Raw genomic sequence first — 70,343 nt, 5'->3', positions numbered from 1 at the left:
CTTCATATTTACACGCTGAGGAATGAGCTTGCAGGCACAGGGGCCACACACTAGGCTGTAGGGACACAGCACTCTACAATCAAACATCTCATCACACTGCATGGGGTTTCAAAAGACTCATCTTGATTATTGTCTTCTCCCTTATTATGTAGTGCCTAATTTTTTTAGGAAAAAGTCTTTTGAGACACAGAAAAGAACCCAGGAGGGGTAGAGATTGGGATGAGGGACAGTTTCTCTTTAAAATCAACTAAAATAAAGGCGCTCAAAGCTTTTTGTGGGATTTATGTTGACGTTCATATTATCTCTTGGTCTCCCTCTATCTGCATGTGCTCCTGTGGGTGTAGTGGTCATAATATCACACCTTCCAGTTTGGTGATTTCCTGCAAGTGCTTGTGAATGAGGTCATTTCCTTCAACTCCTCTAAATAAAACTAGAAAGCGTCTGCACTGTGTGTGTGTTCCCTCATTTTTTTCAAGGTCCTGCTGCAAGGCAGAGACAGTTTGAGTTTGGACGTGTGTACACGACAGCAAGTTTGCATATCTGATCGCCTCCTCTCAGTAGGAAAGTAAGTGTGTGTGTGTGTGTGTGTGTGTGTGTGTGTGTGTGTGTGTGTTGGAGTGTGTGCTAGCGTATGTGCAATCGCTCACCTCTTCGGAGGCGTTTTGCAGACGGACAAATTTGCCGTCCACGTCCAGCTCGTCAAAGCAGACGTTGCCAGTGGCCGAGGCCGAGTGGGCGATGCTGACCGAGCTGCTGGCTTCAGACTCCTCCACATCCACGCGCTTCCTCTTGCCCCGTGTGGTGCGCACGCTCCGCGATGAGGACGCCCGCGACACAGTCACGCGAGACGATGGGCTAGGGGAGAGCTTCAGCCTGGAGAGGGAAAGATGGAGAGAGCAAACGAAAAAGAGATGGAAACAAAAGGACAGAGAGAAAGAACATGAGACACAAAGAATAACGTTTATTTCAAAGCACAGAGTATTACATGAAGTGTTGGTGTCGGTGTCTGTGCACCAACTTTTCTTTCCTGCTTTTGTGCCGTTTAAGCAGAATTCTGCTTGTTTTGGGTCAAACATGTGATCTTTCCCATCACCCTATGTGTAAATGTCCAACTATAAGAGGCAAGTCTAAGAGCATAGATTCAATTCCTCTTTTCTGTGTTTTCTCTTTTAAGTGGGTTTGTACTTCAGTCAAATCTCTTTCAAAACTAGTTTGAGCAAGAAAGAAAGAAAGAAAACAAATCCCTAGTTTACTGTCTAAATCAAACATATTGACAAGTGTGTGTGCACATTTTCATGTAAGCACAGCCATCAAATGATTATCCTTGTTCTCCATGTAGCCAATCACAAGGGCATCAATCACAAGTCTTCATTTATCTCTCCAGTCTCTATTGGGACAGATGCACTTCTTCTAGATTTCTAGGTTCTCTCTCTCGCGGATATTCATTGCCTTCTTTGTTGACTGCTGTGTCCGTGAGGACTGGGTCGTTATTGTGTGCGTTTGGGTTAAATGTGTGTTCTCTCCTCTGCCTCACCTCTCCTCCTCTCCCTCCAGGAGCTTGCGGTAGGCATTGATCTCCATGTCGAGGGCCAGCTTAACGTCCAGTAGCTGCTCGTACTCGTCCAGCTGCAGCTGCATCTTGGCGCGGATGTCGGCGATCTCACGCTCCTTTTCGGACAGCAGTCGTCGGCTGGTGTCACGCTCATTGGCCAGGGCTGACTCCAGCTCGCTGATGCGATCCTGCCAGCCACGAGACTGAAACACACACACACACACACACACACAATGTACCATAATTATTATGATTTTATATGACTGAGACACCAAGGCCATAGGCAAGATTTTTAAAATACAGGCGGTCAAAAGTGTCTGCATGTGACATTTCCCAAATTTAATTTCGGTCACTTATTTTCCACAAGAAAAATAATAAATGGGTCATTTGACACCATGTTATTTTGGAACAAGTGACACTGGCAGGTACAAGACTAACACAACCTCCGCAGAGCATGCGTGGCTCACTCCCTGCCATTGTTCCGGTCACCACTGCTCCCGTCACCATCACTGACTCAGATGTGTAGCAGACCAACAGCATCTCACCATTTCTCCACACACTCATTAGGCATGCCACTAACAGATGGACCGTAATTACAATCAGCTAGCTAGAGCATACACTCAGACGCAATGCGACAGGTGTCCCAGATCATTACAGAATCATTAGAAATGTATCCAAGAGCCTCTAGAATATTTCTGGCAACTGGCATAGGTCAGGATCCAAAACAGAAACACCTACTACCAGGGATGACTCTTTCTATAGCAATACTCCCCTGAAGCTCAGTGACTGTGCACACCTCTTATCAGACTTGAGACAGAGCTTAAAGGAAAACTCCACCAATTTTTCACATCGATCTCCATTTCTTGAGGTCACCAAGAAAAGAAAAAGAAAAAAAACCACTGCTAGCTTGAGTTGCTGCAGCCAACAGCTAGAGCAGTCAGGCAGCTACAATGCTACACTCTGGGGGCATGATATCAAAAATAAATCGTACCGGCAGTACTCAGTGACCTCGGGAAGACAATGTAGAAAATTGTCAGAGTTCTCCTTTAAAAAGTAAAACAGGCACTACCTGCCATTTTGAGGAAGGAGACTCTTGTGCAAGATTTAAATTCCCATCAACTGTGTGATCAGCATGTTCCAAAGTTACCAGAGATTATACAGCCAATCAAAGGTCGACGGACCATAGAGTTTCTGATTGTGCTGCAAAAAACTGCTTCAGAGTATCCCTTATTACCAGGGGTGTAGTGGATAGAAAAAAGAGGTGGGTAAACTATAAATGATGTGATCAGGCGAACCACGACACTGTCACCGGGAAGGTGGACCACAGAATACCCGGAGTATTTGCATCATGACCACATCACAATAGGCTACCATTTGTTGGCAGTATGAGCATCACTGGGTGGGTATTCCATATAGGCCACATAATCACTATTCAATTGTGTCTGTTGCTTCTCAGTCCAGATGTGTGGGTGGCATCTGCTCTCCATCTCTCCTCTCTGTTCCTCTGGCCTCTGCTTCTCCTCTTCCTGGTTTCTCCTTCTCTCTCCACTTTTCCTTCATTCTGTTTGTCTTTCCTCTTTTCCTCCTCTCTTATTCTCGCTCTCTCTCTGTTTCTCCTCTTTCCTCATCTCCTCTCTCTATCTCTCTCTCCTCCCTGTGTGCTTTCTGCATCAATGTCTGTCTCACCTGTGTCTGCAAAATGAGGTTAAAATGGAGAAAACGTATCTTGTTAAGTAGCCTCACGTTATAAGTAACGTTTTCAGACAAACCACTACAATAATTTATCTAGTATGCATTCAGTGTGTTGGGATCCATGTATGTAGGCACTTAAGTGCAATTTAGAGGTGCATAAAGGCCATTTTCCGAAATTGAGGTGGTGCATAAATGGCGTTTACGTGTGGTTAGCCTCCACTACAGCCCTGCTTACAATGTGATCAGCTTTGATGATCCACCAACTACAGAGAGACTTTAAAACCAGCATGCTCGCCACATAAAGCATCAAGAGAGAAATAGAGTGGAGAATTTAACTGTTCACCACAACCACCACAGCTGGTCGATGCGGCTGATGATAGAAAAAAAAAAAAAAAAAAAAAACACGAAACTAGCAGAAAAGAAGAAAAGGAAGAGGCGGAATTAAAAACAAAGATGAAGGGGGAGAAAGTTGAGAAAGAAAGGAAGACGTGACAGTCGAGTGAAATGTGATGGGCAGACTGAGCGGCAGAGAAAGAGAGCAGTGAGGAGAGGAGGAGAGGAAAGGAGGAGGGAAGTTAATGAGAAGAGTGCGCACCTCCTTCTGCATGCTGGCCATCTGGGCGGCGAGGCTCTCCACGCGGAGCGCCGACTCCTTCAGCTCCTCGCGGGCCATGCTGGCAGCGCTGCTGTTCATCTCCGACGACAGACGCACGTTCTCCAGCTGCAACGGGAAACACAAAACACAGTCACACACACACAGACAGCAGCCGGGGTTTAAAGCACTCGCACAGAGAAGAGAAACCTGCGCGACACTGAAAAACAAAACTGCAAAGAGGAACTGCTACACTGTTGCAGAGACCGTGAGGGGGGTTGAGGGTGAGGGTAAGAGAAAGGAAGCCATAGTTTAACACATGGGCATCTCTGCTGAGGTGTGAAGACATATTAAAGCTTGAATCTTGTGACCACTCTCTCTGCAAAAGCTTTTTTAAAAATATTTTCCACAGCAGCTGCCAACCATCATGTTCTTTACTGGATCCCTTCACTAAGAAATAGATACAAACACAAAACTCTTCACTTGTGGGAACCCTTTTTGACTTATGCCACTAATGCCATTTACCCAAACAGTGGCCTGGTACTTTCTGTTTAATCATTTCACACCTCAAACTGTACAATATGTCCACTTCCAGTTCCTATGACTATAGATTTCTTAACATTTCACAGACACTACATTGTTTGTTACTTGTGTGTTTTGATTGTGTGAACAGACCACCACCTTTTGCCCTGAAATGGCACCTGAACTGCTGTGGATAAAGTGCATTTACTGAAGCTGACCTTGGCCACGTAGGTGGACTCCATCTCTTCTCTGTAGAGCTTGAGCTGGTCCTCCTGCTGCTGGCGCATGTCCATCAGGGCCTGCTGCAGCTTGAACTCGTACTCCACCTGCCGGCCAGAGTCCACCTCCACCATACGCGTCTCGAGGCTGCGGCGAGTGTCCTTTATCTCCTACAGCGGGGGTGGGGAGGTGGGGTTGGAGGGAAGGAAGGAAGGAAGGAAGGAAGGAGAGAGAGCGCAACAGAGAGATGTAGAGAGAGAGAGAGAGAGAGGAAGAAAAGTGCAAAAGAAAGGTCAAGGTGCGTTAAGTGAAAACAATAGAGCGATTGAGTGAGAGAAGAGGTGATAAAGTTGAAGAGGGTTGTTAAGAGTAGCGTGTGAAGGTAGGCGTAGGAGAGGGCAGTAGGAGGGGACCAGAGAGGGAATGGAGGGGGAAAAAAACAAAAAAACCTTCTGTCAACATAGTGCACAATACGTCTCATTCAGCGCCGTGCTCATAGTAAAGGGCCAACAAAAGGACTGCAGCTTCACAGCATAATCTGCAGCGGCTGCTCAGGTCAGCAAGGCCAGCAGTCACTCGCTGAGTACTAATCAGATGGGCTAGCCCCCGACAGAGCCACACACACACACACACACACAGGTCTGTACCCTTTCATTGATGTGATCTGTCTGTTAAGTCAACTCTACAGGCGGACGTGTCCCAGATAGGTTTGTGAATTAAACAGGGCTCAATGAAATGGCCATTTCAGCCTGTAAGCTAAACACATGCACCACTGTAATCCATTCCCAGCCATGATCTAACTGACTGAACCCAATGAACACAATACATAGGCAGAAAAATAAATGTAAAATAAATAAATGTACAGGTCTGTATATGTCAGTATATCTTTATATTGTATTATTTGTCTGTGAGTGTGTGGTATAAATATTCTTTGATGTAGCATAACCACTTTAATTTTTGCAACACTAATTATTCTACCACTGTGCAATCAGGAAAACCAGGGAGAATGCCTTCATCATAACCAAATGGCACGTTAAGGTTTAGCATGTCTGTGGTTTGGCACAGGTTCAATGAACTTCCACAGCATCAATAGTTAGAAAAGTGGTGCAATAAAACAAGTAATTGCTCAGAAATGTCAAACAAAGAGGTGCCCACAGATGTTGTACAGTCGCTTAAACAGGTATTGGCTGGCTGGTGGAGACCTCAAGTAAACACTTCTGATGTCTAAAGGGAAAAAACAGGTTGTCTGGCATGGGTGGTAAAACAGGTCTGCTCTCACACGTTAATCATTCGCGGCAGGTGGAAAATGTCAGAGTTTTCTCCTGCGGAGGGCCCAATGCGTTTTCCTTCACCTGGGTGACTGGTGGAGTGGGTTCTACCTACTGAAAAAAGGGAGGGTGGGTGGGATGTGCTCAAAGGCTCACCTCCTCAAACATGTTCTTGCGGAAGTCCAGGTCCTCCATCAGGCTCTGGCAGCGGTTCTCCAGGTCCACGCGGAGCAGAGTCTCGTCGCCCAGCTGCTTCTTGGCTGCGATCAAGCCTGCATCCAGCTGAGGGTGGGAAGCACACAGGCACAATGAGGAAAGGAGGAGAGGAAAGGAGGAGGGGGGGATCATTATTAATCAATTTTGAATCAGTTTTGAGATGTGAGAAATCTCAAGATTAATTCAACCCATCTGAATGATGGTAGATTCTGCCGTTTCAAGACTCGTCCTCAGGGCTGAAAGGGCCAGTACAACATGTAACTTGACATTGCCCCCTATTGGCAATTTAATGACATGACTCAAAGTCCAAAAGTGATTAAGCAGTAAGAACACAAACCATTTTACTGACATTATGAGTAACACTACAGAAAACCAGGGGAGTGCCCACAGGGACCCAGGTTCACAGGGACCCCCCCCCATATAAATACAGGAAAACCTTGGGTTATCTGTAGAGCTTCGTCATAGCATAATAAAATGTCATAAACTTATAAAGACTGCAGAGACCACTGCACAATTTTCTGATGTCATCCTACGGTTGCTGAGCAACATTCAAATGAGTTGACGATTTGATTTTGGCTTAATTTTGAATATGACCCATCAACTCATTTGAATGTCCCTCAGCAACTGTAGGATGACCTCAGCAAAATGTGCAGTGGTCTCTTAATTTTTCCAGAGCTGTATCTGTGTGTATCTATGTGCGTGTGTGTCTTAATTTTTTTCCAGAACTATATATAGCTTTTGCACCATACCTCCTGGACCTGGGCTTGCAGGTCAGCCACGGCCGCCTCCAGGGCCTTCCTCTCGGACAGTGCGGTGGACAGAGCTGCATCTTTGGAGTTGAGCAGCGCCTCCAGGTCCTTCAGCCGGGCCTGGGTGCCGGAGAGGTCTGCGTCCTTCTTGGCGTGACTGTGTGGATGGGAGAAGTCATCAGAACAGTCACCCGCATTACAGGCAACAAGAGGATCAGGATCAGCCGACATGGGGAGAGGCTGAACAGTGGCCTTAAGGCAAACTAATAACTGAAAAGCAGCTTTGAGTGGGGGTGACCCTCTTTGGTTCCACATCAGGAGTATTAAGTGTGTAACTGGGGGTGGAAAGGTGAGGGCTGGATCAAGGGAAGGGGGCTCCAAGATAGGCTGGAGAGTTCATGCTCCACCCACAAAATCAACAATCTAACCACCTTCATTGATACAAAACAAATCAGACTTGGCAAACCCCCTGAAATCAAATAACCAAATCAATGGCTGGAATGCATAGCCAGAGAGTTACCCAATAGTGTTAAATGTTTTCAAAGAAATAGTTAAAAACTGTTAAGACATCAACAACAGCCACCAGACAACACCCAATAACAGAAGGTGTGCCCTACACAGAACAATGCTGGCCATTGAAAGGATTAGTACCATATTTTCCAGACTATAAGTCGCTCCTGAGGCCATCCTTAAAAATATTTTTGTTTGCAGTAACAGCCAAAAAAAAATTAAAAATGGGGTCGGTAGGTAGGTCAATATTTTTTTTTTCAAGATTCAAAGTAAAAAAAAAAAAGTACAATTTTAGTCATGGTGATTACGTAGGAATGAATTTACACAAATGTGCATATCGTGACGTAACTGACTGGGTCTTCAACCCGTGCCTTCAGGCGCACCATTGCAAACCTCATTCTGATGCAGGTTATATAGACCAGCCTTTCTCAAACTTCTTTGACCTGAGGCCCGGTCATGGCAGACTTTGGGGTCATAGGGCTCATCTACATGTACCCAGAAAGAAGGCTACAATAGCTCTTGGCCACGTTATATTGAAATTTGACTATACAATACTCAGTGCTATACAGTGTATTATACAGTCTCTGCTCTGTTTCTAAGGAAGTTCCAAAAAACGTCGTTCTATTAAGTTTCGTCAAAGAAATAAATAAATAGCCTTCCAACAGGTTGAAGCGGAGCTTTGATACCAACGTTATCGATTAGTTTCAGTTTCTCTCGCGCAGACGCGCATTGAATGAATGTTCATACCACCACTTAATTGTAGGGCTCCATGTTTAATGACATCGATAGCAGAAATGTTTGTTTTCTTTTTTCGTCAACCGGCGGTTTCTTGATCAACTGCGCAGCAAATTATCAGATGAAGCACCGGGCCTAATTTCACTCCACGACTCCGCGGACAGGCAGTCTCCATGTTGCGGACCCATATTTTGAGAAATGCTGAATAGACCACAACTAATTTCAATACTCCGACACGGTCACCGTTAGACTAGGGGGGAGAAGGGATTAGAAAAGATCTGGCCACAGTTCTTCCAGAACTTCGTGCCAAGTAAAAGCGTTATCAGTTTGTGTGAATGAAACGAAGCTTAGGCCATAGTGTGACCTGCGTAAAACCAATGGTGTAGAGATGACGCCACAGGGTTTTATTTAAGTGAACCACGTTTGCATGTAGGCAATTTAAATTCACAGTACTTGGGCCTACTGAAAGAATATTATTTTATTGCATTTGTATTGGTCGGTTCTAAATTGACAAGGTCGGTCGGGTTACGGCAAACGAAAATATTTTTAAGGATGGCCTGAGTATAAGTCGCATCAGTCAAAAAATGCATCGTGAGCAGGAAAAAAACATATATAAGTCGCACCAGACAATAAGTCGTATTTATTTAGAAATGTATTTCACAAAATCCAAAAACAAAAACAGAGACTATGTAACTGGATTATTGAGGCCAAAAAGATTCATGTTAATGAAGACAAAGGAGTGAAGGCAGCCAAGAGGAGGGCAGGAAGGTAATTGCAAAGCAAAAGATTCGCTGAAAGAAAATGCCATGTGGTAGACCAAAATGTATCTAAAATGTGGAGAATACAATGCAATCAAGCATTTTGGGCGATGTGGAGTCACAAGCTGGCAGCAGATTAAATGCTCACGAGAGAGAAAAAGATGCAGTTTTAAAAGGACGTGACCGAAGCAAGCAGGCCATAGGCCTATAGGCCCGATGGGAATTGTAAAGCAATTTACCAAAGATTCACTGAACAAAAATGCTAATATGGTACATGAAAATGTTGCTAAAAATGTGGAGAATGCAATCAACATTTAAAAACATGTTCAATTATATATTTTTTTCATATATAAGTCGCACCTGACTTAAGTCGCAGGACCAGCCAAACTATGAAAAAAAGTGTGACTTATAGTCGGGAAAATACGGTAGTCACAACGAGAGGCGCAAAATGATTAGATCTATCCAGTGGCTCCACTACAACTTGATGGGCGAGGTAAGCTGATGTACTAGGAGATAGGATCTAGTGTAAACCTGTCACCAGAGCTTGCCCAAGAGCGACAACAAGTAGTCTCAGTCTATTGACATGTTAAATCAATTTAAAGTTCTTCTGCAAAAACAAGGTCTAGGGTTCTTTTTTTTTTTGCATTAGAGCAAACAAACTTATTATAAATAAACGTATTAGGCCACAAATTATTATTTTTTTCCTACCAGAAATCCTGTCTCTGGATTTCCTGGATCGACTGCCTGAAGAAGGTCCGTAGACCGAAAGCTTGCACAAATTCTAAGTAAAAACCTTTTTTGCACAGACTGGCATGTGCAGATTTTTCTTATGAAACTATGCCCTGGTCCTGGGGAATAGATACATGGCAGGTGGGGCTGGATGAACCGGAGAATTTTTTGTTCCCATCTTTAATAAGGCCCATATGACTATAATGATCAGCCTAATGTAATGTAATATAATGTGATGTAATCATAGATTCAAAACAAAACAGCCACATAAACATGGGGGTCATAAACAGACCGACATATGAACTAAGATAATATCTGATCCAGCGAACCGAGCAAGAAATGTAACGTGTAACAAAAAGGCGAAATACATTTTAATGTTACCATTTTGCCGGGTTGATGAGGTCAGGTGGGGCTTGAAAATTCCACACCTCCAAAGTGGGGAATGACAGAAAGTTTGAGAACCACTGAGGCACACCAAGAATTCAACTACGCGCATCCTCAAGCATTTGAAAGGGTACTCAGTGGGTTGCCCTCTGAGTAGGGAGAACACAGACATCTCTGGAAAGGCTGCTGACTATGAGGGCTCCTTGAGGAAGTCCACCCAAAATCATAACCAACTGGCCGCTGATAACGTCTCCGCTGGGGCTAGGAATCCCATGGAAGGGTCAGGGAAGTACTTCCTGCTTCCACAATGGCCACTCTCTGGGCGTGAAAGAAAAACTGCTGCACAGGATATGATGAGGTACGGTTGTGGAGCGGTCAACTGGAACTCACTCATGTGAGGGCTTTTGAGTGTGTGTGTGTCTGTGTGCGTGTGCGTATATGTGTATGGGGTGGGGGGGGGGGCACATACACTGGCCTCTTTTTCTGAACTGAGCTTTGCTGTATTCTTATGTTCAAAAGCCAGGGCTTGCCACGGGATGGCTAAAGTATGCACCAAACATGTGTGAAGAGGACCCTGAGGCCCTCATTGATCCCAACCCACCCCCCATGGACCCCCTGCTGGGGGAGGAGGGATTTGTATTGACAGAACGCTCCACTCATTCACTAATGCGGAAATAGCAACATAGCTATACACCCACTAGGCATTTCTGCTACTGTATCGCCATGCCTGAGGGTTTTAAGTACTCTCTCTAACACCAGGAGCAAATAACTAATGTGTGAGTGTAGTGGACGTCTAGACTTTCAACCTATTTCAGGTCATGAACCCACATCTTGCTGGAGAGGAGTTTCACAAATGCTCGAGCAGCCTTCATGTGACTCGCAGTTGGCCGTTCACATGGCAAAGCAGTTGGGAAAAGCCACGTAGGGGCCCGTGTCCGTTTGTTCAAGCACACATATGCTGTGAGAACGGCACAGAAATGCGTTAACGCATGACTGACTCCAGCCAGCCAGGGGTTCCCATCACATGAGATTCCAACTGGCGCCCCAGCGAATTCCCAGGTTAGCTTATAGCTAGCCACAACATGCGTGTTGCGTGAGTCTTTATGGCTAATAAGCATTCTATACAGTTCAACGGTGCTGTGCAATTAACTGAAAGAAACGCCCAAAAGATATCCAGCTTAAAAAAAAATAAACATAAGTCACTCCATGCCTTTGTGGGATTAGCTTTGCTGACATAGTAGCTTCCGCAGCAGGAGAGAAAACATGAGATTGACTGTTTAAGGGGCCTCACATTTTTTTGTAATAAAGCATGGATGGTAAAAGAGAGAGGGGGAACAAATCACTCTGGCAACCCCCCTCCCCACCTCTGTTTTCCTGCTGGAGGGGACAGAGGTAAGGGCGGCTCTCGGCAGTGTAAAGGTAGAGCACAGAATGTGGGGAATGCCTCTGGAATGACTGGCATTTCACATACATCTGCAACAGGCTGGCAAAGGAGAAGAGTAAAAGACAGTGTAGATATTGATCCCCCTCCTCCTGCTTGTTTCATGTGCTCACAAGCAGTCCTCCTGAGGTCCAAGAACATCGGAACAAAACCTCAAGGCTTTGCACGTGATGGCCAAAGGCAAAGGATTCTTGGAAAAGCACCAAAACGTACATTCTCTAGATGTGATTAAGGACACACACACACACACACACACACACACACACACAGACATTCCAGGGCTGACATGCATTTCACAGGTGCAGTGTTTTGTTTCATATTCCTTTCCATTTCAGGTGTCTGTACAACGGCAGCCTCTTTTTCCGGCTTGAATCACAATGACTCACTATGTGTCTGTCTATATTCAAATTATAGATTGATTATAGATAGATTAATTACATAAATAGACAAAAGTGTCTGCCAACCACACGCAGACCCTGAAGATCACAAGTTCTCTACCTGAAGAAATCAGACTCCGATTTAGCCGCACCTCTTACTGGTTGGATGATACGCATGTGCATTAAGCCACACAAAGAGACACATTTTTGTTGATCCTCAGCGAGAAAGTGTGTGAACAGCTGGGCCACCAGGAGCTTTACTTTACATCACGAGCACTTCACAGCTGCTCCTTCACTCAATGCCGAGTCTGTTTCACCTCGTCGCTAGTCTAGGCTACTCTACCTCCAACACTCAAAACAACTGTCACCCTCCACGACAACAGGGCCACTTGGCTTTCCAGTGAAACTTGCGCCGAAACTAGGTCATTCTGAAACACACTTTGTTTATGGCCTGGACACGTAAAAAAACCACTGCCTCCACCTCATGGAATAAGCTCATTCTAAGGCTTTTTTTTTTTTTTTTGCTGGATAAAATAAACATTCCTCCATTAAACTGCCACCACAGTTTAGACTTGAAAAAAGACAGCTGTTAAGAATTATATGTTTTATGTTTAGATTGAAACAAATGACATCAACTTAAGATCTACCCACTTCCTAAAAAGTGTTGTTTATCTAAGCAAGCCTGTATTTATCACCCGGCATTGCAAAGATGAGAACTCGAGAAACTCCAGCCGAACAGCCAGACTGCTGTACAACAGGATATTCGTTTTCTGGGGGAGGGGGGCCCACCTTAACAACCCCCACCCCCCCATAACAGGAGTGGGGCTGCATGCGAGAAAGCAGAGTTTCACTGTGTGGCCAGTGTGGTTCACGTGTGGTCAGTGGGTGCTATTCTCTAATAAAGCCCATCTGTTTGTGGCCGGCACTCTGAAAACAGGTGGGGGGGGGCAAAGGGCCCAAGGTGGCTGCTTCAGTCAATCAAGGGCCAGGGATCAGGGTGCCCTCAAATCTGCCTCCTGTCCCTTGCCCCCCTCTCTCTCTCTCTCTGGGTGTTCAGCAGCACTGGTGGTGCTGAAGGATGGTACAAGTATGCAGTGCCAAGAGGCAGCAGAGGAGGAGGATAGGAACGCAGAAAAGTTGAAAACATGCTGAGGACATTTTGGCTTAAGTTCTCAAAGAAAAGAAAAGAAAAAAAAAAACACTGCTCATCTGTGGCCGATCAGCACTGTGTCCACAACTTCAGGGCAAGTTGCGGAGGAATTTCCGCTTTCTGAAGTCCGTCAGCAAAAGCTGAATTGTATGCATAGCTGTGCAAAGGCATACTGGTGTACTAGCGTCCAAAGTTTGCAAACAGATACGCTATAAATCCTATGAGAAGCGACAACCAGACATCCAATTAGTGTCAGGCAAGCTGTCAGAAAAGAGCGGGCAAAACTCAGCATATACATACCCGAGCCAATTACAGTGATACAGGAAGCCCACCCTTCTATTAGCAGGCATGAGACTCTCATAAACTACCAGAAAAAGGAGGACTAAACAGAAGGCTTGTAAGAACAAACTCCATTCAACCGTGTAGTTACCGAACACCGTTTGACATGTACACCTAATTCCATGCGGCCATGGATGTCCTAAGGGTGTGGTCGACGTGAGTGGTGGCGATCACTAAACTCTGTGCACTGAGGTTGCAAGGGGTCGACGCTAAGCCTGCGATTCTGTGAAACGTCACATACCATGCCGCTGGGAGAGACTAGGTATTCAAAGAATGCCAAGTAATAATCATTTCAAATTCAAAATATGCAGGGAACATGAGTGACCGAAACTAATCAAGTGGAAAAAAAATTACTTACAATCCACATGTTTGAGCTAGTACAAAATTAGTTTTCAACTCAAAAACGCATTAACTAAAAGTCCAACAATGACTTCAAGGCACACATTCATGAGCACAACATTAAACAGTTTACTTTAAAAGAATTTATTTTCAAATCTCAGAAAGCTTCTTCCAGACAAAAGACTCTACATCAGCAATAAACCCATCTCTGAGCACTAGGGATGTAACGATTACCGGTATAATGGTAAACCGCGATAAAAATGTTGACGATAACAATTATCGTTTTCTTTTGAAATATCATAATTATCACAGTTGATTACCGCGGTGTTGAAACCGCGTGTTTCCTTCCCAGCTTCATCCGAGCCTGCTTTTGACATACAGTAGGCCTAGTACAATGAAACAAAACTGGTACCCTACTGATTCTGTTGTCTAATTGATGGTTTTAACTGCGATTCAGAGTAGGCTACATCTGATTTTAAAGGAGGAACATTTTCACCGCACAACGTTCACTGTATCATTTAGCCACTCTGCGTCTTTTTATGTTCGTGTCCACTCACGGAAATCCATTCCACTCACGTTATCAGGAGAACGCCATAGCCAACGCCATAGCAAGTTTTATTTTGAACACTTACTTTGGTCTCACTCATTGGATCCAAATAACAGAAATGGCAAACTCCATATAAGCACATAACCAATTTAATATGAAAAAGTGAACGGGACACATTTTGAAACTATTTCAGCTTTTGTAGGCCTATCGGTGCTTTCTGAACATATTGAACACACTTTTAAAAACACTGTGGTAATACCAAAAACCGTGATTTTTGGTCACTATAACCGTGAGGTTAAATTTTCATACTGTTACATCCCTACTGAGCACCATATAATGGCTATGCAGTTCTGCAACCAACTGTAAAGAGTTTCAAGTTACAAGTGAGGAAGTTGTGTTCATTCATGAAAGTATTCAAATCATCTATGATTGTATCTACTGCCCTTCATTCAGACAATGTTGTACTTCAAAGCAGCTGCACAAAACCGCTTATGTGCTACAGAGCCCATCATGGCACATGGCAATTTCCTGTTTATGACATACTTTAATTGATATAAAAGGGAAGGGGCAGTTTTGTTTTTTTTTTAAGTCAGGCTTGGTTTACATTGACTTAGTAAATGCTCATTTAAGTTAAAGCCTTACAATCACCAAATTGGGCTATAAGCACTCACTAATCATTTAAGATGGTGGGGGAGTTAGCACGGCTTAGTGCAGTCATAGCAAGGGGAGTGAGTTGGGCACTCATTAAATCTCTCTGTTGAATCATACTTCTGTCATATGCAGGGTATCAGAGCTTCAGAGAAACATCCGAGGGTTCTTAAAGGCTGACATGTTTGTGTAACTGAGAACGAGTACTCATTCAACAGCTCATGTGACCTGTGGAAGGAATTATCCCTGGGTGGACTAGTTTCACGTGAGCACTAGGGGTATGTAGGAGGACAATTCTGTAAAAAATAAAGACCCCCCCCCCTCTTGGTCTGAAGATGGGCAAATGGAAATACTCTATCTGACCACAGCCAGAATAAAATGACATGCTGAACTTTTATCCCAAGTTCAAGATAAACCCTTTCTTAATAATGACAGCAGAAAACTGCAGAGAAGGGGGACCAAGGCAGTTACAGGGCAAGGAATTAACATGCAACTAGCCTACCATTATGTAGGCTACCAACCAGGACAGATGGGGTGGTGAATCTAATAATTTAGTTTTTATTATTTTCAGGTGCATCCTGTCAAGCTTGAGTAAAACTTCTGTATTGGGTAAGGCAGGTCTATAGGCTAAGTCACACCTTAACCTTACGTAAGACTATTCATTTCCTCATGCATCCATGGTAACGTGAAAAATAGTTTCTACATAACAGTCATTTCGAAATATAGGCTGGAAAGAAAAAAAAGAAAATGCAACGCCAGAAAATACAACGCCAAAGACCTGGTTTAATGGCGTGAACTATAACAGGCAAATATGCCTAAATATATACATGTGTAGCCCACAATCTGGAAATTCAATAAATTGCACGCAATGTAAACTTCTGTGCACTGTTGGGCGATGACGGTATAAATTCCATTCAAATGGCTAGAATGGACTAAGGTACTCGCCCCTCCCCCATGCGCTACTATCAATAGGTGTGGCTCTTGGAAAAGTCAAAACTGCATCTTTGCTACACTGGACTTTTGTTGTACAACATCTAGCCTACTACACCAACTAAACGAAGTTGGTTTGAAATCCCTGTACATTGTGAAGAAATATTGTTACAAATAACATTCCTTAACCAATGTAGACATTAAGCGGTTAAACTTTTTTACCCAAGGGGAGGGGGTAGCCTACTGACTCAAATGAAAACATCACAGACGCGGGATTCTGGTTGTTACCAGTGCAGAGGCGCCATAAGCAGCGTGTAGAAAATTGGCAACAAATATCAGCGTCAGCTTGATACATGTATCACATTACGACCTCAACACCTGCTGGACTGGATACAAAATACAATCTTGTGGGCCGGGGCTAAGAAATAGCCAGTACTAAAATTATCACAAGAAATGCATGCGGTTTAAACCAGTATGTAGAAAAGAAGTCACATGGCGGGTATAAACCACTCACGTCTGTAGTAACTGCTCATGCTCGGATTTGATCTTTCCCAATTCGATCTGCAGCCTCGCGCGGTCCCTAGCCGTGTCATCGAGGGATCTCCTGGCGTCCGCGAGCTCGGTTTCGTACAGTGATTTCAAACCCGTAAGCTCCCGGCTCCTGACTTCTTCTTTCTCGCTGATTTGCAGATGCAGAACGCTATTCTCGGATTCAAGACTTCGGACTTTGTCGATGTAAATGGCCAGTCGGTCGTTCAGGTTGCAGAGCTCTTCTTTCTCTTGCAGCCGGGATATCCTCGTGGGGCTCAGAGGAGTACTGCCGGCAGTGCGGGAGCTTATTCTTTGCCCGGCCGGAGTTGAAGTTGCGGTCGCCATTGTAAAACAAAAATGCTGATTCGAAATTTAAAAGTAGGCCTAATATTTAAAAAAATAATAATAACCCACCAAATGAAACCTCTTAAAACTGGTGTAAAACAGATGTCGAGTCGCGAACAATTGACTCAGGCGACCAGAGCAAACTGACTGGTTAAAAGAAACGTGTTAAATACAGCAATCCAGATAAAGCTTGGCCTACAGTGGCAGTTGGTTTTCCTACTGCAATTTTGGAATTGCGCGATCAAATAAATACTAGCTTACAACAAAACAACCATTTGTAAACTGCCTATTGTAGAAGCTGCGAAAAGGCAAGATATCCACAAGGCCCATGAAAACGCCGCACTTTGTCTCCCAACCGAATGAAAGAATGGGTTTGACTAATATGGCCGCTCATTAATATGCAATGACAACGTGACCACAATACACCAATGGTAAGACGCAACGCAATGACTCGTTTCAACTTGAGCGTCCGAGACAAAATTCAAAATACAAGGAATGTATCCAACGTTGCGCCAAAATAACACGTGGTATATAATCTGCAGGAATACGCGTAAATAGAATTGTAGTTTGTTTACAAATGTGGAAAGGAAATAGGCTATTTTGTCCTCATGCAAAATGCTTGCTTCTCATGCCTGATCGGCATAAGATGTGTGGTGATCGAGCTGTGGTAGACTACCTAATGTTGACACATCGCCCCTATGGGCTCCACTGCTAACGTATGAGGGCATGGTGCCAGATGGCGAAGACTAACAAAATGGGTTTAACCCATGTGATAAACACATCACTATCACTAAAGCAAAAACTAGAAGTATGCAAGTAGTACATTTTTACCATCATTCCAAAACAAGCAATGGCATTATATTCTTTAGATATTGTAGCCTACTGTTTGAATGTTGTGTTTTGTTTAGGTTTTTTTTTTTTTATGCACATGCATACATGCACCAGAGGGAATTCTGCCATTTTCAGCACTCCAGTCGGTGGGAAGCTCTCCAAACTCTCAATTCTATGGGCTGGGTTTACAAAACTACTAGAACAAGAAAAGGGGGGGAAACCCCACATCAACATTCCAACATGCATTTCTGCTTGCTCTGACCACACCACCTTCACCAAGTGAGCACTTGTGTAACCTGTGTGCGTGGCCATACATTACAAAATGTTGAGGAATGAAGGGAACGCCAAGGAGAGAAATGAGCTGGAGGGGAGATAGTAATGACACTGAACCAAAGTGTTCAAAGAGTGTTGCTGTCTTCCCTTCTGACTAAGAAAGTTCAACAGTTCTCTCAGATGGGCTTCTGACGGAGACTACTCCGAATCCACAACTGCACTGACTACACATGATGGCTGTTAAAAATATAGGCCTACAGCAAATTAAAATGATTATTTCAGAGTCAGGCAATTATTCAAACAATATCAACATATAGTTTTTAACCTCTTACTAGGTTTATTGGTGGTATATCACAGATTGCATTTTGATAAGGGTGATTTTAACACCAGTGTACATCATACGTCATCCTAAAGGAACCTTTCTACCCTTAACTGTGTAAGGGCATTTGTCTTTACAAGATATGGTAGTCAACAGGGATGTTTACAGCAAACTTGCTTGTTTGTTTTTGTTTGTTTATAACATTTATCACTTTGAAAGGGTCAGTCAAATCATTTATCAGTAAACCGTATGCATGCATTCAAATGCTTAATATTTCAGCACTGGGTCCTCAAAATGGTAGTTATGTAATGCAAACAATGCAAAGTACTTTCTAACACCCCTTCATCATCTTAAAAGGCCGTCATTTCGGCTCTGTGGAGATTATATCATGATGCTTACGTTTAGTAGAAAAATAGTTGTGGTGGCCAAGTGTATCCTTTCCAATTCTCCTTGCAGGCAGCATACCAACCTCTACACTAATAACTAGTTACACTGTGGCTGGCCTTCTACACTCTATTCAAGGCCTGTCAGCGCCAAGACTGTGATCTGGTCAAACTGCTCTTTCTCAGGTACAATAAATCTAGAAGCCGTGGACACCTCCACACCAGATAGGCAAAGGTGGGGGTATGGTGTAAACAAGCGACTGTTTGCTGAAGCTTTGTGTCGGCCTGAGGCAGGATCAGTAAGCCTATAGCAGAGCTGCTTTACCACTCCCTGTTAAAACTGCTGTTTATGAAGCCAGCACCACTGTAGACAAGTCTATGTTGACTGGCACATTTCCATGTCAGAGCAGCTTCCAGCATTTTTGAGGCATGGCTGCATCAAATTGAAATGTAATGCGTTGGGAATGTGTGTGATGCATGAATGCAGTAAGCTGTATATTACTTTTGCCTGCTTACAAGTAGGCTTATATTTGCATAATGTGCCATGGAGGCCAAATGATTAAAAGCATGCAATGGAAATCATAAAAATCAAAGACAAACCTAACTTCAGCCAATTAACCAATAAACCATATATTAAATTGTACAGTTAATGAAACAAGTTTAACTAAAGTTAGCAGGTTTGGCTTATATGTGCAGGGCTGTAGCATTTTTGAGGTGGAAGGTTGTGCTTTGCAGATGTGCCTCAGCCGTACGAACACCCCCTACCCCCTCCCACCAAAGCCACTGGCTTGTGCTATAATTACCGTAGAGGTCTGACCTGTAATTTACTGTTTTCTCAACTTCCAACAGCACCATGGACATAAACAAGCTACAGTACAGGTTAGAATGAAGTATTGATTAACTTGTCCAATTAGACTATGCATTGATTTAAAACAGCTATATAGGCCTATTTGCTGAATAAGTCATGGAAACTATGAGCTTCTTTACTAAAAATGCAGACTCTAGCCCATGCATACAGATTTTACTCCCATTATTTCCTGATGAATTGTCTCAGAGAAAGATATAGTATCCTTACATATGTGTACTCTCTCAGTGATGTTCGGATGGCAAGTTTGATCATGTCAGATATTGTTTTAAAAAACCTGTCTCTTTCTCATCCATCATTAACCTGTTTTAAACGTGTGAAGACAGCCTCTCAGTAAGCTCTCCAAGACTAGCCTCTGGCAGCTCACTTGACCTCTAAAGTGCTGATATGTATGACCACAGAGAGCACTAACATTTACAAGCTACCTTGGAGTGTGTTGATGTTTTTAATTGATCTTGGGATAGAAACATTCAAGATCACAATGATACATTTTATGGGAATCATTGGAGGAGAGATCTCTAGATCTTAACAGATGTTTATTTATTTATTTTATATATGAGACAGTGTGCCTTCCACGGCACACCTCCCCCCAACATTCAACAACATAAATCAATTGTATGCACCATATATAGCATAGTAATATTATACACCATTTGAAAGCTTGGACTCTTGGGAATCCATATATAACAACATTGTTCATATACAATCTATAGTGTTTTACATTGTCAGATTAATCTTACTATGCCTCAATTCAATTGAATAAAATATGCCCTCCTCCACCCTTGTGCTTCCCTAACTTCTAGCTGCAGTGTATATCCTTAGCAATAAGTAGATGCAGCAGCATATTGGGTCTTGAAATATTCACAGGAATCCATAGAAATTAAATATTCACTCAAATCACTAAAATAGAGATGTTTGTGTAATTATTCCATATTTTGTGTAGTCATTCTATATTAGAAACCCTGACATACAATCCAAATAGTCTACAAGAAACTCCAGAGTGTTACCTTTCATTTGAGACCAGGATTATGCTTCTACACCAAGAGGTTGCCATACAGTAAGCCTTTTATTGTCAGTATGCATTTTGGGTAACCAAAAGTCCTGTGGGGAGTTTCTATTTAGTATATATTTTACAAAATGCATGAGCAAACCTTGGCAAATAATGGTCTAAAGCACTCATATTTCATTCTATATTGATCTACTTTTGCACACAGCTTCACAAGACCTGGTGCTTAGTTGTGTTTAAGTCATATCGAGTGACCTAGAGGGCTGAAATGTGGTCAGTTCAGAGATGCTTGTTATACGGCATAAAGAAAAAACAATATTCTAGCCAATATAACTCTGTGCCAGTACTTCTCACAAATAGGCTATGTTTAGATGGAAACAATCTGAAGAGAAAACGCAAAAGTGGCGTTGCATTCTCACTTTTTATTTTGTGTTTAGGCGAGCGTTTTTGGGGGAAATCTGCATGCATACGGTGACACAAAAGTGTGTGAAATTCGATGTAGTATGCACGCCAAGCAGCTAGGTGGGAGTGTAAACGCGCACGCGACGAGAGCCACCATGAGCAGATCGGAGCAGACTTTTGCGTTTTTACTAGGGCTATCAATCGATTAAAAAAATTAATCTAATTAATTACATACTCTGTGATTAATTAATCTAAATTAATCGCATATATAATATTTGCTGTGAAAATATTTTAAATATTTAAATTCAAATGAATCATTGAATAATCAGCATTAGTGACATTAAAGTTCAAAAACTCTTTTATTATTATTTTAATAATGGCCATAATAATCTATGATATGACCTAATATGCTGAGGAAATAAATTCTGAATAAATAAAGTAAATAAATAAATAAATAAAGTGCTTGGAGAAGAAGTTTTTTTTCATATACAAGGTATTTCAGGCCACAGATATAACCTAGGGGACACAATGAAAATAAATTAACACTCCCCTCAATGTCAACACTATTTTTTGCATTGATGTGCGACTTTAGAGTTGATGAACTCTGGTGATATGCAAATTCCTTGCTGCAGACATTGCAGAAAACTTTATTTTAATCAACACCATCAGGCCATTTTAAAAAGTAAATGTTCCAATCAATGATATAGGCAGCACATTTTATTCTATCTCCTTCTTTTTACAGTCTAATGGTTACTGACTACAACAGCTCGGGGTCAAAGGTCATACTGAATCGATTAATCTGCATTATTTTTTTTAATCAGTTATTTTTTCTCAAATTAATTAATTGAAATTAATCAGTTATTTTGACAGCCCTAGTTTTTACCCTTTAGACGTGAACGTGACGGTGGAGCGTTTTTAACATTTCCACTCTGGAGGGTGGTTTCACTTTTTTGCGTTTTTAAGCCCAAAAAACGCAGTCGCCGTCTAAACAAAAGGCACATCTGATAAAAAATATTTTGTCGTTTTCACCTGCGAGCGTCAAGCATTTGATGGTAGGCCAAAATAGGTGACAGTGCCCTCTGAAGTAGGCACAGTACAATGTCAGGGGGAAAAGCCTAGAAATGGCCCAACCCATGTTAAGCTTTTGTGTTGTGCTTTTTATCTGACCTTCATAAATTCATAAAGTTCATAAATCTGATGCACATTTGAAAAGAAGATACCAATGTAACAGGAGTCTTCAAAGGTCATTATGAGTGTTATGATTGACATTGATAATGCACCTTGGTCACATGAAGTTCCTATGTCAGAGGAGGACGCGCTTTGGCGGCCATGTTGTTGGTGCTTTCCCTCCATCTGTATGATTACAGAGCATCCTTTGTGTGGCTAAGAGGAGACTACATACCGTACATTCTCTTCCTGAGAGTGCAGAAAAAGGGATGAAAATTGCGGGTTTTCAGCTCAGAAGTTTCCATCTCAAGACAAGATATGCACCTTGACAGGTTGACACAAATAATTAGTCTTCGTTATTAAGGTGTACTGGGAGGAGGATGTACACAACCAAAGCAGTAAATGTAGGAGGTTTCAAAGTATGAATGAAAGCATGCACTGATAGCATGACTTAAAGTATATGTAAAGAAAAAATGCTTATATAGGCCTATAATGCAATATTAATACAATTCATCCTACAGCTCAATCCTGGCCATAGCCTTTCCAATGTCTATGTAAAACTTGCATAACTAGATGTACCGCATAGCGGTACAAAATGTGACCGCCGCTCAGTCAGAAAATAAATCACACTTCAATTTGTCTCCATATTTTACTCCATCCCCCACTGTTGAAACTTTTGTGTATGCTTGTTTGGCATGCCTGAGTGTGTGTGTGCGGCTGCACAGAAAGTAGCCTACTGGTGCAGAAAAGGTGAATAGATTGTAAATTGCCAAAGAAGATGTAGCATTGTTATAAAACCTTTAAAATCTCAAGAACAATCACAAGTAGGGCAGTTCATCACAGTTCATCCATTGCAACTGGATTGATGAAAGGTCACTTACACCTGTAGGCTACATTGTATTTGGGAAAAGCAAAAGGTATCAGCATAATGTTATATTTTTTTTATGTATTTATAAACAAAAACATCTCTGTCAGTTCCATGCCGTTTTCAATAGCTATCAAAAACAAAGGTCATTTTTGGATGGATGGATTTTTTGTGAATGTTTCTTCTTCTACATAAGATTTTAGTCATCTTTAGTTAATGTAATACTTTATTGTCAATGCACAAATTAAGTAACAGTAGTCTGAAACGTTATTGTTAATGCACAAATTAAGTAACAGTAGTCTGAAACGAAATGCTGTTTTACATCTAACCAGTGGTGCAAATAACTGACATGTCCAAATGGGCCTTGATGAAATGCGTCGCTAGACTGTTCATACACATTTTAACGGGCCAAAGTTGAAGAGCTTTTTGTCCGTTATTGTTCGTGCAAATATAGGCTGATTCATGTTCCTTGCATTGTGTAACTGAGGTCCATGGCTAGTCTGGCTTTCATCAGACCAAGCTCAATCTTTTAAGAAATCAAAAAAAAAAAAAGCGGGCAGATCATAGGCACCCGATATTGTTTAATTTTCCGATTGAGATATACACGCTCTGGCTATTCTAAATGCAAAATGCATCAGGGAGTTATGACAAAACGGTAACTAACAAACTAGATCCTAATAGAAAGCTGTTAGCTTCCCTAAGCTACAGGTAGGATTATAAGGTAGGCCTATTTACAACATAAATTGTCAATAGGCTATGCTGGCGACACAAATAAAATCTCCATTGGAAACCAATGGCTTACGCCTTACAGTATTATTATAATAACATTCACGCAGCTCCATGAGTCAAGGACAGCGCGAATGAAGTAGCCACTTCTAAATGGGACCCACTACACAGTAGCTTAAGGTGTGTTGCTAAAGCAGCCATAATGAAATGAAGGTGTCATTGTTTGGATACTTCACACACACGTGCTTTTTAATTTCACAGACTACAACTACCAAGCTGGAATCAAAGCACATCGATTCCCCTCTCACACCCTGCACGCACTTAAAACAAAATAAACAGGCGTCTCAGTCTCACGCCTGTAGGCAAAACTGTATCAGACTGGTGTAACATTGGTAAATCTTCCATTGCACAGAATGATTTTGTAGCACGTGCAATAAATGACAGTCGAAAGATACAAACAGTGCTGCTATCAATTTGCTTGGTATAACCGCATTTATAGTTTTCTACAAATGCAATCAATCAAATGGGCCTCCATCACTCAACCAACGCCAACGGTAACATTACCTAGGTCCTTATTGATATTACAAGATTAACGCATCCTGCAGTAAAAACCAAGCATGTCCCATAAACATCCTCAGATTTATTTCGGCTTCAAGAAGAAATGGGAATTACACTTCATGTGAACATCGCCCTATCCTTATTAGATGTTAAATGCAGTAAATTACAGTCCTTGTAGGAAGCGCCCATTGTTTTTCCAGCCCACTTTCAACTTCCAACAAAATTACGCCTCACTGCAACGATGCGCCATCTAGTGGACAAACGACTACTTATTGCCAATACTGAAAAATGCAGCCATGATGATGATGATGAATATTTATTTTGGCCCCGGGGACTGAAATGACATTTTTCCGTAAAAGTCTAGTGGGGCTACATACCCACCAAATTTTATGTACCCCGTGGTTCGGTGTCCCGGGTATCAATGACCAAAAATTCAGGAAGTAGATGACGGAAAAATTCTTGAATTGTGTGCATGTGTGCGTGTACAAGTTTATGTTTATGTGTGTAGGTGTGTGTGTGTGTGTGTGTATGTGCGTGCTTGTGTGTTTGCCTCGCGATGTGTGTTTGTGCATGTGCATGCATGCGCATATGTCTACTGTGTGAGTATGTGTCATAATGTATGATTACTGTAAATGTATGTGTGTGCGTGTGTATCTGTTTATGCACATGTGTGCACATGGAATGGGTTAACATGACCCCTGGAGGCAAACATACGGAAAAAAATTGGTCATCCTAGGCCCTACAGTTCTCAAGATATTCACAGAGAACTGTGTCTGCCCTACCCTCCTTTGGGGTCCAGTCCAGCGGGGGCTACAGATCAAAACGAAAAATGACGGTTCCATGCTATCCATGTGGGGGGGGCATGCCCACCAAGTTTTGTGTACCCCGTCTTTCAGTGTCCTGGAATCCTTGTTGGTGTATCGTCACTAAATGTACACATAAATTATTTTATTGTAAGGCCCCCATGAACGAAAGTACACAAAACTTGGCATGCATTCGGAGGGTGTCATAATGATCCTACACTTTTAATTTCGTGCAGTTTTGACCTTGTCAGCCAGAGATATTGTGATGAAAAACACCTCATTTTTTTTTTTTTAATTTTTTTAACTAGGGGTGGCGCTATACATGAAATAAGTGGTAATGGGATGGGTTGACATGCCCCCCTTAAGACCAACATACAGAAAAAAGGTGGACCTCCTAGGCCCCACGGTTCTCGAGATATTCACAGAAAACTGTCTCCGCCACCTACAGGCCAGTTGGTGTATAGTAACATAAATTAATTTATTGTGTGGCCCCCCATGAACGGAATTCCACAAAACTTGGCGCAGCATACAGAGGGTGTCATAATGATCCTACCCTTCCATTTCGTGCAGTTTTGACTATGTTAGGTCACAGATACCTTCAATTACAACACCTCATTTTTACTTTTTTGTATGGAATGGGTTAACATGGCCCCTTGAGATCAACATACAAAAAAAAAAATGGTCATCCTAAACCCTACAGTTCTCAAGATATTCACAGAGAACTGTGTTCGCCCTACCCTCCTTTCGGGGGGTCCAGTCCAGCGGGGGCTACAGATCAAAACGAAAAATGGTTCCATGCTATCCATGTGGGGGTACATGCCCACCAAGTTTTGTACCCCCCCGGTCTTTCAGTGTCCCGGAATCCTTGTTGGTGTGCGCCACTAAATGTACACATAAATTATTTTATTGTAAGGCCCCCCATGAACGAAAGTACACAAAACTTGGCATGCATTCGGAGGTGTCATAATGATCCTACACTTTTAATTTCGTGCAGTTTTGACCTTGTCAGCCAGAGATATTGTGATGAAAACACCTCATTTTTTTTGCTTTTTAATTTTTTTAACTAGGTGGCGCTATACATGAAATAAGTGGTAATGGGATGGGTTGACATGCCCCTTAAGACCAACATACAGAAAAAAAGGTGGACCTCCCTAGGCCCTACGGTTCTCGAGATATTCACAGAAAACTGTCTCCGGCCACCTACAGGCCAGTTGGTGTATAGTAACATAAATTAATTTATTGTGTGGCCCCCATGAACGGGAATTCCACAAAACTTGGCGTGCATACAGAGGGTGTCATAATGATCCTACCCTTCCATTTCGTGCAGTTTTTGACTATGTTAGGTCACAGATACCTTCAATTACAACACCTCATTTTTACTTTTTTGTGTTTAACTAGGTGGCTTATACATGAAATGAGTGGTTATGGAATGGGTTGACATGGCCCCTTGAGATCAACATACAAAAAAAAATGGTCCTCCTAAACCCTACGGTTTTAGAGATATTCACAGAAAACTGTGTCTGCCCTACCCTCCTTTGGGGTCCAGTCCAGCAGGGGGGGGGCTACAGATCAAAAACGATGGTTCCATGCTATCCATGTGGGGTTACATGCCCACCAAGTTTTCGGAATACCCGGTCTTTCAGTGTCCCGGGAATCATTGACGGAAATTTGGGCATCTTAAAAAAAAAAAAAAGAAAAATCTGACTAAACCTATATGACCCGCCCGCTTAAGCTGGGGGTCATAATAATGTGGACTAATGCTTTACCACATTATTGAGTGCATACAAATATTAAGTGTATGATTCATTCAGGTGCAATTTCCCACCAAAACGCTCCCGAAGAGCTTTTCACACACACACACACGCACGCACGCACGCACGCACACACAAACAAACAAGCAAAACCCATTTCCCTAGTTGCCCTATGAGGCAGGTCGAGCGCCATAGTACAAGCTTTAGACTGTATGAGTACAAGCTCCCTCTGCTGGAAATGGGCTTGAATTAGGCAATTAGGCGCTGTTGAAGCTCATGAATGTGCATGTCATGAAAGTCTAGCACATCACTCAAGCCCGAATTTCTGATATGATTTAGTGTAATTCATCACTTGTATAAAATTTTAACAATAACATTTATTTATAGCTTGAGTGGGCTATTAATCCTTGCAAAATCAAAGGGAGGACCATTGACCATCTCACCTGCGTTGGCTCAAATTTGGAATCAATGTATGCGTAGAAGCTCTCATTCAGTGAAAATAAAAATAGTACCCAGTCTGCAGAATCAGATATATAACCTTTTATGGTGATACCTCCGTATATTTCGCACTGTCACCCCCTCAACGTTGATTGGGCAGGCTTGTATGCCAGCCTCTCGGCAAAAGTAGGCAGAGAGTTTATAACCGAGCTGACAGCGATTCCTCAGGCATTCTGGTACCTATAACGTTGGGATCAGTCTATTAATTTACGGGAGGGAAATAGCAAATACAGAATGGACTGTCAGGATGGGGATGACAAGTGAGTAGTTACTATATCTATATCACTAATAACTGCATTAGCTGTATTAGGCTACTCATTTATTTATTTGATCATTACGAACTGTTGTAGTTCGTAATTTAGGAAAATAACCTCGCTTGTGTATATGTCAACTTGTATTCTTGTTTTCTTGAGTGATTGCATGTGTATCAAAACTAATGATAAATGTCAATATTGTGAACCTATTTTCCTGCAGGCCTTTTTTCAATGAAAATGATGAAGATATAGATATTGATGAGTGGACTATTCCCGACAAGGGTCTCATTCAAAAGATGGTGAAGCAGATAGAGTATTATCTATCCGATGAGAATCTTGCCAAAGATGCTTTCCTTTTGAAACACGTCAGGAGGAACAAGATGGGCTACGTGAACATAAAGTTACTCACATCTTTCAAAAAGGTAGGTATTTTATAGTGACGTTTTTTGACTGATATCCTATTCTGTAAGTTACAAGAAATAGTAAGTGCACTGTAACAGATATTACGCACGAATATCGTTCGATCATCTTATCGTATTTTAAGCAAGGTGAAACGATATTTTTAATTTCTTTCAGATGAAACAACTGACCAAAGACTGGCGTACCACAGCCTATGCCCTGCGCCATTCCAGCAAACTTGAAGTCAATGAGGAGGGAAACAAAGTCCGGCGATTAGAGCCTGTGCCAGACGCAGTTCTCTCCCAAGTGCCCAGTAAAGTCCTGCTGGTCTGGAACGTCTCTGAACTGTGCGTAAGTGCATCAGTAAATCCTGCTGACCAAATCAATTATCCGGACCCCCGTCCTCGTAGCACCATAGAAATAGCCATCAGTCTTTTAGAACCCTTTGGAGCCATTAGCACTGTGCGGGTGAACAGACCAGGCAGAGAACTTCCATCTGAGGTCCAGAGATACAGCTACAGGTACCCTGAGCTGTCCACAGAAGAGAGTGTTCTGGTCGAATATGAGGAGCTGGAGGGGGCAGGGAAAGCTTACCATGAGCTGACTCAGCCCGACAGCTCTGTGAAGGTTGTCCTGGTGGGCAGGAGCTCCAAGAAGAAGAAGCTGATGATGAATCAGGATGCGTCCTCCGTGGGTTCCTTGGAGGAGAGGACATCAGGTAAGGGCATGGCCATCCTCAACCGGCGCATGGAGCAGCTCCAGTCCCGAGCTGAGGACTCCTCGGCCTACAGCTCCTCGGAGTCTGAGTTTGCCTCCTCGTCCCCACTCCACGTGCCCCGCTTCTTCAGCGGCCAGGTAGTGGGGGGCTTTGGCAGCAGCCCCTGGGGCAGCCCTCGCTCCAGCCCCAGGGTCCTCCACGCGCCCCTCCCGGGACCCAGGGTCTCCCCTCTGCTCTTCTCAGAGATGTGGGGCAGCCCTGACACCAGCCCGGAGCTGAGCAGACGGAGGAGCCCAGAACAGTGTTCTGACAATCCAGCCTCCACCCCCACAGGCAGTCCATGGGTGCAGCGACGCAAGCTGGCAGTCATACAGACTCCCAACTCCTCCTCAACAGAGGACGTTTGTGCCAGGCAGAACCGGGGCATCGGAACAGCTAAAAGGGCTTTAAACGGGGACTTGAATGTTCCCCATGGGGTTCTTCGGTTCCCCTATGGTCCAGATGGTACCCGTGGGTTCCACCTCACTGTGGCTAGAAGATTTCATCACCCTCTCAAAATTTTAATGAACTGATTTCATGAATTTTAAATGTGGTGAGTTCACATGCTGTCATGCTATTTATTATTAAAATGGTTCAGTGAAAGCATCTAATTTATTCTATTTATGGTAGATGGTATTATATAAATCATTTCATGCTGTCTGTACAACACTCCCCTGCTAATACAATAAATTGCACTTTGAATGTATGGACTGTATGTATACTTGACCATATTGTACTGTACTTGTTCAATGTCTGCCATACGCAATAAAATATTATATTTGTGTATTTTGTGGGTGGCTGTGATCTATATAAATAGAAATCATCCACGTAAAATAAGTGGTAGTGGTTCAGACATCAGATCCTCCTGCTGAATGTTTGTCTAACCATGAACTTCCCTCCACTTAGAGCTCAACTCACAATGCCTACTCCCACTTGGGTCCCTCTCACACACAAGCTTTTCTCCTCAGCATCACGACTGCCTCTTTCTGAAAGCTCTCTCTCTCTCTGAATTAAAAAGTTGGTGCTGGCGCTGCCTATCTGCTCATCCAACGCATTATTTATAGCATCCCCTCCAAAAAAATGAAAAGATGAAGCCGTGTCCTGATTTGGTTGAGTTACTGTAAGCGTTTATGCGTCAGTCACCATGACAACCCTTGCACTTATTCATTGATGAGAGCGGCGGACGGTGATCAGAGGCTGCCACCCCTCTCCCCCTATTTGAAAGGCCTGAAGAGATGATAACTCAATAGGCAAGTTGTCAGAAGCATTAATTTGTTGCAATGTGAGCCATTGTGTTGTCAGTCTGAAGGGTAAAACGACAGGCTGCCGTCTGTGTGAGTCAGTCCACTCAACGCAAGATACTTGGAAACAGGTCAGCGTTATCAGCCATGTGGGGAGACAATAAGCCAACAGGTGCTCTGCCTCAATTTGTCTGGAAAAAAACACTCATGCTCAAGTAGAGTGCTGTGAAACATGCCATTCAGTGCACAAATAATTAGACTTGATAGATGAAAATAACTTAATTGGACTGTAAAACTATGAACTGTCTGTGATGTTCCATTATCAAGCTTGTTTTCATTGGTTTCAATCAATTCATACTGACCTGTCTGAATGGAACAAATGAAGGTCTGATCTACATAACGTTGTTTCAATAATAAATGCACAACATTTTGAGCTATGAAAATGAATTTGCTTAGGATGATTAGACTGTACAATCACATGAAAATACACACAGCCATACAAACTAAACAAATTAAAAATCAGAGCTTTTCAGTGCTTCTTGCAGCTTTGCAGAACTTCTTCATTACTGTCAAATAAGAACACAGAATAATAAAATTTGATTGTGTCGGCAAAACAAAGGACAGATTTTAATGTGTAATCAGCTGCAATGTCATGCAACTCAACTGACAGTCTTTTATGACCTTCCACAATGTTCATCAAAGTGAGACACGGTTGTCAAAGACTTTTGAAAGGAATGACGTAAAAAATATTTTTTTCAAATTCAAAACAGATCATACTGAATTAGTAATTAGTGCTTTCTTATGGAGACTGCTGTGCTCCTTCAACTCTTTTATATTCATGACAAATTGGAAAAACAAAATACACTTATACACACAAATATGTGCAGTGTTTGACACCTTACAACAGATCACGGTTATATCAGCAGTTAATTAGCATTCAGCTTTCCCAGATATACACGCACACGTTTAAGTCATACAAAGGTTTTCTGACTAGTAATGAAACATGAACATGAACGCCACTTTTGTACAAATAAAAGTGCACCCAATGTAAGTTGATGGATAAAGCTTTCAGATTGTTTCATACACTGTACTTGGACATGGCTGAATGTCATTGCATTGTCCTTTCTACGAAATTCTACCACAAGTAGTGTACGCACAAGGGAAGCAGAAGTTTTTCTATATCATTTTGGAAGATGAGAGATTCTCATAAAAGATGCTTCAAAACCAATTCCTGCCTTCTGCATTTCTACAGAACCTTCCACCAGAGATATCCAAAGGACGCAAGTAGCTTTCTAACCACAACTTCAGAAGAAATTCAGTGCTTTCATGAAGGGTCATGCTCACTAGCCAGAGGCTCTCTAGAGCTGTGTGGGGCAGTATGTCCGTTTGGTCTAATGATGGCCATTTTGTTTGTTTTGTTCGTCAGGGCAACAGCAATGTCACAGTCTGAGTTTGCCCACAAGATGCAAGCACATAGTCCAGTCGGATCAAAAGACCTCCAGGTCATTAGAGTTATAGACCACAGGCGTGTCCTCTGTACCTATGGGAGGTTCCACGGTGTCTTCCGGAACTTCCTCGAGAGATTCCAGAGCCTCGTTGGTGTCGCTGGCAAACGTCTCTCTGGAGACGTCGTCGTGCTCCTGCAGGTCGAGGGTGTTGAGAGCCTGCTTCATCTTTTTGGCCACAATGTGTCGCCGTCGCTTCTTCGCAGCCTTCTTGCTCTGGCATTCTCTCTGGTTCTCCTCTTGGAATATCTCCTGTTGGGTTTAATCATTGTTGGCTTTACATTGCATCATCACATTTGTAGCAGTTACCATCCACACAGATATAAGTGTACTCACTTAACTTAAAGTTCAATATATATGCTGGGGTTCTTTTAGTATTACTTCATTTGGGAATTTGTGTTATTCTTCAATCAACATAGATCAGAAAGAATGAACACTCAGATACCTTGACTTGTTCATGTGTGATGCTTGGTGTGTTCTTTAGAAGATTCAGATATACACCCCCAGGCGTTCGTCTTCTGCTTCCATCCTGCAGAAAGAAGTCAATTTGATTTCATGCAAAAAAATCTGTGCTGTAAAGGGCTGTAAAGACAAGCATTGTCTTAATTCAGGATTCTTAACAAGCAGACATTCCTGCTTTTACGTTTGCATTGAATAATGATAAATATATTCCTACAAGCAAAGAATACTCACCACAGTGTACAGGCCACCATTTTGTTCTATAGTTGCAGTCTCTGACAGGAGTTCAATAGCTTTCTTATTTCCAATAACGTTCACCACACGCTCTATAAGATCCTTTTTGGGCTCCATTAGTCTGCCAATGGAATAACAGACAAATGCTTTTTGTTGCTTTTGCTTACATCATCAGTAAGTCAGAAAGATCATTACATTGGTTTATAGCTATTAAACAACAGAATCACAGATGAGTAACACAATTAAGAAGTGAAACATTATGTCTTGGTACAGGAACTGTATCTGCAAGCAGTGTTTCCTCTACGTTTATTCCAGCATGGCGGCCCGCCACGGTTTAATAAATACCCCCACTGTATCAGAATCAGGGCAGACTCACAATGTAGTTGCAGTTGCTTTTTAAATAATCCTGCCGTATCCTGCCCTGCTGGCTGCCGCTCACATTGCAATTTAACAATAAGTAGCCTAAAACTAGTCAGAGGTTATTATAGCCCGTCGAGTTTCACTTCACATATTATATATTGTATTGATGTAGCCTATTTAAAACATTAACTTTCTTCTCAGTGTTTCCTCTTCATTTAGCGGTGCCACTGCTTCAGAATTAGGGGAGACGCAAAATATTGTCCGGAAGCATAGTAGGCTAAATGCCCTCCGCTGGCTGCTGAAAATAAACAGCAATTCTGATCCGAGGTACCCGTCTAGTTTTATTCCATAAATATATTGTTTTTTTTATAGACGATCAAGAGCTTCCATGTGCTACGCATGTTTGTCAAAATCGCAAAAAATGGCTGCTGCCACTGTTAAAAACAAATCTAGCAGAAACACTGTGCAAGTCATGACCACATTCTGATTCAGCAGTAACTCCCCTTACCGATCATATGTCCCACTGCCTATGAGCAATCTTGCTACCAGCTCACCTGTGAGCGATCTCATCAATAACTTTCTCCTTTGGGTCGTCCTCCGTGACCTCATAGCGGCCCTGGAAGTCCATCTCGGCCCTGGGGCCCAGCCTCTCCTTGGCGGACCTCTTCCTCTTCAGTTGGCTGTCGTGGTCGTCACTGGGCCCCTTTTTCTTCATGTAGTCCTCTAGCTCGTCGTCCAACATGGCCGACTCGTCCTGCTCCTGCCGCTCTCTCTCTAGCTCTCGCTCGCGCTCCATCATCTTGCGGGCAAACACGTAGTTGTAGGCCTCGCTCTGCCTGCTTTGCATGTCCAGGTCCCCTTCCAAGCCAATGATGCCTAGCTCGGTCGCCATCACGTCTTGGTTCTGCTCTTGCACCACGGAGCCCCAGATGTTGTTCACCTTGCGGCCTGCCTGCGCAGAGGCAGCAGACGCACCGAAGGGCAGCGCTGGGGTCCTGGCCGAGGGGGGCGGGGGAGCGTGCGAGCACTTCTGTCGCTTTGTTCGCCACAGTGTGGCGTCTTCGTCGGAGTCAGAATCACTGCCGGAGGAGACTGCGGCAGGCATGTTGCGATAGCCAGTGGCAGACGGGGCTGGCTGAGCTGGAGCACGGCTCTGGAAGGACTGGTTAGTGAATGCTGAGGCTGAAGACATCTGAGGGTGGGAGATAAGTGTGCAAGGCTTTGAAGATGGTACAATAATATATTCCAATTTCAAGTACAAGGATGTGAACAGATTGGTTGAAGCACAACATACATAATAGCGTTACATAAACAAAGATGTTGCAAACACACTATTTCAGATCCATTTATTCCACTGTAAGAACACACTTTACTTTCCAAGTAATGTAGCTAGTTTACAAGCCAATCCGGATAGTATTCCAATATCTAAGAAGGAATAACGTTATATGACCAGTCAAATGAAGATGTGGTTAAGGAAAGGTTAACGTTACACCTTTAGATTGTTAACTTTCTTGGCACGTGACCTCTTGGCTAACGTTAGTTGTCTAACGTTCAAGAACGTCACCACTAATATTCTGCATGAGGCTAACGCTACTTCTTGAGTAAAACATAATCGCTGAACTCCCTGAATCTGTCTTTAATACTATCAATATGTGGGTAGCCTATTATCGTTACAGGACATTAAAACAGACGTTATCTGTTGGCAAACCAACTAGGAATAACTTAGCAAGCAAGTTAGCTAACATTAGCGAAGTGCTAGACTTGCAAGCAACCGGCTCCTTAGAACTAAGGGGGGAAATTCATGCTCATTGAGTCGTTTCATGGCTGTGACACAGACTTCCGCAGTAATGTAATTACCTGTCCACGACGATCCGCATTTGATCCCATTTCTGAGTCGGAATTAGATCCAGACAACTCTCCATCCTCAAGCTCTTCCATTGTATCTCTATTCTCACCCGCCATTTCTCCTTGGCCGGAAATAGTGCTACGTAATGACGTTGTACGTCAAACGCAATTCATCAGAGAACATTGCTATGGTTTTCTTTAAATATTTGAATTGAGTAGTGAATTAGATAGGAGTATGTTATTATCACTGTTATATGTTGGTAATATACAATTTCCATTTTTAATTTCTCACCAATTTAAAAAGGATAGCAGAGGATGGTTTCGATCCATCGACCTCTGGGTTATGGGCCCAGCACGCTTCCGCTGCGCCACTCTGCTCACTTATTACCTTCGCAGTATATGATACTATTTAAATTGTACAACAAATGACTACCGTATTATAGTATTAATTATCTGACAAAACGTGTCATTATAACACAACTTTAATTAACCATTATTCCATATATAGTAGCAACATGGATGTGAATATTAATGCGTGTAATGCAATATATGAGTGCACTTGAAATCTATATGTTAAGTATGTTGACTACTAGTACTAGCCTCACAATGCCGGCCGACATTCGACAACCCCAACCAATTGAGGTTTACCAGAGGAAAGTGTATAGTAAAATACAGTTTATAAAGTTTATCTTTCTTTACTACCACGTTGTCAGGCAGCAAGAGGGAGAGGCACTTTTCGACCAATCATGTCTGTCAATCGGTGAGAAGGCAGGCGCACACCGGCGTGGCGTATATGTAACGACGTGCGTTTTATTGCACCCCTTCACCAACATGCAGCGCACGCTCGCTTTGACCGTCGCAAGGCACATTGCCCTCAGGAAAAAGGTCTATTCGCTTAGTTTTCGACCCACTGCAGCAATGTCTACACTCCTCATAAACCAGCCGAAATACGCATGGTTGAAAGAACTAGGTCTCAAAGAAGACAATGACGGTGTTTACAACGGGACCTGGGGAGGCAAGGGTGAGGTAAGACAAGAAGATTTACCACATGTTCTCTTTCTAAATATAAGTACAAAAGATGGTTGCAGGATCCTTGTGGTAAAGGCCTAGCAACCAGGCTTTGCAAAAATTACTTCAATGAACAATCGTTCCAGGGGAGGATTACACTTGTGTTGGCAAGTTGGGAACTAAAGTTTACTAATGTGCTCACCTGTTGCATTGCTTCACATACCAGTCGTTGTGACATTTTGCAACCGGTTAGTTGAGCAAGTTAGATATCGATTTAGCTAGCATTAGCAGGCTAGGCTAAATTATTTGACCCAACGTTAATGTTTAGATATTGAGCTCGCTAGTTATGAGTATACTTACTTTATGCTTTTGTTGAGTTCTCTAGACCTTTGTAGATGGCATGCCATGACATCTTTTGTAAGCCAAAGATGTGTATTTTAAGTTGGCTGGGAACAATGGGCTTTGCAGATTGAAATGAGTGTTATATTTGCTAACTACAGTTAAGTGCTTACCTTAGAAAACTCCACAATGTAACGTTACCGGACAGTTGCTGACAGGTTGCAACTGAAAAGTTATAACGTTAGTTTGTATAACGTCGAAGGGAGACGTGAACTTGAACTAACGTTAGTCGTTACATTTCGGAGGGATCCCCCTAGTGGCTAACGATAGCCAAGCACTACAAGCACAGAGTAAATGTTCCACTATAGTTGATTTTACTGAAAGTAAATAGTTAATACCGACTTTGACATTTTAGCTTACCCAAATAAAATGGTTTTAGTGAGGTATTTGTCTTGCCTCGGATCTTAAGATAAAATGCACCAATAAGAATGATACTGTGTTGCATAAATTTGGTATATCATACATGGTCTGTGGAATGTGTTTGTAGGCCTAACTGTTGTGCTTCCCCCCCAAGGTCGTCACTTCATATTGTCCTGCCAACAACGAGCCAATTGCCAGAGTGCGGCAGGTACTAAATGAGTTTTCTTTTTCTGACACAATTTTGTAAACGTTATCTGCTAGATGTTGTGGGCATCAACAGTGTAATCCTGTACTTTAGTCATCAAAGCCTTTTATTTTTTATTTATAAAAATCAATAAATTAATTGACGTCATCAGTTAATTTTTTGATTTTTATGAGCTAGATTGCTGTGAGTAAGGTCATAATACTGAATAGGATGTGAAAACCAGCAGGACCTATGTGTTTTGTCTACTTCTTTCTCAAGGCAACCTTGGAAGAGTATGAAGAGACTGTGAAGAAGGCCAGAGAAGCCTGGAAAGTCTGGACTGATGTAAGAGTTGTCTTTTGTAGCCTCACTTAACATTTTTTTATGTCCACAAACTCTGAATATAGCTCATACCCAGATTTAAACCAGTATACCACATAATACACCACATAATAGCTGTCTTATATACAGTCAGCTTTGTGCAGAGCAAGGAAAAGCAGTGCTCTGGTCTATTGCTGTTCCTTTTTATTAGTATTATTATTAAGAATTAAGAAAATGTTAGACATACTTAGACATGAACTCGACAGCTTCTGCAAATGGACTCTGTTTTAGCCAGATGTCATTGCTGCTGAACCTTATGCATTGAATTACTGCTCACCAGTCTGTGGATCAGCTCTAATGTCCTTGGGTTTTTTTTTCATTTCCTTTATAGGGACCTGTTCCCTATATGTGCATGAGCCAGTCATGTCCATTTCTACTTGAAATTCAATCATAAAACTTCTTGAGGAGATATGAATTGTCCTGACGGAAATGGGAAATACAAATACAGGGCAACTCACCAACTGCTTTACTGTTCAGACTCGAACTAAACCTTCCCTCTGTTCTTTTCTAATTCCTCTACCCTCACCAAGATTCCAGCACCCAAACGAGGCGAAATCGTGAGGCAAATCGGTGATGCATTGAGGCAGAAGATCAAAGTCCTCGGCAGCCTGGTGAGTAGGCCTTCTCTGGAGCACTAGAGCAGGGGTGGGCAAACTTTTTGGCTCAAGGGCCACATTGGGTTTTGAAAATTGGCTGGAGGGCCGCACCCCCACCCCCTGCCGTCCCTTAAAGGCACACTATGCAGGTTTTTTAGCTTAATATGGAGGTTTTTTAGCTTAATTTACCTTCATTTAACTGCTTCAGAGTTATTGGAATGGTTATGACTTTTTTCGGGTTGAATGGTGGCCGTCTCGCTTCCCCCCCTAGCGCCTGTGAGCGGAAAAACCACCCTTGCAACTGTGGGCCGGCGGGCCGACGGCCTCAGTGTCAGGAAGTATAACGAGTGTAACAAGTTGCTTTACTGCATTCAAATACACATACATGCCAGGCACCGGCTAGAAAAAGGTAGCGATGGAGTTTCTCAGACATTCGTCATGACCGAGCCAGTGAAAAAGAAGCGAAAACAGTAAGGAAATTGCCAATACTGCATAGTTTACCTTTAACACACACACAAAAAATAAAATTTTCATCATTTAGTATCCAAAGTAATGTTGTTTTAAAATATTAATTGCTTAAAAAATACTGCTAATTTGATGCTGTTTAACAAATTTATATATTGTGCAATGTCGCTTTAAGAACAATTCACACGTTCTGCCAGCTCCGCCCCGCTATGGCTACTGCTGTACCTGGTTGTGCCCTCACAATTTATAAATGGTCGGTAGTGGGCACTACTGTTGCCTTCATGATTTCCTTTTAAAAGTTTCTTATAAGAAGGAGATATCAATTATCAACAAAGACAAGCCAGCTTGAACCTGCCGCTCTCTCTCCCTCTCGTGAGCGCTCAGACGCGTTCCCAATTAAGTGGAGTAGCATAACGCTCAAGTTAGATCAGCTGCAAAGGAGATAACAAAGAGTAGGCCCATCATCTCTATGTAACATGATGTCTTGACATTGACATTGTAAATGTTCTCAAAGAAGAGTAAAAAGCAGTTTGCAGTAAAGCTAACCAACTTCATCTATCGCAGGAAAAAAATAGCGAGCAGCCGTATAACCGAATTAAATGCTCGGCAGGCCGGATTAAAGTGCTTGGCGGGCCGCAGTTTGCCCACCCCTGCACTAGAGAGACTGGGATTGTTTTGTTTTGTCTGTTTGTTTTTGGTACTTATCAGAGCAATTCTCATGTCTGACATGAAGGCAAAGCCACCATTCAACTCTTCATCAACTGTTCATGTCTGTTGTGCACAGGTGTCTCTGGAGATGGGGAAGATCTATGTAGAGGGAGTCGGAGAGGTGCAGGAGTACGTCGACGTATGTGACTACGCTGTCGGCCTGTCGCGCATGATTGGTGGACCAGTCCTTCCCTCAGAGAGTGAGTATAGGCAGTTGTCTGTGTTTGATGGTGCTGGGTGTTGAAACAGAAACCTTAGAATTGCAGTATATTAACCAACTTCTGAGAAATTGTATACTCCCTTACATTTTACATGAACTCCTGAATTTGAATGTATGTTTTTGAATAGAGAGTACTAGTCTAGGTATATGGAAAAAGCTATGGTGAAAGCTAAACTATGCTTTGTGCCAGCTCTACTAATATGTATTTAGCATATTGCAGTACATGTATTCGTATGTACACGTATTCCTATGCCTGTTCTCTTGTGTACCACCAGGCACTAATTTCTTTGAGGTGGCCATTTAATTAGATATGTATAATGGGATCCTGTGGTGTTCAATTTGGTTTCAATGTAGTGACCTCCACGGGTGGTGTGAATAGTGTTTTCGGCTCCTAATACGGACTGCATACATGCTCTTGTAACACCTTTGGGGTTCATGCCAGTGGTTCTTGGGAGAGACTACAGGGTTGTGTTTTTGTTTCTGTAGGACCGGGCCATGCCCTGATCGAGCAGTGGAACCCTGTGGGCCTGGTGGGCATCATCACAGCGTTCAACTTCCCCGTGGCCGTCTACGGCTGGAATAACGCTATCGCCCTCATCTGTGGCAACGTCTGTCTCTGGTGAGATGGTTCATTTGATCTTTAGCCTTGCCAGTTAGCGCTTTTTCATTACCTCATCCCCCTAATCACAGCATCTGTGTCTAGTGTATTTAAAACAATTCATTTAAGAGATGAGCCTTTTTTTTTTAAATCAGACATTTGGTGTAATGTGCCATCTTAACTACAGATTTACTGTTCTCTGTAACTTTGAAAGGGCCCAGTAAGTCATTGGTTACTTGTTTTGTTCCACTTGCATAGACCAAGTTTTCACATATCTTAGTATGTATATGAAACATGTGTGTTTTCTTTCCAATAGGAAAGGAGCCCCCACAACCCCTCTTACGAGTGTTGCTGTAACAAAGTGAGTGAGATTATGATCTTGCACTCTGGTGTGAAGACCCACTGATTCACTGGGGAAGCTAAGATTCACCAACATGTATTGAGAATATTTAAACAGTGGCACAATTATTCATACAGTAACTGTCATTTTCTGTCTATGTATTGTGTTATTTCCTGTGCAGAATTGTAGCTGAGGTGCTGGAGCAGAACAACCTCCCTGGTGCCATCTGTTCCATGACTTGTGGTGGTGCTGATATCGGGTATGTCTGATCGGAACAGCGTCAAAACACTGCCTTATTTCATTTCATCACGAATTTCAACTTGCATTCTTGTAGAGCTGTGAAAGCTAAAAATATAAGTTGGTCATACTATGTTGTTCATAGAGAGGACTAAAAGAGGACTTTTATGTGTATGGTTTCAAGTCTCCGTGTCCATTCCTTAATTTTGCTTGATCTGTACAGCACAGCGATGGCTAAGGATGAGCGTGTGAATCTGGTATCCTTCACTGGCAGCACCCACGTGGGCAAGCTGGTGTCTCTCATGGTGCAGGAGAGGTTTGGTGAGTCTACCGTTTTTTTTTGTACTGTTTTTAGGTGCTACATATTTTTTTTTTGGGGGGGGGGGGTGTTACAGTTAGCTTCAGCCAGTTGGCCCCCACCATCTTTAGTGAGGATAGGAGCAGGCTTCACTCAATTTGTCTATTTCTAAACTTTAAGAGTGCTGGCCTGGATAGTTATACATAGGAGAAAGGCCGCACTATGCATACATACTCTTTTATTTGCACAAACGCGTTTCGGCGTGTGCCTTCTTCAGTGTGCCCCCACCATCTTTAAAAATAGGGTCTGGTAGGTGCTCACAAACATGGAAATCGGGTACCACATTACTCTTGGACACAAAAATATGTTGTCTGTGTTGATTGGTGGATGAACTGGTAAATTACTGCTTAGAGGATCAGCCAGTCCACATGGGCAACATAATTTGTGGCCATCTGTAATGTGGCACCTAATTGGCTTGTTTGTGAGGATGTGGGCGGACGTGTTGGACACTATTTTTAAAAATGCCAGCTGCCCACTGAGTACAATTACTGAATTAGCACTGAAACAAATGGGAGTGGTACCTCCAAATGTTTAATCATTCTGAGGCTAAGGCAAGCCTGCTACACTGAATGCCTATTCTGCTACTGACCCTCATCCCCAATTGCCTCTGTTATGTTGTGGTTATGGAGATGTTGGCAATCATATTCATCTTTACTGCCAGGAACATCATTGCTAAATAAACTGTTAATTGAGCTAAATTTGATTTCTTTACTTGCAGGTCGCCAGTTGTTGGAGCTTGGTGGGAACAATGCCATTATCGGTAAGAGATGCCTGACCTTTCTTAAGCACTTTCGGTAAAGCTGTTGTGCATCGTTCTCATCGTATCTCTTGTGTCTTCCTGTTGCAGTGTTCGAGGATGCCGACCTGAGCCTTGTGGTGCCATCTGCGGTCTTTGCTGCTGTGGGCACTGCTGGACAGCGCTGCACCACCACCAGGAGACTGGTAAGATTATGGACCTTGGAAGGTTGAGTGCTTTTGCACACCTCCTTGGGACTGGTGCGACGGAGAAGGCCCACAGGGTCACCAACATCCTGATGATGGTCATCTGACCGAAACGTTGCAAATTAAAGTTAAAATTGCAAATGAAGTCGGTATGCGAGAGATTGCTACTTTTTTAAGATTATGTACCTCCTGTAGGACTTCATCCCTACTACATCCAGGCTGTGTCTGAAACAGGAAAAATTCTGCCTTCTAAGGTAGCATGTAGTGGCAGCAAGGCATTGAAGCATTTCCAAATCAAATATTTGTATACAATTCTGCCTTCTAAGATACCTTTGTTTTGCCGAATTTTAAAGACCGCGTATATGTATCCTTCATGCTGCCTTCAACCGAAGATTCTTTAGAACGTCTCTGCTTCAACTCCCATTGATTAAGTCAGCGGTCGGTATCCTGCCAACGGCTTTCTTGCTAGGCTGTTAGAAACAAAGTTCAAAGCTGATACATTGATCTCTGCTACGCTAAGTAACTCGTTATACAGTTGAAGGCAGTGAGGCAGCTGTGTTCTGTTTCAAACAGACCCCCAGTATCTGCTGTCCATTCACTTTACCCCTAATTAGCCTTCTACATGGAAAACAGCAATTACTTTGTGTGCTTATGAGGTTTTCAAATTAAGTTAGTATTATTATGTAATTAGAAAAGAGTCAGTTGCATTTTCTGCATAAAGGGGCTTTGATTTACATGATTGTCTTCGATGTTGTGTGTTGCCTAGATGCTGCATGAGAGCGTCCATGATGAAGTGGTGCAAAGGATAACCAAAGCATACAAACAAGTCCGCATCGGAGACCCCTGGGACCGTAAGTGTTAGTCTTTAATTGCCATAAGCCAGCCTGTAGCTCTGTATAGAGTCGGATTGGACTCTCAAGGACTACATTTCCCAAAAGCATTATTACTACCGTGGTAACTCTAGAGACACTCTCCCCATGTCTGAAAGCTCTGAAATCCTGATTGTAAATGGTCTGCCTACAGCCAACACCCTGTACGGACCTCTGCACACCAAGCAAGCCGTGGACCAGTACCTGGCTGCCATCGAGCAAGCCAAGCAGCAGGGCGGGACCGTGGTATGCGGCGCGAAGGTACAGTCGGAACTCGGATCAGTCACATTGAGTTGCATCTGCTGAAAGCGTCCGGGTTTCACATTTGTCTATTGAGCAGTTGTGTTTTGTTATCATTCTCACCCTGTGAGTGTATTTTGAGGATCTACTACCTTGGTAAATGAGTCATTTCAATGCAGCCATTTACTATTATGTGCTAAATGAATGGGATCATCATAGTCTCTCAGACTTAGCAGTGACCCCTATTATGACTCACTGTATTTATCCTTTGAACAGGTAATGGATCGGCCCGGAAACTACGTGGAGCCCACTATTATCACAGGGCTGGCACACGACGCTCCCATTGTCCACACGGAAACCTTTGTCCCCATTCTCTATGTCCTGAAGTTTAAGGTCAGTCTAGAACTTTCTTTCTATCCTCTTACAACAGTTTGCACCACAGTAAACTATGCTCACTATCTCGCAGAGGATCTTACAAAAAGTATTCCATATTGAGTATGATGGTGAGCAGAATCTTGGCAGCGTCCATAGTTTCTAACACATGGCTTCTGCCTGAGGGATTACATAAGCAGGCCTGTAGCCTGCATGAGGTTGTGAGGTCCAGTATTTACCTTTCTTTCTTCCTTTTTTCTTTCTTTCTTTCTTTCTTTCTTTCTTTCTTTCTTTCTTTCTTTCTTTCTTTCTTTCTTTCTTTCTTTCTTTCTTTCTTTCTTTCTTTCTTTCTTTCTTTCTTTCTTTCTTTCTTTTTCTTTCTTTCAGAGTGAGGAGGAGGCCTTTGCTTGGAACAATGAGGTCAAGCAGGGTCTGTCCAGCAGCATCTTCACCAAGGACATGGGCCGAGTCTTCCGCTGGCTTGGGTGAGTCACGCCGCTCCTGGTTTTACTTTGCCCAAAAAAAAAGGGTTCCAGCTGTCCCCATCTTTTTTGTTGTGGTGATGTGGCTATTCTGAATTGTTTCTAATTACATTTCAAGTGACTTGAGTATTTAATATGCACCTTGAGTTAAGGGCCATTGTTTGGTTGTCGTCCTCTGTGCCATGATTGTCTGCAGGCCCAAAGGATCCGACTGTGGCATTGTGAATGTCAACATTCCAACCAGTGGGGCTGAAATCGGAGGAGCCTTTGGTGAGTACCGTATTTTGCCTTGAAGATAATGGCTATTTCACACATACAAGGACAAAAATGAACTTGTGTGGTTGCTTGAAATAGTAGCATGAAAACTGAAAGAAAAACAAAGATCTTTCTGTAAATGAACTAGGGTACCTTCTTAATTGTTGTCATTCACCCATAAAGTACAAAATGAAGAATAAGTGTGTAATCATATGATCCTATCATCACTGACATCCCTGTGGCTTCAGGAAGAAATGTCATAGCCTCAGAGTTAATGTGAGAGTGTGCTCACATACATGATCATATGGCTATGTGCAATGTAAGTGTGAACTTCACTGTGGCTTGAAGACGAAAAGGTTTGGTAACCTCAGAGCTAACACGTGAGTGTGTCTTGCCTCTAGGTGGCGAGAAACACACAGGAGGTGGCAGGGAGTCAGGAAGCGACTCTTGGAAGCAGTACATGAGAAGGTCCACGTGGTAAGTGTGTGTGTGTGTGTGTGTGGTGAGTACAAACTTGCTCAGTACTCAGTACAAACACGGATTACAAACTTGCACGGTCGTAGAATATTTCACAGTTTGCTCACCACAAAATGGAGGGGTGGTTTTCTTTTCATCCTTGTCTTTCAATCTTGGTGACACTCACGAGTTGAGAGGGAAAGTGATTATTATAACACTGTGCTTTGCACATCTAAAGTGCACATAACTGCATTTTTCTGATCACGGGGTTGTCCTTTTTCTCACATTTGTTTTATTCCCTCCCACAGCACGATCAACTACAGCAAGGACCTTCCTCTGGCACAGGGAATCAAGTTTGAGTGAAGTGTCATTTGGAATTTAACAAGACTCAACACGCGACATTCTCTTGGCAAAGGGAAATGCATTAACAAATGTAACACAGACTTGTCTGGCCTTAACTTGCATTTGATACTTCACTTTCCTTCATAATCAAATTGTTTGCTAACTTTGTGACCTCCCACCTGGGGGAAAAAAGATGCGGTTAATGTATTTTGTTATATTGATTTACATGTTGGCTTAATGGGAATTGATCTTCCATGCTTTTTTGTATAGAGATGCTAATGTCATAGAAAAGGTCAATAACAACTAACTATTAGTATGTTCTTTCTCAAAGCACTTCCCTGACAATGCTGCCTTCTACAATCTAGTACTTTGTACAATAAATCATGCCTTTATTTTGGAAACAACTGTCTTGAATCAACGTGTGTATATTTTATGCCCAGGGAGAGATGATTGTCTACAATCGATATTGACATGCACAGGAACATAGAGGTAGAATAGAAATTCGTGATGAAACACAAATAGGTCTGTTGACACTTCTGACAACACACTTTTATTTAGCCATACTTAAATTACACTCTACCCCTATCGGACAATTACTTGCAAATCTGTAACACATGGCAAAGTGTGTGTGTGTGTGTGTGTGTGTGTATATATATATATATATATAAAAATGAAAAATCAGTCGGTGTCAAATTTGACATTATCTCCAGGAAAAAAATGTACAATATTGAAATACAATAGTGCTTTTATTTTCACATTTGTAATATCTAGCTCACCATTTTTGTAGTCAAGATTGCAAATTCAATTAATCTTTAAATCTAGTGCAGCTAAAGAACTTTAAGACACAGACAATAATCTATAGGTACATTCTATCAATTAAATTCTAACATTTAAATTCCTTTTTTCAAAACATTTTTTTCAGGCTCAAATGTGTTTCTACCACTAGTGGGAATTACAGGCCTGTGTTTTGGTAATGCTTAAACTAGACTTTTTTTTTCCCTTTTGAAACTTTAGACCCAAATGGACATTAGTAGGCAATAATTACTATATAATAGCAACAAATTAGTGTTAGTCTCACCAGGTTAACATTTCATTAGTTAGACTAAAGAATTAATTCAACTGAAATAAAATGACAATTTAAAAACAGTCACCCAACAATATACTATTATGTACCACATACTGTAATTGAATGCTGTCTTCATCCAAAAGCGAGGCACTTGAAAACTACTTGTAGGCTGCTTAATGCATCATTAGAGGATCTTAAGCAAACTATAAATATTTTATTGCCATCTGAAATATGTCAAAGATAAATATGAACAGCAGGTCTTTGTGATTTGACCATATTTTATGAAATGTGGAAATCGCAGGTCCTTGGGACCAATTTATACACCCAAGCACAGTCCAATTATAGAACTGTGAGTAAAGCTTACGTCTTCTGTTCTTCTACCAGCCATGAAATACATTGTGAGAAATGCAAAAGTGTTGTGTGGTCCTGAGTAGAAGACAGAATATTCTGCATATTGCACAACAGCGGATGCTCTTCGTTGAAAAGAATTGTTTGGCCTTTGCATGGTTCTCCCCCAGGTTTTTGCAAAGGCGGCATCACGTTAACAGGTGAGATCAAGTTTTTCAGGTTTCTTCTAGGAGCTTTCGTAGGTTTCTTTGAATCTGGGGGCACACAAGGAAGTGATTATAGAAAAATCAACTATGAACTTGACGCAGCACTTCACCTACAACACAAATACTTGAGAGCACATCCATCAGCCGCAAAGAAGCTCAGCAGACTTCTTGAGTTGGCCTCACGGCCTCGAGAGAACAGCTCCCATAAATGTTTAAGCAGTGAGGCTTATCCTGTTCTCAGTCTATGGTTAGCTCCCTGGCAAGTCTAGCCGTTACTGTTATGCATGTCTAATACCTCTCTACTCCAAACCTGAATATGGCTTAAGCAATTACTGCAGTTTCCATTACTAATGACCTCACCAACAAGCGGCACGAAGAGGAGGTGCTCTCTTAAATGCTTTGCAAATTGCAGGATAGTGTGACTACAGTGGTGATTACCCACACATCACATCTTTGGCAGACATGCTCCCATGACGACATTCAGGGGGATCAACCATGGCCTTAAGCTTTATATGATAGCCTTGCTCTACCATCCATAAACACACCTGTAGATGATCTAACCTAGCTAGCCATCAACAAGGGCATGATGAAAGTGAAGGGCACACACGAATTTCCCTTTACTCAGCAAGTCGAATGAGACACTCAGGCGTGGCACAAGGAAGAAGCCGCCATATTTGTTCAAACTGTTCATCAGCCATGACAGCTAGGTCTATAAAGGAACATATAACTTCTTGTTCTACTGCTTCTTACCTTTTCAAGTTTGAAGAGATTTGTGGACAACTCTCCGTACATCTCTGCATTGACCTCCGAGTGTGGGCGGTGGTGTACAGCATTACTGGAAACAAAGTGACAAATTTGATGGTGATGGAAGATGGATGGGAAAAAAGCTTCTAATATCCTGGAACAGGCTTGCCTGACATGCCATTTTAACTGGACATGAATGTGTCAGCATAATTCTATGCACATTTTGTGCTTTGGGCACAGGTCATTGTGAAAAAGTTGAACAAAGCTGAACAGTAAACTTCTTGTTTGAGAGAGAGCACCACAGACACAACACACACACACACACACACACAAACAAACACGAAAAGAAAGCTACACTGTAAGAATCGGCAACTAGCTGACCAGCTCTCATTATTTCTCCCATTTTTCTTTTTACAGTCTGGGTACGTCCTCTGAGCAGTGGCCCATGTGACTTTGTAAGGCTAGCCGGGTGAAGTCTCCTGATCTGCCTCTGAGGCATTTCTTACCCCATATAATCCACAACAAAAGGTACACTGTACCAACAGGATATGAGTCCTTGATCCTTTATATCTGAAGGACCGGGGAGAGGGAAGGGTGGATTGCAATTTCAATAAAGTGTTACTGTCAGCAATAAGACTATCTGGGAATGGGCTCAAGTCCAGTGCCCTGGCTGACCCCATGTGTATCTTTTTTTTTTTTTTTGGGCTCAACATCTCCAACAGCACCCTTGGGGAAAAGACGAGCTTACTCATTGTGTTGATACTCTCCAACTGAGCCCAGGGAATTCAGCCTCTGTTCCAAAACGACAATTTTGAAGGCCATGTAACATGAAGACAGGACAAGGATGGACACTCTGTAAAGAAAAACAAGAATCATTCACATGTTGATACAAGATTTAGGCCAACACCTCTTTGCAAGTTTGGGCATGTCGGAGAGATGACATCTGATGCTATTTTGACACGGACAACTTGAACAAATGGTACACTCACAGAAACATATAAATGAGCAGAAGAGTATTGAGAGACAATGGTTGCGACGGTTTGTCTTGGTGAACGTCTCCCAGGACAGGTTTGCTAGTGCCTGCGGCAGAGAAAAAGATTGAACGTATGTAAACCAAACACAAACAATGGAAATTTCCACAGGTGGTGTGACCGCGTCGAGAGCTAGTGGCGCTGGGAAGCGATTACTCACCGTTGGGCTGAGTCCCGTGGCGCGCGCTGGGTGTCTGGAGGTGAATGTCGGCGTGAACTGAAACCTCGCCATTCTTTACCACGTTCAGGAAATTTTCTGGGAGGCTGGGAAACTCTTAAGTGCACACACACAAAAATTGTTCCGTTTACATAAAGAAATTGGTTCCATTGAACTTCACATCACACATCACATCAAACCACTCTGGCAAGGATGGATGAGTAAATAGAATAGACTGTACACAAAAGGGTGGTGTTCATGTCAACTATGATCTCAAACACAGGATGGACTGGTGTGGACTGGATCTAGTGTTATGAACACACAAGGCAATGTGTAACACATCACTCATTAGCTTAGGGTTATTTATATCATTTCTGAACAGCAGGATTGTGTGGTCCAAAAAGAGCTGAATTTGTGGAAACGGGTGCGCACATCCAACATATATTTTCACAGGTCCCAGACAAAACATGTCAGAGAGAGAGGGAGATGGTCTGCACACTGTATATGAGCTCCAAGAAAGACTTTATTTACTCTAAAATGGCAACGTTTCAATCTCAACAGAGGCCTGATGAAGATGTTGAGATCGTACAAAAAGAGTTGAACCCAGGTTTACTATATTATATTATATAAATTATACTTTATATAATTTACTATTATTGCTCCAAAAACACCCCCTAAAACTAGCAAATGAGCTGCAAGCTTGTTGCAAATAGTGTTACCATATACAATTTGAGTCCTACAACAATCACTAAAACTTGAAGCTAGACAAGCAATTTGTATTTTATTTTTTTCTGTGATCATAATGGTTACAAGTGTAACATAAACCTGACCATCATGAGGCCAGTTCCCATCCCGAAAAATCTATGACCACTGAACAGGCAGTGTTCAGTTCCACCCACCTGCCATTTTCTCATAGTCGGGCGTCTGTGAGCCAGAGCTGCTGCTCTCAAGCATCTCCTGTCTCCTTTGGCGCACCACTCCATCTAAGTCGGATAACTCAGCAGAAAAATCCTGAAATAGATAGATAATAGAGTGTTGCTGTTCACTGGGTGCTTGACTAGTATAATCATTCTATGTTGTTTTTTATTTGTTTTAATAAATACCTTTTAAGCACTTTTAAACTATTGCCTTTGGTAGGTACTATGGTAGGTGCTAAGGTACTATGTACCTTGTGTGTTTTATATTGTTCTTTTTTAATTCTTTAATTCTTAAACAATTCTTTGACTATTGCCCTTCTATGCTTTTATTAGCTATTCACGTTTGCTTGTGTTTATGTAAAGCACATTGTATGACCTCTGTGTATGAAATGCGCTATATAAATAAAGCTGACTTGACATGACACGAGAGAGAGAGACACACACATACACAGGAAACAAGGAAGCTAAATAAACATGTTTTGCGGTGACCACACTCTGAAACAAGAGGAGATGCTGTGCTACTAATTTGCAAGGGAAATAACAGTCACTCACATAGTAAGCGTAACTCACATAGTGAGTAAGAACTTGGTTGTAAATTGATAACAGAGGTATTCTTGGGTTTGAAGAAGTATCTTGTTAAATAAGAGAAGTTACAATACACTAACCAGCAGTGGTGTAGTCTACGTGATACGCAGGACTATGCAGTATACCCACCTAAAAAGCATCAGGTTGATCACAGTATACCCACTATAGCTAACTGCTACATCATAGTATACCCACTACAGCCAAAGTCCTTTTAGGCAAGTCCCTCCACTCGGCGGCCATATTGCAACGCTTTTTGGGCACTCATCGGGCATCCTATTCGGCAGAAATGCGCGTGCGCAAGGCTTCACGACACCAATCTTGCTCCAGTGGCGAGATCAGAACACATGATTGGCACGATGTCTTCACAACACACCACATTATTGGCTCAATGTATTCACAACACAGCACATTATTGGCTCAATGTATTCACATGTCAACGTTTTGCCGAGGAAGGGGTGGGATATGTGTAGACAACTGCCATATTGGCGTTACAAACTAACCCCATGCATTTCTATGGAGGATTTTTTGAGTGCTGTGTCTCCTCATTAGAAAGTCTCTGCTACAGATAACTACACTACACAACTGCTTACCAGAGGAAGTGAAGATGGACATTCAGCTCTGAAGCTGTTCTCAGCCGACGAGATTACGGGACTGCAGCCTATAACCTCTCCCTGTGAAAGCGAATCATGATAAAGACCCATCTTAAAGAGACATAAATACCTGTGTGAACAGTAACAGACAGAAAGAAATGGCACCTCAGAAGAGCCAGTCGTTAATGTACTTTTTTAAGTTCTTCTTGGAGCAAAAAAGTAAACAAATGTGTATTCAGTGTTTTATAACTGATAGTATGATACTCACTTCTAGGTGTATACAGATAGATGTCAGAACCTTATAGGTGGCATCGCGTGACAGGAATGATACAAACACGTGCTGAAATACAACACAACATAGAAAAGGTTATAAACAATAACATAACCAATACTAAAATACAAACATGAATATAAAATTAGATTTTATGGACCTCACTACAGAAACATAAAAACATTGACAATGAAGCACATTTTAACAGCACAGCAAAATCATACTGCCACATCAATATACAAATTACATATCATTATGCAGAACATTTTTGTGATTTCATTTCATGGCCAACAGTCACTCACCACTTTATTAGTTGTGGAGATAACAATGGCATTTGGCACCAATATGGCGGTTTTTGACTTCTTAATATGAGTTACTGAGAGTACAGGAATTATAATCTGATGACCAAGAAACAGACAAACACTTCAGTAACATATCTATACATATGACATAACACTACCACAAGACAACAGGTGGAATATGCCACAACAAACAACAAGGCTCAGGTAAAAAAGACATGTAAACAAGGAATTTGAGAACTGGAAGGAAAATGCTGAATTACCTTGGTGTCTCGGCCAAAGACTTTGGAATGAAAACAGATCCAGTTATCAGACACAAACAGTCTGCCCTGATAAAGGATGTCTTTCTGCAAGGCACAAGTGTAACCTGAGGACAAACAGCAGACATTATGATGCTGTGCAGAGCAGCATTCTTATCAACACACATCAAAATATTATCCAACACAGGAAACAACGGTAGCCTATTCAGTTCCTCTATTCATTATTCAATAGAACTGTACTCAATTACATTCAACTAAACTACAATCAAATTACATTATATCTTTTAAAAAAACCTAATGAAATAAATATGATTTCGATTGCCTATTTTCAAAGTCTATCCATAGTATCTAATCAATAGAAAATTGTTATACTGAGGGGGGTTAAAAGTCACTTACTTTGTTTGAGTATTTCATCTTTGCTGATTTCCTTGAAAATTTTGTGATACTGTGCATTGGCTTTGGAAAACTACAAAGAAATAAACAGTGATTATTTATGTTCTTTAAAATGCTCTTTATTCTCTGCCAATGCTATTTATGACCCGGTGGAAGTTAAATATTTACTACATCATTGCAAAGTTGTAAGTATAAGGCCTTGTAATGGTCAGGACAACTTCAGCCTACGGTGATAGGTTACACCTGCCAGTTTGCTTACAACAGGTGCAAAAAACCTTCAGGGCAGGGCAAATTACTTCACCATCTGAATGTGACAATAATCCGGCACCTATTCACTCCCCTTGGAAAAAACTACAGGTGGAAAAATGACATTGCGTCTGTGCTGTGTGAAGCATGTGACTTTCCAATGGGGGTCAGCACATGCGCTATAATTGAACAAAAAGTTTGCCATGCACACTGGTCATAAATAACTGGCGTAAACAAAAACCTTACACACAGCATAAGCACTGACACAAAACAAACACACATCAGAGGATAAGTGTGCTACTCTGTCATCACTACTTAGAAGTATAAAAAGAAACATGAATACAAAAAAATATAAAAAAGAAAAAGTGTTGTACCAAATGACTCTTCATACATGTACAACAACAAATTGTTGTGGCTGCTATTCCATTCTGTGACAGAACTCCACACAATGACTAACAACCCAAAGGTGACAACTGGGTAACCTATGACACACATATTCTACACCGTCTTTTGTGTAAATGCTTGAAAGGTTTGGGGAAGAGTCAGGCCTAATGGTCTAAAATAGGATCCTGTAGCGGCACGGACACAAACAAACCTGTGAGGACTGGGACTTTTTCCTCTCCAACTTTGTTTCACTGTCGCTTGGACTTTGCAGTGGGGAGAGCTGGTCGACAGGCTTGAACCTGCGAAAATAAACAAAGGAAACCTGCATGGAGCAAAGCCTTTTTCTGACCGTGGACTTCAAAAGAGGCTCAAAAAGAGAAACATCTAAATTTCCGGCACAGAATGTAGAGCACCAAACAGTGGTATCTCACAATGAAGTCACAACGCCACCTCATACGGGGAATTTTGTGAATCTCTGAAGTTGCACAATTTTACTACATGCAAATATCCAGAATAGGTCATTCTATGTGAGGGTTTATTTGTGAGTTTTCTACCACTTCCTGCTTAAACTGAACCGACAAGGCAAAGTTGCATAAAACATAGTGTTTGGACAGTGACATGGGAGTTTGTAAACAAACACACTCCAAGCCGTTTTGCGCAGGTATACACAAACGGCTGCTGTGTACCTCCAGTTCACTGTCAAAAGTAAACAATGAACTCTAATTGCCATCCCTAACACACGCTTGAGAATGTTTTATATACCAGGTATACCAGTGAATACCAGGTATCTCAGTGGAAGTTACTGGAAGGACACCACAATTAGTTGCTGTTGAAACATATTTGCTTGCCCGGCCTTTATGGCCACGTTGACTACCCTCCGGTCAGTTCAGGGAGAGCATGGTTGACTGGCTTCTGTTTAGAACAGGTAAACAGAGGAACTGGCCCTAAGCCAGTTGGTGGCCTGGGATGTGTTGGGCTGCTGGAGAGAAAGCAAATTTTCCTTAGGTCTAGACACATACCTCATAAGCGGAGGCTTCTTCTTGCTCTCTGAAACATCGGACTCTGGGGTGTCCATGGAGAGTGGAGTCTCCACACCCATCCTCCCGACTCTCCTCTGCTTGTCTTCGCCATTCTCGGCTTCTGAGCTGAAAGTTCAGGCAGAAAGGGAAACGTTTCTGACCAATTAATAGGGATGTGGAGACTGATTGTTGCTAAACAAGTGTCAATGAAACACTAAAGAAAGCAAAGCAAGGAAAAGTGGTCTGTCAACAAACATCACGAGTAACTCATTTGGAAGTGGGAACCAATGGTCTATTTAAATAACACTTCTTAGCAATGAATGCATACCATTCCAAACACTCCTGAACAAAAAAAATGTAAGAACATTTAACTGCCATGCAAAATGCCTCTACAACTTTGTATTTATACTATATGAATGTGTTATGTATACTCATATGAGTATACATATTCACAACAGTATACTCATATGACATGACATGCATGACATAAAACATATGCTTAGGAATGTTCAATTCTAGTTATTTGCACTAAGATGACATTGGAACAACTTGTTGTTAATTAATGCAAAACTAAAGCGGCCTGACGAAAGAGAAAAGATGCCACGCGTCTCGAACGTGCAAAAAAGAAAAAGGTAAACTGAAAGTAATCTGCCTCGTTTAACTGATGGGAAAGTGCAAAGTCAAAAGTGTATCAAAGTTACCATATTCAACGGAGAAAAATAAAATGGATTCACAATTTAAGGTAACGTTAGATGTTTGTCTGTGCAAACAAGTTTGCAATAGTTCCTTTTTTTACTCCAAATAACCAGGTAGCGTTAGCGTAATGCAACTAAGTATTTCACAACCAATAGACGATATCATCAGATGCAAGGAGACAGCTGTGTCTTAAAAGTCCAATGTCTCTTGAGATAAGAACATGAAATTTAACAATAGAAATAGCTAGCTAGTTAGCTTAGTTGGCTAACCAGGCCGTTGTATGAGGCTGGCTGCTTGCACTCAAATAGCTTTCTCCGAAACCTACTTGGGTTGAAATGTTCTCGCATCTTTCTTCACAGACTTGATTACTTCTGGTGTAGATAGCGGAGTGAGAGCTCGTTCTGGTTGTTCTACCATCAACACCATTTCGCGAGGGACTGCTTGAAGTCGCCTCCCTCGACTGTCTCTCTTCTCTCCGTTAAGAAAGTAATAGCTAGCAAACTTGGATAAAGTAGAAACTCCAGTCACCCAAGGGGTTAAATTTGGGAAGGAGGTCCTGGCCTACCCAGGAAACTGTATTGACATGGAAAGGGGGAGGGGATAGACTGAAAATGCCTGTCAGTCCAATAGGCTGCCAGGGTACAGTCAGAGCATGTTTTTGTCTTATTAGACATTCTCTGGTAGCCTACATTTTAAAGATAGTTGTTTATTTTTTATTGTAAATAGCTACTGTCAGGCCTTTGAATTTATTCGATTGTTGATATTTCAACTAGTCGTCTAATTATACTAATTTATCATTTATCTAAGAAAGTTATGTTGTTATAGAGGATTAGTTTAATAATTTTCTGTCATGTGAGCTCACTTCGTGCGTCACTGAGGTGGGCAAGGTTGTTCCTGCCCGTTCCTTTTGATCCTCATTTTAGCTTTATAATTGTATGAGTCCTATTTGTTATTTGATCACAACCTTTTTCGTCTGTGTCGTTCATCTACTCTTTAACTTACTCGAAATTAAACTTCCAGGCCAAGAGTGTGGCACTAGGCTAACTCACTTAAAGAATTAAAGGAAGAGCTACGCTCTGTAAAACTATTTAATATTGATCAACGATGAGCATTCTCTTCCCTAGAGCACCACAATTCAGGGAGCAGGACAGGACATGAACCCCTGTTGATGGCCCATTATCGCCAAGTGCTTTATTTGCATTCATTACCTGTAGGAGGCCTAATTCATTATGTTACGACCAACAGTCAACTTCATTGGCATACAAAAAGCACCATAAACCAAGCATTTTACCATTCAAAAGCTACACCACATTCACTGAATTCCACGTACACATTAGGTCTACAGTTCTGGTGGTTTTATAATGTGAGAGTACAATGAGAGGTCAAAAGATAAAGGATAAAAGAGGTGTTGGTGTATTGTCAGCAGAACGTCTTTAGTGTGATACAGTTCTCTTACCAGCAGATGGAGCCACAGACCTTTCACTTATTATTGCCTCGCAGGATAACAAGCCTTCCTCAGAAAAAATGAAGGTAGTGTGTTACTGTTAATGCAACATCAATAATAAACGCATGAACAGGCTTACGTCCAAGATGAATAGACGTATAAATAGCCTATATTTTCTTGCCAATGGAATTATAGCCTTATCATATGATAATTCCCTTGGCAAGAAAATATGTTCTCTATAATGAAAACATGTTCGATCTACCCCATCATATCATAAAGTTGCCATTTACACCAAAAATACTGTGATGAAAATTTACTTTGGTCCAAAATTACTGAAAAATACAATGGATGCAGGCTACAGGGATAAGAAGGAGGACATTGTCATCTATTCAAGTGAGACCTAACTTTAGTAATCGATTGATTTGTTTGTGTTCATTAGTGTCCAGAAAGCGAATCTACACTGGACACATATTGTTACACATTAATCTGCAATCTCACCGTTTCATTTCACACACCACCAGAGGTGGGCACAAATACATCAAAAACTATTTTGTTACAAATTACAAATACTGGCTCATGAAATGTAACAAAAATAAAATACAAAATACTGATGTGAAAAATGTATTTAATTAAAAAATGGGTAAAAAATGTAATCACCATCCCATATCAATGTAAACAATGATTGAACTGACAAGCAGGCTTCGCAACAGTGGAATCAACTGTAACAAAGCAAACTACCCACCATCATTTTCCGTAACCAATGAAAGTAGTACAACAAATTGAACAGGTCGGCCTCTTTTTAAACTGAACTACATTTCCCTTGTTGTGCTATAAATGCATGCCTACTGGCAACATGGGGGATAAACAGAATAACAACCTATAAGGTGTCCCAATATACGGAATGAATTAATTTGGGAGAGAATTCCACTCCGGGAGGTCTTTGTCTCCGTCTCCTCTGTTATTTTTGCATATCAGGACACTACAGCGGATGTTACTCCTTTTACATAAATCCTCATGTCAAATCCAAGAATTGCCCAAAGGATATCTCCAGGCACCCAGCCTATTCTTAAAACCAGATTCACCAAGATTCTGGCCTTTGGCTTTATGATAAGCATTGCCTATTGTCATGGTTATAGCGGGTAGTATATTTAATTGAGTGATGACATTTTGGCTTATTTGAGAAGTATTTAAGTAGTTGAAATACTCAAATACAATCCCTCAAAGTATTTTGTTACAAACTACATTTGAGTTTTTCCAATCCTGCAAAATACAAATTACAAAATACGCTAAAGTAATTAAATACGTATTTTAAATACATATAATTTAAATACTGCCCGTGTCTGCACACCACCACCTAAGGTGCCTGAGTCTGTGCTGTGACCTTCCCACCCCACACCCCCCAGACACACTCTCATACACACACACACACTCACACACACACACACACACACACTCACACACACAAACACACACACACACACACACCACAAAACTAAAAAGTGTTATAGGGAAAGAGAGGGAGAGACTGAGAGGAGAAGAAAAGTCTTGTCAGAGTTCATTATGTATCCAGGGAACAATGCCGAAACCGGCAACACAAGCTGCACCAACCGAGCTGGACGGCCATTAATCATGGCTGACAAGGAACCAGGGTTAAAGGTGGGAGAGCTGCCAGCACCGGTGGTAGTGATTATAGTACCCAAACTCTGCTCATGGAGGGAGAGAGAGAGCGCGCGCGAGAGAGAGGACAGCTAAATGAGGACAGAGTTGACAGGAAAATGGGTAGTGATAGATGTATGGGGGAATGGTGATATGTAGCTCTTGTAATCGTAGCGGTTGCGTTATGTGAAGTTCAGCAGTCACGGAAGTCATACAATTACAAAACCTGTTGTTGTAAGTAATGGTATATATATCATTGTATATGTAAGAAAATCAGCAATAGACCAGGGTAGTTATTAGCAATAATGTCTGTGCTTGTTTAGCGGAGTTATACTGATTGCTAAGACAGGATCGCTAGGCTCCCTGGAGGGCTAAAACCCTTGAGAAAACAAACCTCATAGGAAATCCATTAGGAAAGACTTGATCATTTTGAACGTGATGATGTCGCCCCTGCACCACTCTACGGGGAGCCTCGCGGTAGCTACAGTAAGCTTCAGAGTCTGTTTTGCTTCGCACCGCTACCGCACGATTTGTGCCACAGACCTCTGAAATATTGATGTCTCTTCACGCCTTTTGCGATTGCTGTCTCAGCTGTATTGGGAGCCCCCCGTCTCTGCCATATATTTGTTGAGTTTCCCAGTGCCCTCTATGCAGAGTGAGAGAAAAGAAGAGAGAGGAAGGGAGAGAGAGAAAAGGAGGGAGAGGGAGGAAAATAAGTAAGAACGGAGAGATTGGGAAGGAGAGAGAGAGAGCGAGCAGGAGGGTAAAGGGGGACCTGTGACTGCCGGAGAGATTGAAGCGCTGTTAAGTGCTCTGCTTGAAAGCATGTCTGGCCTCATTAGCTGTCAGTTGTAACAATACTGAACTGGCAGTGAAGACAGGTCTGAGTCTCGTGGCCATAAATCACTGGTTGACAGCCTCCCCTGACAGGCTGGGAACTGCCGCACATGCAGCCGGCGCCTACACACTCTCAGCTGTAGGACACACACTCACACACACATAGACAGACACACAAATAGGTACACACACATATACATCTACATACACACACACACTGATGAACACACACAATATATACACATACATATTCCCATGCTCAGACACACCACACATATAGTACACACACACACACACACACACAAACACACTTTCTCTTGCACCAGTAATGTTACACGCCTGCACACTTACACCCAACACACTTCTATACATGTCTCTCACTCTCTCTCTCTTTCTCTCTCTCTCTCACACACACTCAAAACAACACACACCCACACACACACACACACACACACACTCAAAACAACACACACACACACACACTCAAAACAACCCATCAAAGGCCTCAGCAGCAGTTTGGCTCAGTTGAAGCTGTTTGGTTTGCCCCCTTAGACTTTTAGAAAAGCAACACTCCCTACAGCCCCAGAGGCCACCTCCGCTCACACACCCTGTTTCAATACTGCTTAGTTTGCATGTATGCATATGCATGAAGAAGTGTGTGTGTGTGTGTGTGTGTGTGTGTGTGTGTGTGTGTGTGTGTGTACAGATGTGTATTTTCAAGAAAAGGACATGTGGGTTTATATGTATGTTTCAGCAAGTCTTTGAGGTTTTCTGTGTGTGTGTATGTGCTTGTGTGTGTGCAGGCCTGTTAGTGTATGTGTTTGAGTGAGTTGCATGTGTGCAGTCTTGTTTTTCTGCTCATCATGTGAGTGTGTGTGTGTGTGTGTGTGTGTGTGTGTGTGTGTGTGAGAGAGAGAGAGAGAGAGAGAGAGAGAGAGAGAGAAAACGTGTGTGTGTGTGTTTGTGTTTGTGTGTGTGTGTGTGTGTGTGTGTGTGTGTGTGTGTGTGTCTGTGTCTGTGTGTATGGTGGGTATTTGAGTGACTGGTGGCTGTCGGTGGGGGCCACTCAGCCCTTGTGTCAGTCTGAGCGTGTCTATTGGGCCTGACAGCCAGCGGTGTAGTCGGGGGCCTGGAGGGAGGGCTGGAGGGGAGAGAGCACAGCCTGGGGGTCATTAATCATGGCCTCTGACATGTGGAGGCAGGGGCCACCATCACCACCCACCCCGAAATGCATACAGCTGGGCCACGCTCACGTCACATCGGGGGCCCCCCGAAACCTCAGGCATCTGCCACCACACCGGCTCTCACCCCTACCAGACTCACAAGCATTATGGATGCACTGGTTTCTTGGTTAAGTGAGTGTGTATGTGTGTGTGTGTGTGTGTGTGTGTGTGTGTGTGGTGTGTGTGTGTGGTGTGTGTGTGTGTGTGGGCGGGTGGGGTGTCAGAGCCAGGATTCTTATAATGCTTAACTTTGTGTAAAGCATTGAGTGAGTCTGCAACTTTTTGATTGAAGCCTTCTTGTTGCTGTTGTTGCTAGCTTGGTTTGTTGTTGCTGTATTTATTTCTTGTTTTTTTGGGGACGGGGACACTTCCTGTTTTGTTTTGCCCAACTTGTCCTGCTGGGGATGGCACTCCAGCCACACTGCTGCAGATTCCAGAGCAGCCTCCATATTGTATCAGAAGCTAAAGTTGCAGTAAACAAAGGAACCATTCCCATTCTGCTCGCCTCCTTCCTGAGGGCCATTTTTCAGCCTTTTATTCCCTCAGTCTGTCACCCCCGTATACCTTCCCCTGGATGGGATCTGCCCGCTCCCTCATCATCGGGGAGATTTATGGGAGCGGGGGAGCAGTTATGAGGTGAGAGCCTCGTCTCCCGGAGCCATATTTCGTACAGCGAGAGCGACTAGGTAAGTCCTAAAACAATTCATGGGTAAGAGATGGCCATTCATTCTCATTGGAATCGGGTAGGAGTCCCCCCGCTAAAGGCTCGAAGTCTGAATGTACGTGACAGTTGTTCTTTGCCACCACAACAAAAGGCTATCTGGCTTGTTGTTGTTTTTTTGTTTTTTTTAGCAGACAGGTGGTGAGATATCTGTTTTTTTAAAGCATTCTCTTTCTCTTTCCTACTCACTCATGTTTTTTCTTTCTCTTCTTTTTTCTCTTGGTGCATCCGCACGCCGGGTGAGTTATAGTCGAGTGTCTGAAGAACGGCTCTGCCTCCTCTGATATATTCATGACAAGGGCCTTGGGAGTCTGGTGTCTCGGGCTCATGACTGGAACATTAAGGCCACATTACTGACTCCCCATGCTATCACTTGGCCAAGGTCCACCGTAAAAAAAAAAGACTGCACCAGTTTGACAGATTTTTCGGTCAAGGTTGGAGCTTTGTTCTGCTCGCACAGCTGCATACAAATGTATTGTCGGGAATGAGGCAATTTCACAGTTGACTCCAAATCATGTGCGCTGTCAACAAAAGCAACAGTCAAAATGTTGCAACACCTCTATCAGCGGCTCTGTGTAGACTGAATGCCGACCAAACTCCGCAAGTTGTCTCAAGTGGAAAATAGAAACATCTGGAACATTTTAATAGCTGGCTTGAAGAAGGTCTGAGAAGACAACGGACATGTTTCTCTTAATTCTTTTTTCCCATAAAAGTTTTGTGTTGTCATGTATCTGGTGCAATATCTAGTTTTGTCTTTCCTGTCCTAATGTCCCTTCTTTAATTGTCCTGTTTGGTTTGGGCTGACAAATGCCATTCCTGTTGGCTATCCGTCCCTTTGTCACACAGGGGAAAAAGAGATTGCAGATTAAAAGGCTAAATACCTCTCTCTCTCTTTCTCATTGTCTTCCCCTGTTGTCTGAGAGCAATTACTATGCTCTCAGCTCTGCTCCCTTTAACAAGCTTGGGGTGCTAAGAATTTCTTCTGGCTGATTGGTTTAGACACAGTCATTTGTACCGGCTACGGGGTCAGAAGGTCGACGCAACCTGAGAGCCGGGAGAAGACGAAGTGAAATGAGCTTTTAATTAGGGCGCCTAAACCTGGGCCCTGGTAATTACCGTGGTAACGCAACACAAAATGCAGTCAATTAATCAAGCTGTGCTTTGCCGACACCCTAAGTGTAAGTGCATGAAAATCCAGTTTGCACACTGTATAATTAGTTTGTATATCTTATTAAAACGTTCAGCTCGGCACTGTCAGAAAGAAAGAGCCCCCCCAGCCCCCATCACCAATCCTAGGAACCGCCGCGTGGTCTGTTTACACTCAGCGCTGAATTATACCGGCGTCATTGTGTTGTTTTCACATTCTCTCTCTCTCTCTCTCCTTCTCTTTCCCTCTCTCCCTCTTCCTTTCTCCCCGTGTGCTGTAATGTTATTTTACCACCCGACCCCACCTTCCATCTCTCTCACTCTCTCTCTCTCTCTCTCTCTTCAACCACAGCACTACCTCACACAAATCGCCTGCCATAAATCAATGGACAGGATCATGTCTGCCAGTCAGACTAAACAAGAGCGTTTGTGCCGATTTGCTCTCGGCCATTAATCATCCTGACAGCCTGAAAAACACATTTCCCCTCTAATGACTGTATTTGGATAATCAAGCCTGCTTCCTTCTATGCATGCCTCTTCTCTCCCACTCACTCTCACACACACACACACACACACACACGCACGCACACACATACTCTCACTCTCGCCTTTCAGACAGAGGTTTCTTTTCCATGGGCTCTCAGCGAAGGAGGGAGGGGAAAAAAGAGGCTGTTCTTTGTCATTAGTTATAAGGTATTATTTGTGAACTAATTAGTACTTGTTGTGATTAGTTATTACAGAGAAAGGACAAGTCATATACATACGAGCACATTGATCCTTCGTGTTTGGGCTTAATCAAGGTTTGGCTTGGTAAAACATTGCTGACAGAATGACAAATGGATTTGTACTTTACAAGCGAATATAAGAGGTGTACCTCTTGACAGTGCCATCAGTAGACAAAACATTAATGGGCTGTGCTGCAACTATCTGAGCTCATATGTGTGCAAACATAAACTTTGAAGTTAAAGTATGATGGAGTTAAATGGCTGTCACCTCCCAGTATTGCGCCATGTGCCTGAGATCAGGGATGGTGGGTATAGAATTAACTTGAGTTTCAACCATGAAAAAATGGGAAGCAAACCGTGAGGAATGTGAGAATGTGACACACGCATGCGGCGAAAACACACACAAGCTAACACACACGCACGCACGCACATACACACACACACACACACTCTTTGTTGCCAAGGCACGTTTTTCCGTGCACTGCTGCATAGCGTGATGCATGAGAACTGACAAGTCAGCGGCTCTCCCTCGTAGGCCCAGGAGATCAGAACCAGCTGGGGGCTGAAGGCCTACGCATTAGCGGCGCACCATAATTGCCCCCACACACACACACACACACTGAACCCCCACACTCCCGTACCACACCGAACTTCGTCTGTCTGCACTGTTCTGCGCGTCAGAGAACCGCCTAAAGGGACCAGACCTAACCGAACTGTGAGAGAGAAGCGAGCGTTACGTTACGGAAGAAAAAGAAACAAGGTACCGGACAGGTTAATTTACTGTGGGATTGGAGCCATCACCGCAGAATACGGTAATAGATGGGTGTCTCTCGTGAGTGCCGGCATGCGAAGAAAGGTTTTGTGGTGTGCAGCCTGGATGGAGGGATGGAGCGGAGGGGGTGCTGCGGTAAAGTGATATTTTCAACATTTCCTCTCCGTACCCCCGACCACTCTGTCTGTGAGGGAATGTAATGCGCTGTTTGACGGTTTCAAAACATCAATAACTAATCGGTCTGACAGCCATGAGTGTTCCTCTGCTCTAACCTGAAAGGCCCAAAGCTATGAGCATCAGAGGAAAAGGGGGAGGGTGGGGGGGTGAACTGGGGAAGGCTGAAGGAGTGAGGACATGTTAGAATCGTGCTTTATGGCTAAACCGTGAGCCAAGACCAAACACACGATCTGAGGATCCGATGCGCAGTAGGGGGCTCACGTTCTACGTACGAGGGTAACTCAGCAGCCTTTGTGAAAACAGTTGTGTCTTTTTTCTTGTTTCACTTCTACTTTTGCTTAATTTCTCTTCTTTCTGTTTCTTTCACACACAGAGACACACTTTAACAACACACCACATGCACAAAACACACACACACACACATGCTCTCTCTATAGTTGGCTCTGGGTGTGTGTCTCTGCTCTTCACCGAGGAGTGGTTTCAGGCTGGCCGCAGAGTCAAGGACCAGCTAACGCACTCTGTCATCATTAATCACAGGCCTCTGTCAGCTGTCCACCCAGGACTTTAGCCAGAGACATCAGGCTGCCATTTCACAGCCTGACCAAGAAACCTCTGGAGTCAGCGTGGGTGGCAGGCCCATTTTAGATGTATGCGTCTGTCTGTGTCTGTGTGTGTGTTTGTGTGTGTTTGTGTGTGTGTGTGTGTGTGTGCGCTTTTGTGAGTGATGACGGTGTGTAGAAAGTGCAGTTAATAGCTTTAATCCGTGTTCTTCTGCATAAAACTTCTTAGCAAGGCTCATTATAGTGTGTCTGTGTGTGGGATGGTGTGTAGACAGAGCAGTTAATAGTTTTAATTCATGTTGTTATGCGTCATAACAAGGCCCATTTTAGATGAATGTGTGTGTGTGGTTGAGCATTGTGTGTGTGTGTGTGTGTGTGTGTGTGTGTGTGTGTGTGGTGTGGAAAGTGGAGTTCATAATCTTCATTCCTCTGCATATAACTTCTTAGCGGGCCGTGCATCCCAATGCATGGATCATTGCTGCTGGAGAACCTACAAAACAGACAGTCAACATTAGAGATAGAGAGAGAGAGAGAGAGAAAGAGTACGGAAATAGAACGTGGCTGTTGATTCCTGACAGGGGTGTGATGAGCGAGTGGAGAGATGGAAGGACACAGTGATTGATGACAGAGGAGAAGGAATGGCAGCCATGATGGATGGGATAACAGGGCAGAAGAAAATTGAAAATGGCACAGCCATTCATTCCGTTTGTGTCTCCCTTGAGAGACAGATAGTGTGAGAGGGAGAGAAAGAGAGAGGGGGCTGACTGTAATGAATTACATTTCATCTGCTTTTTCGGCTTTTCATCGTGCAAGCATTGGTATTCATTTCTTTCTCCCTTTTCGTGGCCGTGTGGTGTCTGGTGTGCTGGTACCAGTTTTATTTTACCACAGTCCTGTAGGTGGTGATACAAGACAGATTATTCGATTGCCCATGTGACTTTGAGAGTGTGAAGAAACCGGCGAAGAAGTGATGGAAGAACACTCGGTGTTGAAAGAATAAAGAACTTTTTTTTCCCAGTGGAGGATGGCAAGTCAACCAGAAATGTAGCGCACCAGCATAGAGAAAAGAGCCGCAGAGGTAACTTAAACATTTACAGACGAGGGGGCCAAACATGCACTTAAGCACATTGTGCTTTGACTGACATCCTTTGATCAACAGGTCAATCTGTCACTGTCAAGGTGTAGTGCATTCACTTGACAGCTTGATCAGATAAATGAGTGAAGTAGCGATAGGCAGTGTGTGTGTGTGCGTATGTGTCTCTCTCTCACTGTGTGTGTGTGTGTGTGTGTGTGTGTGTGTGTGTTCAGTAACCTTCACTCACTCTGGGTTATCAGAGCCACTCCAGCAACTTGACCCGTCTTCCGTGGGCCTAGCCAAGTGGATCCCTTGCTGCTCCAGCCGTGACGGAGGGGATGGAATGGGGGGGGGGGTGTAGTTGATTTGCACAATGTCTCGGAAAAGTAAACCAGGGCACTCACTCTCAGGTTACCCCTACTGCTCTGAGCTGCTAGGCCAGACGGCTGTAACCTCTCAGGGACCGCCACTGTCGGCTCTGGTGACTACAGCCCTGGCAGGGGTCACAGATACGTCGCTAACAGCCAGGTCATGTCTCGCTACCAGGAAGCTGGGGCAGTATTACTGCTGCCAATCACATCCTCGGCCAGGTATGAGCTAAGAGGCCCCCTCTGCAAATGACGCGGAAACAAAACGAAAAGGCTGGCGGGCAGAACCTGTCACCATGACAGTGGAGCGTGCCCAGGCGGCGGCACCGATTTTAGCAACAGTTGCCCTCATTGAGGTCTTTCAGAGGCCACGGTGAGTGGAACTCTCCCCTGGGAAGGTGCGTGTCTGGCACCATGGCATTAATCTGATAATTATAGAGGCATGATTCATGAGAGCAATATGACTCAACGTTAATTAAATTTAATTGAACCGTCCACCGTGGCACTCCTCAAGGATTAATTACCCTGACCATGGCAGCAGCGCCCGACTTCAAAGGCTCTTGCCTTCCCCGTGCAGTCAAACAAGATTAATGACAAAAGGGAGACTAGGTGGCCTAACATTTGCACTCCTGCCTAAAGAGCTAAGAGAGTCCACTCCTGCACCTCTTTTGACGTTCACACTAAAAAGTGGCAAAGAGACAGTTTAAACTTCTTTCAGCACTTTCCGGTGAGAAGTGAGAACACTCCTCTAATGAAAGCTGTAGCAAAAACACTCTCACACACACACACACACACACACACACACAAATACACCCCTGGGGGCTACTCAGCGGCGTCTGTTCTTTCTCCTCGTTTGGCGTTGGGAACACACAGCCAGCAACACTCTGGGAGGAGCCCGGCCAAAAACATCAATCACCTGTGTCAGTCTGGGGAACAATGAGCCAGGCCAACGTCACCTCTCCACATCAAAGGCCTGATATGCATGCAGACAATAGCTGCCATGCCATGCCTAACACACTTGCATATCACTATTTCCATGCAATCTGCCATGCGGTTTTCCCCACCCCATGTACTGTAAGGAAGGAAAAGTTGACAGCTTTATTACAGGTTTGTTACACCTTTTTATTCCCTTTCTCAGGATAGGAGTGGCGTTGTGTGATAAAGACTGGGCTTTCAGTAACAGACTGTGTTGTGAGAGTGATAACACTCAGTCTGGAATGACAGATGAGCTATCGGATGAGAAAGTAGAGGACTCTATACAGTTCAGTGGATCAATAGCACACTTTCCGGAATAGGTTCTCCAGAGACCAGTGACCGGTGACAAAGATGCACAGTGCTGTGCGAAATTTGCATCGAAATTCACTGTACAGGGGAAGGTCAACCACCTCACTGACCTTGTGTTAGAAGAGCCATGATATCGATGCATTCTATTTTTTCCCCTCAGTAGTGAGGCCAAATGGTAATCAATGCCAGTTTAGTCTTCACTAAAGTAGTTTAACAAATCCCATCTACAGAGCTATGATTCCTTAGTGCAACCATACAGAAAGCATCAAGCGTATTTGGGAACAAACACACAAAAAGGCAATGTTTAAATATAACGATGTCATTTATTTAACAAAATAAGACCTCCCAGTTTAAAATGGATAGCACTGCCACCATTGTTTTTCTTTTTTTTTAAAGCCTCTTGCTATCCAGTCTTTTCAATCCAACACATTACAAAAAATATTACATCTCCTTTACAGTTTATTCATCAGCTGTACAAATAAAAAATATCAAGCGTCATCAAAGCCCAGGAGGGAAGTGTTCGACATGCACATTCATTCTGCAAAGACTGACAAAAAAAGCTAGGAAAGTGAAAAAAGATGAAAAGAAAGTTTACATAACACAGGAAAAACAGAAAAAGAATTTGTTTTGTAGCTTGCAGCTGCTTTATCTATGGTCTAGCAATGGCTGTAGACCATAAACCTTGTTTTTGAAGGAAAGTTGATATCTGTTATTATAATTACAATCATAGTAATAAGAATAATAATTAAAGAACAAACTTAGTTTTGAATATAAACATGAAAGCAAAGCGCTCTGTAGAAAATAAATACAATTGGTCAGTCCATGGGTGGCGAGTTTCTGTAACTCTTAAAGCCGTATCCCATTGCACAGTCAGGGTCAAAGCTTGCATGCATCCAGCTTCTCTTCGGCTGCCACAGCTATAATAGAAGACATCTTCACTGCATCACAAGCATGTTGACGATCAGAAGTCGTCCCGAGTCTGTTAATCATATGCGGACTGCCGACCAGAGCCAGCCAGGGATCGTTCTCAGTGTCTGGCAGCGCACAAAGAGACGATCAACTCTTCCAGTAACTTAGCTCATCTTGGTGTGCCCAAGCAGTCTGTTGCCATGCAATCGTGCCCCATTTTCTTTCCCCTGATCAGGTGCAGGGGTGTATGCAGGCACAAGCTAGCTCTCAGCTGGCTAACACTGCGCTGCGAGACTCATGACTCATTGGTAGCCCAGTGCGGATGCAGATCCCAGTCTCTGCCCGTAGAGGGCGTAGTGCGAGTAGTATGGCGCACCAGCTTGCAGAGAGTGCATAGGCAGCGTAGGGGCAGCGGTGGGCAGAGGCACCTTTCCGTAGGGGTGGTAGCGCGCCAGGCCCAGGCTGGGGGGTGCCCGCAGGGAGAAGGAGCTGGGCATGGACGCGCTGCTCTGGGGGAGGTGCAGGTGGCAGGCGGCAGCGGCCGCTGCGGCGGCAGCGGCGGCAGAGGACGAGCCGGGGTACGCGGCCGAGAGGAGCTTGGCGCTGTCGAGCGAGGAGGCGGTGTGCGTGCGCAGGTGCGCCAGGAGCTCCTCGGAGGAGGAGAAGCGCTTGTCGCAGGGCCCCAGGCCGGCCGACACCCAGTTGCACGCGTGCGGCTGCGGCTCGTTGGGCAGCACGAAGCCGTACGTGTAGAGCGGGTGCGAGAGTGACGGCGTGACGCTGGAGGAGAGCGCGCTGGCGTGGTGGAGAGAGTGCAGCGGGTGGCCCGAATACATCAGGCCCGGGAAGCCGGACTTGAGTGCCGCCGAGGCGGAGGACGACGACGGGTCATGGATGCAGGACGTGCAGCTGCTGCCGCCCAGGTGAGGGGCGTTGGGGTAACTCAGACAGTACGGGTCCCTGCACAGGCCCTGCATGAAGGAGGGAGGAGAGGCACCTGTGAGGGGGCTGGAGCTCGGGTGTTTCATGCCCACGCTCCCTCCCCCGAGGCCAGACTTAGTGTGGTCCAAGCCGGACACGTACTGGGACGGGTAGCCAGCGTAGGCGCCCACGATGGAGCCGTGGTAGCCCATGCCAGATGAGGGCAAGGGGAAGACAGAGTGGCCGGACTTGAAGGGAGAGATGGGAGCGATGTGGCCGGGTCCCAGACTGTGCTGCGAGGACTGGGAGTCCGACTTGCCCTCGTGGTGAGGACTACTGTCCGAGCTGCCATTGCTGGAGTTGACACTGGCTCTGGCGTGGCTTGAGTTGGCCAGCTGAGCGCCGTCCTGGCCACCCTTGCCGCTCAGCTCGGCCTCCTTCTTGCTGCCGGCGCTCCCGCCGTCAGAGTTCGTAGGGTCCGCTGATTTGTGGTCACCGTTCGCCATCTGGGAGTGCGGGGCGGACTGGACAGAGGGCGAGTGCGACTGTCTGTGCGACTGCATGTGCGACGGCAGGGGTGACCCGGAGGTGACCCTGGAGTTCGGGGAGACGGCGTGCGGGGGGAAGGACGAGCAACCGGTGCTGTTGTGCGGGACCCGGAAACCAGCCTTGTCACTGCTGTTACTGCCGCTGCCACTGCCACTGCTGGTTGAGCTCACTCCATCTCTCCTGCAATCGGAGCCCACCTTGGAGTAAGGCTTGAAGCTGGACTTGTCCTCCAGGGCAGGCCGGTGCTCGCCCAACTTCAGGCTGGAGGAAGAGGAGCGAGAGCTGGGCTCTTTGTCGGAATGTCCCCCGGAGGAGATGGAGCTCAACTTGGAGGACGGTGGAGGGTCTGGCTTCCCTATCTGGGAGCAGGTCTGAGCCAACAGGGCCAAGGGACTTTTCTTAGCATCCAACTGTAGATAAGACAAGGCAAAATAAAAAATAGCACATTTACATGTCTCTAAAAACAAGTGTTTAATTTTGTTTAGATATAAATCTCTGTATTATTTTCACATACAAATAGTAGTGGTGGACTGCACATAAGGGAAAATGAGCATTCCTTGTGCACAAAATTAAACAACATGTTGAAAGAATCTCAACTATGCCTGACATTTTTGTTATGTAATGACTATGAGTGAAATCTATGGTATGTCTGTCTTTACATAAACTTAGCCAACATGATATATTTTTTCAAAAATGGACAACGTTTTCCTGGTTAAAATTCTGCTTTGAATATAAATAGGAGTTATTCAAGGGAAAAGTGGTCAAAAGTGGTCAATTTGTTGACGTGTTTACCTTAATTTCAAATATCAAAATAATATCAGCAAAACACGGATTTTTTTACGCTCGCTGTGAGCGCCCTCGGTATCTCCTACAAAAATTAGATAGGGAATGATTTCGATTGGGCCCAAAGGGACATGAAAAACATTCAGTTACACAGTTTTCTGGTTGAATAATGGTAAGAATACTTCTGAAAACATAGTGTAACTGGATAGCTTCACAATCACCAGTCGTTTTCATCTAAAACACAATGCGCTTGGATGCTACTTCTAAAAGAGTCCACTTTTTCTTGTGCGTAATGATGATGTACATAATCTTAAGTAGTAACGGCTGGGTGCATATAGTCACACAAATGAACACCAACAGACAATGGTAATTTGACGTTGGTCCGTTGGTCATCGACATTTCTAACAACATTTACATACATTTAAACAAACAATTTGAACTGGAAATAACACTAATCCGTTAACTGCTCAGCCTCACACAGACTGCTGCGGTGCTGGCACAAGACATAAGTGATTTAACATGAGAGCGGCGCAGGCGACAACTGCCCACCAGCGCGCACTGTGAGCCAAGCCTCTGAAAAAGCAATGGGAAATCATACCTCTATGCTAACGGCTGCAGAAGTCAGGGGCTGAAGGTATTCCGGGTGAAGCAAGTGGCTTGTATGTGCGGTCAACATCTTGAGAATCCTGATGGGTAATCGCTTTGCTTGGCGAATAGGATCCAGAGGTGTCAGTGCAGAAACAGGAGAGCTTTGTATTCCAACACTTTGGGGAGAATTACAGCTATCGTCACTATCGCAGATTGTTGGTTCGGGTGTCAGATGGCGTACACAGTGTTTAGATCCAGTAAGAGAATCTTTCATTTGGAGCGCAACGCAACTGGGGTTTACGCGGGTACAGTAGTTGAAGATGACTCACAATTCTCTCATTTTGTTAGGCGAGATTAGAATCGGTTTCATTTTGTCTCCAAACACAATATGCTATATGACGTTGTCTCTTGCACCTTACTTTTTGTTTATAATCCAAGTCGAAAGTTCATCAGTTGTTTTCCTCAAAATATCGTCCCCGTTAGAGAAAATGACAAAAAGGAATTATTCCAGTAACGTTCATAGTTCCGTTCCGCTCTCCGCCTGAATCCAAGAGGAAATCGCCAGCCGAACTCACCAAACAGAGAAAATATTATTGATTTAGATGTAAGTAGATTTAAGTTAGTAGATGCAATCTACATTATCTGAAAATGTTGTAATTAAATAGCTTTAACTGGTCTATTCTATTCGAGCATCAAGAAAATCCCAAAACGACTGGCGAGCGAAAGAGCGCAGAGAACCCGCTTCACATACACTCTCGGCACGCGTTCCTCTCGCTACAATGTACACTTCAAGTGAACAAAATGAGAAGAGGACCTTCAAAGTAAACGACCCGCCGTCCAATGGCCGTTCCCCGCATCCGTAATGAGAGGGTAGGTGCCGCTCTCCCGAAGGCGGGGCCGCCTTGTCTTATTCCCCCCCATATATCCATTGTCACCCAGCTATTCATTATGGCAAGCGAGTGACAACACCATTCCTCAAAACGCTCACATGTAACAATTTAAATCAGTTTGTCCTTGGTGTAAGAAGTCATACAACCCCTGAGACCCCCACCTCCTTACCTTTACATTGTCTTGTGACTGGGCGGTGTAGTCAAGCATCTTGACAGACAGAGGGCGCCTGACTCAAATATCTGCTTACTGCTGCAAATTTCAACTATACATTTTTTTTTTACATTAACCTTATGCCCCCACTTGACCACTGAAAAGGAACGCTCACTAATTCAATACATCAGTTAACAGGAAACACGAAACCTAATATTTTTAAACCAAAACGGTGTCTAATTTTCATCGCTATCAGTGTTGTGTAAAGCTAATTAAATACATCTTTAATAGAGTCCATATCCTGAGCTGAACCTGAATCATCATCATCTTGTGCGTCATTAACATGCCTTATACTCGCATTCTACATTTTTATGGTTTGTTTAATTTAGCCACTTTCATTTCCCATAATTGGGGATACCAATTCTCTCCATTCAGTCTTGTTTTGAACCCAGAGTGGAGGATAAAT

The 70,343-nt window shown here is 43.2% G+C and overlaps 6 protein-coding genes and 1 non-coding gene across 8 annotated transcripts in view; 2 read left to right on the top strand and 5 right to left on the bottom strand.

Annotated features, from left to right (window-relative positions):
• The window catches only part of lmnb1 (lamin B1), a 19,823-nt gene extending 2,903 nt beyond the window's left edge, over positions 1–16,920 (bottom strand). For both annotated transcript variants that reach the window (XM_048258561.1, XM_048258562.1), the window contains exons 1-7: positions 16,212–16,920; positions 6,811–6,967; positions 6,002–6,127; positions 4,577–4,747; positions 3,840–3,965; positions 1,535–1,755; positions 648–873 (exon numbers count right to left, since the gene is read on the bottom strand). In XM_048258561.1, coding sequence (XP_048114518.1) covers positions 648–873; positions 1,535–1,755; positions 3,840–3,965; positions 4,577–4,747; positions 6,002–6,127; positions 6,811–6,967; positions 16,212–16,573 — 1,389 coding nt within the window. In that variant the 5' untranslated portion in view covers positions 16,574–16,920. The remainder of the gene's footprint in view (positions 1–647; positions 874–1,534; positions 1,756–3,839; positions 3,966–4,576; positions 4,748–6,001; positions 6,128–6,810; positions 6,968–16,211) is intronic.
• A 10,276-nt stretch (positions 16,921–27,196) lies between these two features.
• Positions 27,197–29,151, top strand: LOC125304995 (la-related protein 6-like). Its single transcript, XM_048259575.1, has 3 exons — positions 27,197–27,280; positions 27,495–27,696; positions 27,851–29,151. Exons 1-3 carry the CDS (start codon positions 27,255–27,257, stop codon positions 28,961–28,963), a joined length of 1,341 nt encoding a protein of 446 aa, XP_048115532.1. The 5' UTR covers positions 27,197–27,254; the 3' UTR covers positions 28,964–29,151.
• Positions 29,152–30,266: 1,115 nt separating this feature from the next.
• Positions 30,267–34,223, bottom strand: phax (phosphorylated adaptor for RNA export). The gene is made up of 5 exons (XM_048259067.1): positions 34,087–34,223; positions 32,784–33,421; positions 31,870–31,990; positions 31,622–31,705; positions 30,267–31,428 (listed from the first exon to the last, which is right to left on the bottom strand). Exons 1-5 carry the CDS (start codon positions 34,189–34,191, stop codon positions 31,159–31,161), a joined length of 1,218 nt encoding a protein of 405 aa, XP_048115024.1. The 5' UTR covers positions 34,192–34,223; the 3' UTR covers positions 30,267–31,158.
• A 157-nt stretch (positions 34,224–34,380) lies between these two features.
• On the bottom strand, positions 34,381–34,452 carry trnam-cau. Its single transcript has one exon. It is a non-coding gene; the product is annotated as a tRNA-Met (tRNA).
• A 419-nt stretch (positions 34,453–34,871) lies between these two features.
• On the top strand, positions 34,872–44,290 carry aldh7a1 (aldehyde dehydrogenase 7 family, member A1). Its single transcript, XM_048259243.1, has 18 exons — positions 34,872–35,100; positions 35,996–36,049; positions 36,305–36,370; positions 36,937–37,017; positions 38,252–38,375; positions 38,882–39,014; positions 39,310–39,354; positions 39,515–39,592; positions 39,794–39,891; positions 40,647–40,688; positions 40,776–40,870; positions 41,637–41,721; positions 41,894–42,000; positions 42,256–42,372; positions 42,739–42,836; positions 43,030–43,103; positions 43,490–43,565; positions 43,853–44,290. The coding sequence occupies exons 1-18, from the start codon at positions 34,906–34,908 to the stop codon at positions 43,905–43,907; spliced, it is 1,623 nt and encodes a 540-aa protein (XP_048115200.1). The 5' UTR covers positions 34,872–34,905; the 3' UTR covers positions 43,908–44,290.
• Positions 44,291–44,405: 115 nt separating this feature from the next.
• Positions 44,406–53,632, bottom strand: LOC125304746 (GRAM domain-containing protein 2B-like). Its single transcript, XM_048259244.1, has 14 exons — positions 53,424–53,632; positions 52,403–52,528; positions 51,595–51,682; positions 50,757–50,826; positions 50,364–50,467; positions 50,104–50,199; positions 49,799–49,870; positions 49,531–49,611; positions 48,338–48,449; positions 47,442–47,555; positions 47,240–47,330; positions 46,999–47,103; positions 46,257–46,341; positions 44,406–45,554 (listed from the first exon to the last, which is right to left on the bottom strand). The coding sequence occupies exons 1-14, from the start codon at positions 53,522–53,524 to the stop codon at positions 45,516–45,518; spliced, it is 1,284 nt and encodes a 427-aa protein (XP_048115201.1). The 5' UTR covers positions 53,525–53,632; the 3' UTR covers positions 44,406–45,515.
• An 11,763-nt stretch (positions 53,633–65,395) lies between these two features.
• LOC125304105 (zinc finger protein 703-like) lies at positions 65,396–69,651 on the bottom strand. The gene is made up of 2 exons (XM_048258131.1): positions 68,847–69,651; positions 65,396–67,875 (listed from the first exon to the last, which is right to left on the bottom strand). Exons 1-2 carry the CDS (start codon positions 69,108–69,110, stop codon positions 66,298–66,300), a joined length of 1,842 nt encoding a protein of 613 aa, XP_048114088.1. The 5' UTR covers positions 69,111–69,651; the 3' UTR covers positions 65,396–66,297.
• Between the last annotated feature and the right edge of the window lie 692 nt (positions 69,652–70,343).

This window comes from Alosa alosa, chromosome 12, assembly GCF_017589495.1.
Source record: "Alosa alosa isolate M-15738 ecotype Scorff River chromosome 12, AALO_Geno_1.1, whole genome shotgun sequence".
NCBI lineage: Eukaryota > Metazoa > Chordata > Actinopteri > Clupeiformes > Clupeidae > Alosa > Alosa alosa.
This window is presented reverse-complemented; position numbering and strand designations above follow the sequence as displayed.

Coding starts and splice junctions, on each gene's coding strand:
- aldh7a1 (XM_048259243.1), top strand. CDS start 34,906: ATGCAGCGCACGCTCGCTTTGACCGTCGCAAGGCACATTGCCCTCAGG. Junction 36,050..36,304: donor CAATTGCCAGAGTGCGGCAG/GTACTAAATGAG, acceptor TTCTTTCTCAAG/GCAACCTTGGAAGAGTATGA. Junction 39,015..39,309: donor TGTGGCAACGTCTGTCTCTG/GTGAGATGGTTC, acceptor TCTTTCCAATAG/GAAAGGAGCCCCCACAACCC.
- LOC125304105 (XM_048258131.1), bottom strand. CDS start 69,110: ATGAAAGATTCTCTTACTGGATCTAAACACTGTGTACGCCATCTGACA. Junction 67,876..68,846: donor CTGCAGCCGTTAGCATAGAG/GTATGATTTCCC, acceptor TCTTATCTACAG/TTGGATGCTAAGAAAAGTCC.
- phax (XM_048259067.1), bottom strand. CDS start 34,191: ATGGCGGGTGAGAATAGAGATACAATGGAAGAGCTTGAGGATGGAGAG. Junction 33,422..34,086: donor ATGCGGATCGTCGTGGACAG/GTAATTACATTA, acceptor TCCCACCCTCAG/ATGTCTTCAGCCTCAGCATT. Junction 31,706..31,869: donor ATGGTGGCCTGTACACTGTG/GTGAGTATTCTT, acceptor TTCTTTCTGCAG/GATGGAAGCAGAAGACGAAC.
- LOC125304995 (XM_048259575.1), top strand. CDS start 27,255: ATGGACTGTCAGGATGGGGATGACAA. Junction 27,281..27,494: donor TGTCAGGATGGGGATGACAA/GTGAGTAGTTAC, acceptor ATTTTCCTGCAG/GCCTTTTTTCAATGAAAATG. Junction 27,697..27,850: donor TACTCACATCTTTCAAAAAG/GTAGGTATTTTA, acceptor AATTTCTTTCAG/ATGAAACAACTGACCAAAGA.
- LOC125304746 (XM_048259244.1), bottom strand. CDS start 53,524: ATGGTGTTGATGGTAGAACAACCAGAACGAGCTCTCACTCCGCTATCT. Junction 47,104..47,239: donor CTGCTCATTTATATGTTTCT/GTGAGTGTACCA, acceptor TTTTCTTTACAG/AGTGTCCATCCTTGTCCTGT. Junction 46,342..46,998: donor GGAGAGTATCAACACAATGA/GTAAGCTCGTCT, acceptor CTTTGTTTCCAG/TAATGCTGTACACCACCGCC.